This window comes from Suncus etruscus, chromosome 16 (assembly GCF_024139225.1).
Source record: "Suncus etruscus isolate mSunEtr1 chromosome 16, mSunEtr1.pri.cur, whole genome shotgun sequence".
NCBI lineage: Eukaryota > Metazoa > Chordata > Mammalia > Eulipotyphla > Soricidae > Suncus > Suncus etruscus.
In genome coordinates this window covers 77579880-77641998 of record NC_064863.1, presented here as the reverse complement: position 1 = coordinate 77641998, position 62119 = coordinate 77579880, and the positions used below count along the sequence as shown (strand labels likewise).

The following is a 62119-nucleotide window of genomic DNA, read 5'->3' as shown; positions in this document are numbered from 1 at the left end:
ACAATCAATATCGTTCCTTCTTTTGTTTTGTTTTGTTTTGAGTGTTGGGTGAACATACCCAGAAATGCACAGTAATCACTCCTGATGGTGCTGGGGGGACCATATAGGATGCCAGGGATCATACCATGTCAGCCAGGTACAAGGCCTTATTCATAGTACTGTCATTCTATCCCCCCTTTATTATTTTTTGCATCTGCATTGAGTGGTGCTCAGGGGCCATTCCTGCCTCCAGAGTTAGGGGGAGCTCTTGGTGGTGCCGAGGGCAGGGTGAGGGATCACAGGAGCCAGGGATCCAACCTGAGCCTCCCTTGTGTTCAGCCCTGTTTAAGACACTGAAATCTTTTTGCAGCCCTGGTTTCCTAGTTCTGCTTGTCCTTTCTTTTCTCTCTCCCTTTTTCTCTCTCTTATTTTTTTCCCTCCCTCTTCTCTGTCTGTCTCTTGCCCTCCTCCCCCTCCCCTCTCCTACTCCCTTCTTCTCCTCTCATTCTCCAACTCACCCCTTGTGAGAGTCTTCCATATGCGAGTTTGTCCTTTACTTATGAGCTATTCTCCTATCTGAGCTTGTTTTCTTTTTGTGTCATTTGAAACCTGGGTATGTGAAGAGGAATTCTACTTCTCCTGATGTTGTGAAAATTAGTCATATGTTTGTTTATCTTAGGACCTTTGTCCAGTAAGACATTTACACCCTAGAAAGAAATATTTGGGAAGAAAGCTTCTTAAACTTCTTATCACCCTTGATAATCACCTGGGTAGCTGATGCAAACTTAGATTCTTGGACCTCAGCTCTAGAAATGCAGTCCAGTAGGTCAGAGCTGAGGTCAGGGAATCTGTGTTTCAAATATGCATCTGTCTAGAGACTTATTTAGTCTATGAACTAGAATCTTTGAGATCAATATATAGTTTTGGGAAGACACCCAGCTATGCTTAGAGCTTACTCCTGGCTCTGTGCTCATTCCTGATGGTGCTCAGGAAGCATGTGCCATGCCAAAGATGGCACCTGGATTGGAGTTGGGGGCTTGCGTGCACAAGCCTTTTATAGTATCTGCAAACTTGGGGTCAGACTCTCATAGCAAGAAAAGCATCAGTGTGACTTGAAGCTGAAGAGTGTAAACAGAATTGCTTTCCACGGAATTGAAAACTTGCAGCCAAAAATGTCTCTTGCTCCAAAAAGGAGGCAAGTTTGGAGAAAGGTGAGGCTGGAGACAGTGATCTGTTTAAATAGATGCTAGGGATAATGAATAAGTGTTTGAGTTAAGGCAGTAGAGAAAGTGGAGGTCAGGGACACCCAGATCAGGTGGGGGAATGGAACAGTATATGCTGTGACTCAGCAAGGAAACATATTGTTGTATAATAGAGAGAGAGACAGAGACAGAGAGACAGAGACAGAGAGACAGAGACAGAGAGAGACAGAAAGACACAGAGAGAGAGAGACAGAAAGAGACAGAGAGAGAGACAGAAAGAGACAGAGAGAGAATATGCTATACCTGTAGGGAGCCTACAGTGTAATAACAACAGAAGCTATAAAGTCTTGTTTATGTTTTAATTTTTTTGGAGGGGGCACACCTCGTGGTATTATTCAGGGCTTATTCCTGGCTCTTTGCTCATGAATCACTCCTGTTGGGGCCTGGGGAACTATATGTGATGCCAAGGATTGAACTGAAGTTGGCTGTTAAAACAAATGTCTTAACCATATCTGTCTCACCAGCCCAACGATTGGTGTGGGGACCACATTTGGTAATGCTTAGGGGACCATCTGGTAATCAGGAAGGAATCAAACCTGGACCTCCGATATGTAAATAAAGCACTGTGCTCCAGCCCTTTGAGCTGTCTTTCCAACCCCAAAACAAAAACATTTCAAATAGGAATTTTGAAAAGAAAACACTGGTTGCCAGTTCTTTCCAGGCAGTCAGTCTGGGGCTGGGCTGATACTGCTGGGGCATTCTCAGAATGGGTAGGAGAAGATTCCCCTTTCTGCCTGAAGGCACAGCATCTCACAGCTACACAGGCTCCTTCAGAAATGTCCCAGCTTCAGAACTTAACCTTCTCAACCCACCAAATTTATTTCAGAACCTCGATCAACTGGCCACAAGCAGCTGCAGAACACTTCAAAATTTCATAGCAGTGACAGCACAATAGTATCACAGGAAGTCTAATGGGAAAGTTATGTAGAACTCTACCAACCTCAGTGAGCCCAATAGTAACACAGAAAACTCAACTAGCACCAACCACAACCCAGTGAATCCTTAGGTATTAGCTTTAGTCACACCATAGAGCAATAGAATCATTATTTCAAGTTGATCCTTGATGATCTAAGTTTTGATAATTCCATTTGCCTTTGTGTTGTAACAAACAATATGAAGTCAAATAGTTTGTGTCTGTAAGCAGGCAGGCGAGGATGGTGGTTGGGAAACTGGTGAAGAGAAGTTCATACTGTTGGTAGAATTGGTGTTTGAACATTTAATGCCTAAATCAACAATAATATGAACAATGTTGTAAATCACACATTTTTTTAGAAAAGAAGAAATTTAACCTAAGATAATACACAAATGGTCAACAAGCATATGAAAAGATGCTCAGCAATTCTAATTATTAGGGAACTCAATACCATGATGAGGTACTGCTTTCCACTCATTAAGACTGCCATAAAATAGAAAGAAGAAAGAACAGGCAGGTGTGGCTGTGGAGCTGGAGAGATAGCACAGAGGTAAGGCGGTTGCCTTGAATGCGGCTGACCCGGGAGGGACTGGTTGAGGTTCCCCCAGCCTGCCAAGGGCAATTTCTAAGTGCAAAACCAGGAGTGGCCCCTGAGCACAGCCAGGTGTGGCCCAAAGATCAATCACTCACTCACTCAATAGATAAAATAAAAAGAGTGGAAAATAGTTCCACTGCCATGGAAAATAGTTTGGCAAATCTTTAAAAGCATATATAAGTATTGCATGGAGTTGCCATTCCACCTCAGGGTGTGTCAAAGAACCAAAGCAAGTGTCCTAGCCAGATTCTTTTTTTTTTTTTTTTTTTTTTGTGGTTTTTGGGTCACACCCGGCAGTGCTCAGGGGTTATCCTGGCTCCAGGCTCAGAAATTGCTCCTGGCAGGCACGGGGGACCATATGGGGCGCCGGGATTCGAACCGATGACCTCCTGCATGAAAGGCAAATGCCTTACCTCCATGCTATCTCTCCAGCCCCCTAGCCAGATTCTTTATACTGTCTTCATGCTGGCTGTCTTAGGAGCCCCAAGGCAGAAGCGACTCTATGTCATTTCCTGAAGACCAGAACCAAAATATGCCTGTACATGGTGAAGTATTACTTTGCATTAAGACGTTGGGACACATGCCACAACATGGATGACTTAGTACTAAGTGGAGTGTGCCAGGCATGAGGAGACTATGCAATGCAGTCACTGTGTTCAGAGAAGCAGAAAGTTCTCTGTAGCTGGAAAATGGGGCTGTGAGTTTTAGTTTGATCAGCTCAGCCAAGTCTGACCATAAATCAAAGTCATGATTACCCAGTAGAGTGAATAGATTTAATGCCACAAAAGTATCCCCAAAAGGACAAGACTGAATGCACAGCAGGAAGGGCTTGTAAGTGGCTGACCCAGGTTCAATCCATAGTATCCCATAAAGTTCCCTGACCCTGCTAGGAGTGATTTCTGAGTGCAGATCCAGGAGTGACCCCTGAGCACTGGTAGGTGTGGCTCCCCCCAAACAAACAAACAAAAAAACTATCTGCAAAGATGAATAAAATGGCAATTTTATATCCTGAATAATCCCCCACAATAACTGTCCCCATCCCTGACCCTTCTGCCCCCCATCAAAAATAAATAAGTAAACCCTGCTATCCCAAGACTTCTTTTTTTTTTTAAATATCTTTATTTAAACACCTTGATTACAATCATGATTATGGTTGGGTTTTAGTCATATAAGATGACACCCCCCATCACCAGTGCAACATTTCCACCACCAATTCAGCTAATTCCACTAGCTCTTGTAATATATCTGACTGTCTTTATATGTATGGTAGTCAGCATGCCCTTCTAATTATCAAATGTTAGATAGTTAAACACAAGTCAAAATACACACTGTGATCCAAAGGTGATTAAATCACTTTGTGAATATTGCTCTCTGCTATCTTGGATATTCTAATACCATGTGATCTATAATACATAAGTTTTCATAGCAACTACACTTGATTTTTTTTACCATATTATATTTATATTAGTTATATACAAAATAAAACCTTGGACCCTTATCATACCACATATAGAAGTTAATTCAAAATGAGTTAAAGACCTCAACATTAGCTTTTACTTCCCGTTTGAGGGTGTGTACCATTTGAGAGGTTCATATATTCCTGGAGATCAAATTCTGAGCCTTGCACATGTTTTTTTGAGCCATATCTGGTCCTTATTTTTTATTTTGGTGAGGTTTGGTGTGAGAGGAAGAATTAAAATCGAGCTATATCTAGCAGGCTCGGGCCTTAATTCTAGCACTCTGATCAGGGATCACTCATTGGAGGACCATGCGTGGTGTCAAGATTTAAACCCAGGTTGTCTGCATGTAAGACAAGCGCCTCACCTGCTGTCCTATCTCTCTGGCTCCCTTTTTGCAGTTTTAAAATCAGATAGTATCTCAAAAGACCCTCCCAAGTATCTGAAATGTGTGTATGATATATGCATGTAAAGCTTGTGTTATATTTCTGTTTGTCAAAGCTATACTCAAACTCAGTTCTTGGCACAGAGTTGTGGCTCCACAAATGTTTCTGGAATAAACGAATTAAAGCAGTTTAGAAGGATAATAAAGAGGAAGGGCTCTCTCTGTGGGAGATTTTTTTTTACCTTTCTCTCTTCCTTTGGTTGTCTTCTTGTGGTGGCCAGGGTCACTCACATGTTGGTTACAGGGTGCTGGGATTCACACATAAATCTGGCTTGGGATCACACACTGGGGAAATGACTCACAGTGTCACTCCTGTAAGGCCACTCAGGTTCCTCTTACAGAAGGAAGCTTACACACCTTACTGAGCATCCATAAGGATGAATACTAGACTAGACATGTGTAAAACATGTATGTCTTACTCTTCTGCAGGAATGTCCACCTTAGTCACCGACATCCAACTAAGTGTGCTTGTTGAGAACCAACTATGTTTCTTTTAGAACAGTAAGTCAACTAGAACCTTGTTCTTATAAAACTTTCTGTGGCAAGAAGTCAGAAAACGGGGGCTGGGCGGTGGTGCTAAAGGTAAGGTGCCTGCCTTGCCTGCGCTAGCCTTGGAAGGACCGCGGTTCGATCCCCCGGTGTCCCATAATGGTCCCCTAAGCCAGGAGCAACTTCTGAGCACATAGCCAGGAGTAACCCCTGAGCATTACCGGGTGTGGCCCAAAAACCAAAAAAAAAAAAAAAAAAGTCAGAAAATGAAAAAAAGGGGGGGATCCAGTGATAGTACAGTGGGCAGGGTGCTTGCCTTGCATATGGCTCACCTGAGTTTTATCCCCAGCGCCTCATATGATCTTGTAGGACTGATTCTTGCCAGAAGAAAGCCTAGCGCACTTCAGATATGGCCCAAAACAAAACAAAAAAAAGTAGTAGGGGCTGGAAAGATGCTACAGGGACTGAGGTTTTTGCTTTGCATGCCACTGATCCTGATTCAGTTCCCTAGCACCACAGAGGGCGCCATTAATGGTTCCATACGTGTGACCAAATGTGTCAGCTGCTTTTCTGCTCTGTAAATCTCACTTCCCCTCAGGTCCTGCAGGGCGGTTACACCCTGGGCTGCTGCCTGCCTTCTGCTGTGGTGTGATGTGAAGGTGAGGGACACGTTCATTTGCTGTAGTATGACCATGCAGAAGCCTCAAGGAGCATCGTGGTGATGATGTTGGCAGAAGCTCTGCCCTGGGAAGCATATTTTTGACCCAGGATATGTAGGTTTTCCTAAGAAGATGGAGGGTTTGTCACTTCCATGGTTAGCTACCACAGTCAGCACATTGGTTGTGGCCTGGCCAGGCTTCGTGAGATGAGATCCTACAGTAGCACCTACGTAGCATCCCTACCTGCACAGCTGCCCTGGACCTGAGACCTACAATTAGATCCTGTTGTTTATCCAGTATGAGGCAGCCTTCCCCGTAGCAGATCCCATCTGCTGGATTCTCTGTAACACCACACTTTTTTGGTGTTGTCTTTTTTGGGACATATTCAGTGGTGCTCAGGGGTTACTCCTGGCTCTGCACTCAGGAATCAATTTCTCCTTGCAGTGCATGGGGGAACATATAGATGCCAGAGATCAAATCTGGGCCAGCCATATACAAGCAAGGTAAGCACCTTACCTGTGGTACTATCACTCCGGCTCTTATAACATCATAACTTTCTCACGTACTCTGCATCCACTCCGTCATGCCAAAATTGATGCAACTCTATAGTTTTACTCCTTCCTTCCTTCCTTCTCTTTCTTTCTTTGCCATACCTGGCAGTCCACAGGGCTTAGTTTTGCCTCTATGCTCAGGAATTACTCCTGGCAAAGCTTGGGGACCGTGTGCAGTGCTGGGAGTCAAACTCAGGTCAGCCAACATGCAAGACAAGTGCCTTAACATCTATACTTTCTCTCTGCTGCCTTCCCCTTCTCTTCTATTTTTCAAGAAGAGAATATCTGTTATTCATATGAACAGGCTTGGCCTTCCCAGTGCCCAAAGATCTACACTGTGTTGATCCCCTGGAGCTTACCTCAGGTGGCTACCAAAAATCTCTTTTAGCACGGACACATCATACTATTTGGTCCTTGTGCCCAAGTGTTGGGCAGCATTACTTTGGTTTCCTACCTTATTAGAATAATCGGGCCGGAGAGATAGCATGGGCCCGGAGAGATAGCATGGAGGTAAGGTGTTTGCCTTTCATGCAGAAGGTCATTGGTTCAAATCCGTGCATCCCATATGGTCCCCTGAGCCTGCCAGGAGCAATTTCTGAAGGTAGAGCCAGGAGCGAAATACAAAAGAAATACAAAATACAAAAGAAAAGAAAAGAAAAATCAGGGGCGGGAAGTTCATTTCAAGGGCTTCTGTTAATTGTTTTTACTATAACAGCTACAGTTGTTTGTGTGCCCCCTTATACCAAGGCTCTGCTGATGTCCTGATGTTGCTGCCATGAATTCTTTTTTTTTTTTTTTTTTGGTCACACCCAGCGATGCTCAGGGGTTCCTCCTGGCTGTCTGCTCAGAAATAGCTCCTGGCAGGCACGGGGGACCATATGGGACACCAGGATTCGAACCAACCACCTTAGGTTCTGGATCGGCTGCTTGCAAGGCAAACACCGCTGTGCTATCTCTCCAGGCCCTGCCATGAATTCTTTAGCTTGGTGTTATTTTGTATTCTGGAGGAAAAGTCATGTTAGAGGCAGAATTTAATCACTCTCAGAAGCATGGCATATTTCCTTTTTCATTTGAAGCAATTTCTATTTTATTTATTGGGGATAAGGGGATTTGGGCCATTCCTAGCAGTGTTCAGGGCTGTTCCTGGTCCTGTGCTCAGGAGCAATCCTGGGCTCAGGGGACTATCTGTGGTGCTGGGATTCTCACCCTGGTCAGTAAAATGCCAGGCAAGTGCCTTAACCCCTACATTGTCTGCTGTGCTACCCCCTGTCCCTGGACAGCTCCTTCCTCCACTTGTATAATTTTTTTGTTTCAGCTTAGTTTTGGGGCCACACCCAGTGGTACTTAGGTGTTTCTCCTGTCTCTGCACTGAGGAATTGCTGAGTGGATTCAGGGGACCATATGTGGTACTGAATTAAAATCAGGTTGATGCATACAAGGCAAATACCCTACTCTATACTATCCCTCTGACTCTGTATAGAGAAATCATATTTAAGGAATCTCCCCAGATCATAAGGATTAGCATCCTAGGAACTCGTTAAAATACAAGTCTAGGGTCAGTGAGAAAATAGTATAGAGGCTAAGGCACTTGCATTGTATGAGAGTGGGCTTGTTTGGTTCCCAGGACCACATATAATTCCTTGCCAAAAGCTACCAGTAGCCACCCCCAAGTGCAGAGCTGGGAGTAATGACTTCTCTATTTGTTCCCCACCCCAAAATTTAGCTCTGTAGACATAGCACAGTGGCAGAACACTCAACTTGCACAGGTGATGCGAACAAACAAAAATAACACACATAAACCAAAAAATCCCAAAGCCATAAATAATAACAGCAGCAACAGCAACAGCAACAACAGCAAAAATATTTTCCACATTGGTAGACCAGAAAGATCTTAGACAAGAGCAGAGAGCGTCCACCTATTGTTCATGTACTATTGCTCTATCCCCAACACAGTCATTATTCTTCAGTGATTTTCTTTACCTATCTTTGGCTGCAAAGATGTTAGTAGATAGAAGGAGATGAACTAGTTTGTGGTTTTCTCAAGCATGTCGCTGTGCAACACAGGAGTGAGGCTCCTATGATAAGGAATGTCCATGATCTTACCCCGGAATCTTACTTGGGCCCCGGACAGAAAACAGCAGTGAGGAATGAAGTATTATGAGATATTATAGTATTATAATATAACCTTGGAGCTGGTGATGGCAGCACTTTCGGTGTGTCCCCAGGAAAGCAAAACTGATGCCAGCTTGTTGGGGAGCCATCGATGAGCACAGTGGATCTACCAGGCAATGGAGAGAGACGTTGGGGCTAGAGAGAGCACAGAAGGTAAGGAGGGCACTTAACTTGCATGCTGACATCCTGATTCGATCTCCTGCACCATATATGGTACCCCAAGCACTTCAGGGAGTAATCAACCCAAAAGTGGGGAGAGGAGAAATAGAAGAGAGAGGTGGGGAGAGAGAGAAAGAGAGTTAGAGAGAAAGGAGAGAGAAATAGAGAGGAAAGAGAGGAGAGAGAAAAGAGACAGAGATAGAAGAGAGAGAAAGAGAAGAGGACAGAGAGAGAGAGAGAGAGAGAGAGAGAGAGAGAGAGAGAGAGAGAGAGAGTCAAGGGGGACCACATGCCCTGTACTGGGAAAGAGCCTGAGAAAGAGCAGTAATAACTACTTTGATTCCAGAGTCCTGGTGTCTTGGGGCGGGTCCACAGGTTGTATGCATTACTGTACCCACCTTTGGCTATAGATCCCTTTCCAAGATAAACCATAGCAAAGTAGGCAGCGCCCATGGGGCCTGAGCGATAGCACAGCTGTAGGGGTTTTGCCTTGCAAGCAGCTGATCCAGGATGACAGTGGTTTGAATCCTGGTGTCCCATATGGTTCCCCAAGCCAGGAGCGATATTTGAGCACATAGTCAGGAGTAACCCCTGAGCGTCACTGAATGTAGCCCAAAAACCAAAAAAAAAAAAAATTGATTCCAGGAGGGTTGTCGACACTGTAGTGTCAGAGGTGGGCAGAAACCTAGTACATCAATGCCAGATATCATCTAACCAGGGGTCCTCCAACTTTTTAAACAGAGGGCCAGTTCACTATCCCTCAGACCATTGGAGGGTCTGACTATAGTAAAAGCAAAACTTAGGAACAAATTCTTTTTTTTTTTTTTTTTTTTTGGTTTTTGGGCCACACCCGGTAACGCTCAGGGGTTACTCCTGGCTATGCGCTCAGAAGTTGCTCCTGGCTTGGGGGACCATATGGGACACCAGGGGATCGAACCGCAGTCCTCCAAGGCTAGTGCAGGCAAGGCAGGCACCTTACCTTTAGCGCCACCGCCCGGCCCCAGGAACGAATTCTTATGCACACTGCATAGATCTTATTTTGCAATGAAGAAACAAAACAGATACAAATACAGTATGTGGCCCGCGGGCCATAGTTGGAGGACCACTGAACCATAATGTCTAGAAATAGAAGGATTCACTCCAAAAAGCTGTGCCTTGGAGCAATTTATTTTGCTCCCCTTAAGAGGAGTCTAAGGGGTTGAAGTGACAGTACAGTAGGTAGGGAACTGCATTGCATACTGCCAACCTGGGTTTGATCCCCGGCACCCTATATAGCCCTCTGAGCCTGTCAGAAATGAGCCCTTAGCTCAGAGCCAGGAAGCTATGACCACTGCTGGGTATGGCCAAACCCCCAACCCCAAAATTCCAAGAGCATCTTTAGTTCTGTTAATATTTAATATTATGCAGAAATACATTAATAAATGTTGAATAGTTACAACAGTTTTTGTTTTGTTTTGTTTTGTTTTGGGGCTGTGCTCAAGGGTTACTCCTGGCTCTACACTCAGAAATTGCTCCTGACAGGCTCGAGGGACCATTTGGGATGCCGGGAATCCAACCCGGGTTCATCCCGGGTCAGAAAAATGCAAGGCAAATGCCCTCCCGCTGTGCTATCTCTCTGGCCCAGTTGAAACAATCTTTACATTCTAGAGATTGTTTCATATATTGAGATTAATAATATATTTTTTCTGTGTAAACAAAACCAAACTTGATCAGCAGAGGGCACCAAAGGATGGTGCTTTTCAGCTAGGCCTCTGACAGTCCTGTCTCTTGGGCTAGTCAGGGGAGCACTGTCACTCTTTACTTGGGACAGATATCTGAAAGCTGGGGTTCTGCCACGCAATCTGGAGTCAAACTCATGCCTTCCCCAGACAAGACAAAATATGGCTGTCTAATAACTAGCCAGCCTGATACCAATCTACCCAGATAACCACCAAATACATCCAAAGAAATCACAAAGGCAAACCTGATCAAAACCTGTCTTCCTGAAGAGAACAAGGAATGCTTTCCCTCTCCCCTGGCACCTGTCAGACCCTCCCATCAGTACCATCTCCTGTGTCTGTTCTCAGAGAGAACAGTGTCTGAGTACGCGAGACGTCATGTAGTCATTTTGAAAATGATTAGAATTGTTTCCTAACTTTTATCTTCTTCATGTTCTTTACATTCTAAAAAATGTAATGACAAATGTTTTGGGGTTATTTCTTCTTTTAAACATGACTCACTTGTCCCAAGGCAGTAAAAAAGTTGTTTTGGGGCTACACCTGGCAGTGCTCAGGGATGACTACTGGCTCTGTGCTCAGGAGTCTCTGTTGGCAGGTCTGGAGAATATTTGGGGTGCCAGGGATCAAATCCATGTTGGCTCTGCACAAGGTGAATGCCCTGTCTGTTGTACATTGTCCCACCCCTTAAAACAGTTGTTTTGTTGTTATTATGCCATACCCAGCAGTACTCATAACCTACTCCTTTGCTCTTTGCTTGAGGACCAATCATTACAGGGCCCAGGATTCTATATGGGATGCTGTGGGTCAAATCTGGGTTGGCCATGTGAAAGGCAAGCACCCTATATGCTGTACTATCACTTGGCTCCTTAGTACATTAAAAAAGTGTTGAAGATGATTCTTCTGAGTTCAGTTTATATCTTATCTTAAGGGTTCAGTTTATTATAGGTTCTACTTTCTGAATAAGCCACATTTCTTTCATTTTTTTTTTTTTTGCTTTGGGGGCCACATCTGGAAGTGCTCAGGATTACTTTCTGGCAAGGTTCAGGGACAATATGTGGTGTTTAGGCATCAAACCTGATCCACTGTGTGCAAGGCAAGAGCTATCTCTCCGGTCCTTGAATTACTTTAAGCTTATTAAAATATTTTATTTTAAGCCCAAATACTTAATTTTGGGAGCTGTGGGGCCACACTCTGCAGTGCTAAGGGGCCATTCCTGGCTCTGTGCTTAAGAATAACCCCTGGGAGTACTCAGGGAACCATAAGCAGTGCTAGAGATAGAACTGGGATCACAATCAAAGTGGTTCCATGCAAAGCAAATGCCTTTGTTCCTATACTATCCAGTTCAATACTTTCTTTTAATTTAATCTTCAAATTTATTATTTTAGTTCAATTAAATGAATTTGTCGTTAAATTTACTTCACAAAGTTTTGTTTTATTTTACAAGGATCTTTTAACTTTATGTACTTCAAAGATACTGGGTTGCAGTTTTCTTTTTTGCAATGTCTTCATCTTCTTTTAGTGACAGGGATATTTTTTTTGTTTGTTTGGTTTTTGGTTTATTGGGTCACACCCAGTGGCGCTCAGGGGTTATTCCTGGCTCTACGCTCAGAAATCGCTCCTGGCATGCTCGGAGGACCATATGGGATGCCGGGATTCGAACCGCCATTCTTCTGCATGCAAGGCAAACGCCCTACGTCCATGCTATCTCTCCGGCCCTGGGGAAATGTTGACATAATAAAATTTTCTTTTAGTAAAACCTCTTTGTGTGGCCAGAGTGATGCTACAGTAGGTTGAGCATTTGCCTTTCAAGTGGCTGACCAAGGTTCTATCCCTTCACCATGTAGGGTCCTCTGAGTCTACCAGGAGGGATCCCCTGAGTAAAGGACCACAGGTGATCATTGAGCACTACTGGGTATGGTTCCAAAAAATTCAGTTAGGAGGATTGAGAAGGATAGATAATAGAATCTTTGAAACTTTGATAGAACTGAATAGTGAACTCATCTTGGACTTTTGCTTTGTTAATCACTGTTTTCTATTTCTTTGCTTGTATTTGGTCCTGTTCAGGTTCTCTAATTCTTCCTGACTTAGTGTTAAGAATTTATACCTCTTCTAGGTTGTCCAAAGACCTAAAGTGGCTCAACATACTCTCATAATCTTTTTCCTCCTGTGATATTTATTATAATTTCTCCCCCTGTCATTGACAATTCTACTTATTAGGATTTTCTTTTTTTTTATATGTACTTAATAAAGCTTCGGCACTGTTGTGTATCATTTCAGGGAACTCTTGGTTTCATTGATTGCTATCTTTTAAATATCTTTTTCTTTTTGGGGCATACCCTGTGATGCTCAGGGCTTACTCCTGGCTATGTGCTCAGAAATCTCCCCTGGCTCGGGGGGACCATATGGATGCTGGGGATCGAACCAAGGTCCATCATGGATCGGCCACGTGCAAGGCAAAAGCCCCTACCACTGTGCTATTGCTCTGGCCACTGCCTTAATATTTTTATACCATTTTAATTGTATTATTTTCTTCCTTCTGCTGACCTTAGAGTTTTATTTTGTTTCTTTTCTCCCTTTCTTTAGGCCAAGAGGATTGATTGTTTGAGATCTTCTTTTCCTGATATAAGTCTATTTGCTATGAACTTCTTTCTTTAGTAACTGCTTTTACTCTGTGTTCTAACAACACATCTTATTCTTGTTCATTTCCAGGAATTTTTCATTTCCTCCTTGATTTTTTCATTGACCTTACCCACTGTACTTATCTCTCTAACCCCAGAAATGCAGTTTAGGACCAGAAAAAATAGCTTAAATAAGATTTGAGGACACAATTTGCTTGCAGGAGGTCTGGGTTCAGTCTGTTGCACCACAATGATACCCTGATGTCTCACATACAGTGACTCATCACAGAGGTCCCCTCTCACCCCCTATACTCATTCCATATCCAAATGCATTTTTATGCTTTCTCTGTCTTTTGGCTACAACTACAATCAAGGGTAGTTTTTTTTTATTTTGGAGGGGTGGTGGTAGGTGGTTGTTTTAGGTTTCCTATTTTCTTTGTCCTCTAAATGACTCTGAGGTCCTAGGAAATTGGAACTGAGTTTTCTCTGTCAATTTGTTTCACTGCTGGGCATGACACACAGTCCTCAAGGCAATATATATAAACACCTTTTTCAGGCACAAGAGTGTTCTGTTGTAAATCCTGAATCATTTGATCTGCTTGTTTCTCATTTGGTTTTTCTCTGCCATGTTAGGCTCTTTCTTCTGATACTGTGATCCCCATCTCTGCTGGTCATTTCTCAGTATAGCACTCCTGCCTGGTTTGATCAATAGGGAAACACATAACCTCCAGGTATGCCCTGTATCTTCTTTGAGCCCTGTATCCTTAATGGATTAAATGGGGGATATTATCTAGAAATAGAAGCACAGGAAACAGAATAGATACTCATCTCGGTGCAGTAACTGGCACAAACTAGAACAAGCTAATGTTTTTTTCTTGGGGTGGAGGAGTTTGACCCCATACTCAGCAGTGCTTTAAGGGTACTTCAGGGTGGGGTGGGGGTGGGGCTTGAATCGATGTGCCATGTGTTTGTCTCTACCCTGGAACTCAACTTCATTTTCCTTTTCTGATGGGTGTGGATAGTGAGGAGGACAGCTGACCTGGGTTAAAAACCCTGGCACCTGAGCCCACCCAGGAATGATCCCTGGATGCAGACCCAGGTAACAAGCCCTGAGCAACCACTGCATATGGCCCCCCCCAAACCAAAATATTTTTTAAAAAATAAATTAAAATGTTAGCTAGGGCTCAGTATGGCAGGAAGGGAGGACACCTGGCCTTGGCACACAGCCAACCTGCGGTTTGATCACTGGCATTTCATATGGTCCCCCCAAGTCTGCAAGAAGTAGGCCCTGAGCATTGACAAGTATGGCGCAAACCCCTTTTAAAAAATGGAACGTGATTGGGCAGAACCTATCGTGGGACCAAGGCAAACGCCCTACTGTTTGTGCCACTGCTCTGGCCCCACAAAGAGCGGTTTTAATGTGTAAAAACTCTATGTTTGATTCCAGCACCACAAAAAGAAAGAAGAAAGAGAGAGGGAGAGAGAGGAAGGGAAAAGAGAAGAAGAAAAGGATAGGGTCAGAGTTTTTAATAACCAAGCACACCAAGGCTGAGATTTGCAGGCAACACATTTTATACCAGCTGGCCAGCCCAGAACTACAGCCAGCAAAGCACCCTAAAGCTATTGTCCAGGGTATCAGTGTCTCAAAGAACGCTTAGGTAGAGTGTCTGTGAAGCCTGCGACTTCTAGCATGAGACAGAAAGTGCCCAAGAACAGATGAGTTAATAAAGAAACTGCTCAGGGGCTGGAGAGATAGCATAGCATAAGGCTATTTGCATGAGCCCAATTCAGGACGGACTGGGGTTTTGATTCCCGGCATCCCTTATGGGTCCCACTGAGCCAGCCAGGAGTGATTTCTGAGTGCACAGCCAGGAGTAATCCCTGAGCGCTGCCAGTTGTGGCCCCCCCAAAAAAACAGAAAAAAAAAAGAAGAAACTGCTACCTCTACACTATGGAATACTATGCAGCTGTTAGGAAATTTTGCTTATACGTGGATGGATATAAAGAGTATTATGCTGAGTGAAATGAGTCAAAGGGAGAAGGATAGACAGAAAAATATCACTCATGTGGGATATAAGAAAATAAAAGATAGTATGGTAATAATATCAAGAAACAATAGAGCCCATGGTAGGAGGCTTACCACAAAAAGTGAAGCAGTGTAGTTAGGGTAGAGAATAGTTGGAACTGATCACTCCAGACATAACATAGCTGAATGGGAGATAAAGTGATGAGCATAGTAGCCCTTCACTAACAATAGTATAAACCACATTGTCTAAAAGGAAGAAAAAGAGAAAGACAGGAGTGAAATGCCTGCCCCAGAGGTAGGAAGGGGGAGGGAAGGAGGGAAATTGGGGACGTTGGTGGCAGAAATGTGAAGGGCTGAAGGGTGATGTGTATTGTAAAACTGAAACACAATCATGAACAACTTTATTACCACAGTGTTCAAATAAAAGCAAAAAGAAGTTTCTCCATTTCAACGTTGGGGTTCTCACCTTCAAAAACTAAGATCTTCCAGCTCAATAAACAAACTTGATAAGGCTTTGTGAATGTTAGCCATGTATCAGGCAGGACTGGGCTGGGTCCAAGTGTACAATAAAGCCCCAGACAAGAATGACTCTGGTTTGTGAAGTCTTAGCAGTCAAACAGGGTAGGTAGGAAGTAAACACATGTAACATGGAGCTGATGAGAGGGAAGTATTGGGGGCTACATGTGTATGCACAGTTCTGCTTGTATAGAACAACAGGAGTGACATTTGCCTTAGAGGATGAGCAAATTGAAAGTTTTCCCACATTCTGAATCAACTGCATGCCTGCATTAACACCTCCAGACAGATCCCTACAAGGCTGGATTTACAGAAACATCTGAGAAGGAAGATATGGAAACTCCATAGTGTTTTCATGCCTGATGTATATTTCTGTTGGGTGATTTTTCAAGAGTCCTTTATTAAAAACAAAACAGAAACAAAAGCCACCTGAAGAGGGTCAGAGATGGCTCAAAGGAATACACATTCCTGGTACCTCCTATGGCCCCCAGAATACCAGCAGGTGCCAACCCTGAGCAGCAAGCCAGGGATTACCTCTAAGATCTCCTGCATGTGTCTCCCCCCCCAAAAAAAAAAACCCTGACCAGTCAGCTTAAGAAAGTGAATACTCATGCTCACTTCGGCAGCACATATATTAAAATTGGAACGATACAGAGAAAATTAACATGGCCCCTGCGTAAGGATGACACGCAAATTCGTGAAGTGTTGAAAGAAAGAAAGAAAGAAAAAAAGAGAGAGAGAGAAAGAAGAAAGAAGGAAGGAAGGAAGGAAGGAAGGAAGGAAGGAAGGAAGGAAGGAAGGAAGGAAGGAAGGAAAGAGAGAGAGAGAAAGGAAAGAAAGAAGGAAGGAAGGAAGGAAGGAAGGAAGGAAGGAAGGAAGGAAGGAAGGAAGGAAGGAAGGAAGAAAGAAGAAGAAGAAAGAAAGGAAAGAAAGAAGAGGAAGAAGAAGAAGAAGAAAGAAGAGAAGAAAGAAAAGAAAGAAAAGAAAAGAAAGAAAGAAAGAAAGAAAGAAAAAGAAAGAAAAAAGAAAAAAGAAAGAAAGAAAGAAAGAAAGAAAGAAGAAGAAAGAAAGAAAGAAAGAAGAAAGAAGAAAGAAAGAAGAAATGAATACTCTTCCTGCATTCTCTGAGCCATTCTCACAAGTTACTAAACCTGATATAGAGAACATTAACATGGCCCCTGCGTAAGGATGACATGCAAATTCGTGAAGTGTTGAAAGGAAGGAAGGAAGGAAGGAAGGAAGGAAGGAAGGAAGGAAGGAAGGAAGGAAGGAAGGAAGGAAGGAAGGGAAAGAAAGAAGGAAGGAAGGAAGGAAGGAAGGAAGGAAGGAAGGAAGGAAGGAAGGAAGGAAGGAAGGAAGGAAGGAAGGAAGGAAGGAAGGAAGGAAGAAAGAAAGAGACAGAAAGAAAGAGAAAGAAAGAAAGAAAGAAAGTGAATACTCTTTCTGCATTCTCTGAGCCATTCTCACAAGTTACTAAACCTGGAGGGGGCAGTTAATACCTTCTGACTTGTAGCTGGTTGGGGTATTCACGAGAAACTCTCTGACATCTAAAGTGGGGCCATAGTGTGGGATTAAGCCCTTAAATCAAGGTGGATGTGCCCAAGCTGGCAAGCAGATGTCAATGGAGTTGTCAAATTAGTTGGTCTTGGAAAATAGTATAGTGGTATTGGGATTGTTGTGAGAAAAGAGTTTTGTGTTTTTTTTTTTTTTTTTTTAATTTTGGGACTACACCTGGCAGTGCTCAGGGGTTATTCCTAGCAGGCTCAGGAACAATATAGGTTGGCGGGGATCGAACCCCTATAGGCTGCATGCAAAGCAAACAACCTGTCTGCTGTGAGTTAGTAGAATATGAAATTAAAATATGACATAACTTACATTAGTACCCTCAGAATGAAACACACAGGTATAAATCTAACAATTAGAATGGTATTTCTGGGGTCGGAGTGATAGCACAGCAGTAGGGTGTTTATCTTGCATGCAGCCAACCCAGATTGGACCCAGGTTCGATCCACGGCAGCCCATATGGTCTCTGAGCCTGCCAGAAGTGATATATAAGTTCAGAGCCAGGAATAACCCTGAGTACCGCTGGGTGTGCCCCTCCCCCAAATAATGAATCTTATTTCTATGGGGAAAAGTAACAAAACTCTGATGAAAGGAATTGAAGATTATCTAAATGTATTCTATGTTCAGATATAAGAAAACAATTTTGTCAAGATGTCAGCTTTTGGTGCCAGAGTGGTGGTATAGTGGTAGGGCCATTTGCCTTGCATGCAGCTAATCTAGGACGGACCGTGGTTCAATCCTCCGGCCTCCCATGTAATCCCCCAAGCCAGAAGCGATATCTAAAGGGCATAGCCAGGAGTAACCCCTGAGCATCACCAGTTGTGTCCTCCCGCAAAAAGGATGTCAGCTTTTTACAACTTGACTAGATCCTATACCATTCAGTCAAAATCCAAGCAAGTTATTTTGTGACTGTCACCAAACTGATTCTTTGGTATTTATGAAGAGGCAAAGACCCCAGACTAGCCAATACAATATCTAGGAAGATACAGTTGGGGGAGTAACTCATAAAAATAGTACTGGTGCTAACACATTTGCCTTGCATATGGCAGCAGAATCTGTGACCCAATTTTGAATCTAAAAATAGCCCCTGAGCACCACCATGTGTGACTCAACTCTACAACCCCAAGAAGTTTAAGGGTATATACTCTTAACTTCAAAATGTATTATAAAGCAGTAGTAATCAAGAGTATGGGGTATTGACTATAGATAAACCAATAGAAGGCTCAGAGGTAAATGAATGGTAGACGACTTGCAAGTGTCAGACTGAAAGGTTTGACCTAGGCAACACCTCATATGCCACGTGCAATCCCAGAGGCACTGTTGTTTTGAATTCCTGCTACCCAACAAAGTGTGTGATTTCTGGAGCACTACCATTAAGTTGTGCAAGTACAGTCACTACATGTTGGGATCACAGATTAACATCCCAATAAAATGTGAAGGGAAGAGGTGCAATAAAGAATAGACAAAGAGATCATTCTTAGAATAAAATAGAGAGCCAGAATTATACTCGCATAAGTATTGTCAGCCATGGGGCCTGAGATACAGCTTACCAGGCTGAGCGCATTAAATCATGTTTAGCATTTGGAAGGCTTGAGCCTGATCCCCAGAACTATATGTTACACTTACTACCATTGGTAGGGACACCAATATAAAACAAAGCAAAACAAAGCATATATATAATACACACAGTCATACATATAACATATATACATGCATACAAATCGACTGTAAAGGAATAAAGGAGTAAAGGACATAGAGCAAAACATCGTCAACAAACATACATAGACTCCTGGGTATCCTTATCTGAAAACTAAATTTAGACACAAACTTTATGCCACCTCATAAAAATGGTCAGAATGATTATGAACCTCTGCAAAGAAAACAAAATAATTAAATATGTACATTCAAAGCAAGGCAAGTGTCTTCATTTCTGTATATCTTTCTGCTCTGTAAACACAGTTTTACAGGATTCAGACACCATGTCTCTCAGTATTTGCCCAAGTAAATTGAAAACTCGGTACTCACATAACCTGATTATGATGTAGCTTTATCCTAACTGTCACCGTGTAGAACAACTAGAGCTAGATATTCTTCATATAAGTGAATGGATAAGTGAGGAGAGGGGTTTGGGTCACACCTTGTGGTTCTCAGGGCTTACTCCTAGCTCTGTGCTCTGGGATTACTTTTGGTAGGGCTTTGGGGATTCTGCAGAGCCTGGGATTGAACACGGTTCGACCTGTGCAAAGCACAGGCATTTTACTCCCTATACTATCTTTCTGCTCCTAAGTAAACTTTGTTTGTTTGTTTATTTTTGTTTATTTAGGTCATAGATGGTAACGATCAAGGCTTACTCCTGCTCTGTGCTCAGGGATCACTCTTGGCATTACTTGAAAGACCATATGCGCTGCCAGGGGTCAAAACTAGGTTGCTGTGTGCAAGGCAAGCTCCCTACCCTTTTGACTGTCTCTCAGCTATCCAATTTTTTGAGGCACTGGGATAGTTTATTTGGGGTTGTGTCCAGGTGCACCTCAGTGCACCAGGACTGGAGCCCAGCATTTCCCCAGAGGTATAGGGTGGAGAAAGCTGGGAGTGTCCACTGATCTTCCTCCCGGTTTCTATTGTCTAGGTCCCAGAGATCAGGTGAGCGAAGTGTTGTCTTCACTGCCCTCTCCACCTGCACCACCCACACATTCCTCTCTGCTTTCTGCCACTGTGCTCTCATCACTGTTCTTCAGAGAGTCTGCTTGCTGCATCAACAGCTCTAACAATGCCAGGCTCAACAAGGGGCTCTGCTTTGGGTGTACCAAGGTTGAAATTGGCTGATGATGCTTCTGCTTCCACGGGGGCACTTGATACATGCTTTGTACATCTTCATGGCTTACGTGTCAGGAACTGAGAAGATTTAGTCACCACCCACTTGGGTAAAGAGCCTGTGGGGTCCACTTGGGCCAAGTAGGTGATGACACAGTTCTTGGGCCTTGTGCCCAAGATGAGGTAGCTCATTGTATGGCTCAGGCCAAGTCTTTCTGAAATGGGTATTTAGGATGCTTGACTGAGTAGTTCATAATGATGTAATCAGTGCCCATAGGCAGCCAGGAATGCAGGGTGATGAAGTCTCAGTTCTTCAATAGCTTTGAACACCTACAAGAGTGGAAGCCCATGTTTGCGTTGACTGTCAAGAGCACAATGTCGAATGGCTCAATAATGTTGCTGTCCCACTTCTTTTGGTATTTGATGTCATGTAAGACCTCATAGAGGGTCTCGGCAGGCGCATTGTCGCACTCCATCTGGCACTTAATCTTGTATAATCTCTGTTCCATCTTCAAAGCTTGAACCCACACAGCCACACCAGCATTGCTGTAGGTCAGTTTCCAGCCCTCCTGGGCTTGCATTCAGACCCGAAGCCACAGAAGTTCTGGTCTTCAGGTACTTGGACATTCTCACAGCCCAGGACTGATTGCAGCCCTGGGGGTTCTGTGGACATGACTACCATCTCCATGGAGAGTCCCAGGTCCCAGATCCCATATGTGCTCTCGTGAGTCTTTTAGGGAACCTCTGACAATGTTGACACTGCTACAGATGCTGAAAATACCTTCCTGGGATTCGCTGTTTCCCAAAATTTTCGACAATTTTGCATACCTCAAAAAAAAAACAAAACAACAACCCTCAAAGATCAGGGAGATGCTTTAATGAGCTGAAGTTCATGTGTTGATCCCCATTCCAATAACCAGAAATAACCCTTTATATGGTCAGATGTGCCTTCTACATTTGTCCCTTAAGAGATTATCGAGGGGCCGGGCGGTGGCGCTAAAGGTAAGGTGCCTGCCTTGCCTGCGCTAGCCTTGGACGGACCGCGGTTCGATCCCCCGGTGTCCCATATGGTCCCCCAAGCCAGGAGCAACTTCTGAGCACATAGCCAGGAGTAACCCCTGAGCGTTACCGGGTGTGGCCCAAAAACCAAAAAAAAAAAAAAAAAAAGAGATTATCGAAGCCCAAATTTAAAATCTTATAAGGCGGGCCGGAGAGATAGCATGGAGGTAAGGTGTTTGCCTTTCATGCAGGAGGTCATCGGTTTGAATCCCGGCGTCCCATATAGTCCCCCGTGCGTGCCAGGAGCAACTTCTGAGCCTGGAGCCAGGAATAACCCCTGAGCACTGCCGGGTGTGACCCAAAAACCAAAAAAAAAAAAAAATTTTTTATAAGGTCATACTAGGTTGTCTCAGTGTTGTCACTGTCTCAGTGATAGAAAGAGTATTTCTCTGAAACAGGCACAAGTCCAGTTCCATATGATTTCAGTGAGAGCCCTTTCTTACCCCTAGATGGCTGCACTATGTATGTGGCAGAAGCTGCTTTTGATACTGAAGTGAGATTTAGGGAACCAGGGGATGGCCTAGTGGTTACAGTACCTGCCTTGCAAGCATGAGGTTCCAAGTTTAAACCTGGGTGTTCTCTCAACATGTGCTGAGATGGTTTGGAAAGCTTTGCCATCTGAGACCTCTGGTTTCACCAGCAGCCTCTGCTTGCACTGCAGCTGTTGTGTTTGAGTACCACAACTAAAAAGCTGTGCAAGGATCACAACCTAGAGAATGTCCCTTCCCCCAGGAATACATATGTGAGCCTTCCAGCTAAAGAGTGTGAGTGAGGGCCCGGAGAGATAGCACAGCGGCATTTGCCTTGCAAGCAGCCGATCCAGGACCAAAGGTGGTTGGTTCGAATCCCGGTGTCCCATATGGTCCCCAGTGCCTGCCAGGAGCTATTTCTGAGCAGACAGCCAGGAGTAACCCCTGAGCAACGCCGGGTGTGGCCCAAAAACAAAAACAAAAAAAAAAAAAAAAAAGAGTGTGAGTGAAGGGGCCGGAGAGATAGCATGGAGGTAAGGTGTTTGCCTTGCATGCAGAAGGACGATGGTTCAAATCCCGGCATCCCATATGGTCCCCCGAGCCTGCCAGGGGCGATTTCTGAGTATAGAACTAGGAGTAACCCCTGAGTGCTGTTGGGTGTGACCCAAAAACCAAAAAAAAAAAAAAAAAAAAAAAAAAGTGTGAGTGAAAATACTGTAACTAAAGGATTGTTCCACCACACCCAAATGTTTAAGAGAACCTCCAGTAAATGTGCATACGGACCCCAGTGGTGAGGGAAGGGGAACTGTGGTTTTTTTGTTTTGTTTTGTTTTGGTTTTGGTTTTTTTGGGTCACACCCAGCAGTGCTCAGGGGTTACTTACTCCTGGCTGTCTGCTCAGAAGTAGCTCCTGGCAGGCAGGGGGACTCTGGGATTCGAACCAACCACCTTTGGTCCTGGATTGGCTACTTGCAAGGCAAACGCTGCTGTGCTATCTCTCCGGGCCCCAGGGGAACTGTATTTTAAATGAAAACAGGAGACTTGATTTCTGGGGTCCCGAGAGGTGACTCGGGGGTTAAAAGCACCTGCTTACTACAGCGGCGTTGGCCTTGCAAGCAGCCGATCCAGGACCAAAGGTGGTTGGCTCGAATCCCGGTGTCCCATATGGTCTCCTGTGCCTGCCAGGAGCTATTTCTGAGCAGACAGCCAGGAGTAACCCCTGAGCACCACCGGGTGTGGCCCAAAAACCAAAAAACCAAAAAAACAAAAAAGCACCTGCTTAGTACATTTGAAGCCACAAATTTGATCCTGAGTGTCATCTACATGCACTGTGTGGTCCTAGTGATACTAGTGCTTGGGACTCTTGATGGCACCTCAGAATGAGTGAGCTCAGGTGGGGCACAGCGATCGAAGTGTGTCATCTCCTATTGGCTCCTCATGCAATTGTGTGGGTTTTCTCCTGGCAACCAACATAGAGAAAGAAGAATGAGAAGCAAAGCAGTTGAAAATAGCTCAATTGAATTCTAGTAATAGCTGGTAACTCTCAGTGTTAAGAATCCTGGGAAACTTATTATAATTAGACTTGTGGGCTGAAGAGATAGTACAGAGGGTAGAACATTTGCCTTGCAGACAGCTTACATGGTTTTACAGCATCCCATCTATTTGGGAAATTGCCTTCTGTATTGCAGGGGCAACTCCAGAATACGATGAGAGCCTCATGGCCTGGACAAGGGAGGTGCTGTCCCCCCACCCCTTGTAGAAAGCAGCTGGGTAGGACATGGAGGGAGCATGAGAAATCCTATTGCATTCTGAGTAAATAGTAGCCTTTGATATCCAGTAATACCAAGCTGGGACCTATATACATTCTCTCTGAATGTGACAGTTTCTTCTTTTGCTCCTGGACAAAATTATATCTTCTGCTTTTAATTTGTTTTTGTTTTTGTTTTTGGGTCACACCCATCAGTGCTCAGGGTTTACTCCTGGCTCTACGTTCAGAAACTGCTCCTGGTAGGCTTGGGGGACCATATGGGATGCTGGGATTTGAACCACCGACCTTCTGCATGCAAGGCAAATGCCTTACCTCATGCTATCTCTTCAGCCCCTGCTTTTAATTTTTATTTATTGTTTTACAATAAAATAGAGAAGGCGGGCCTGGAGAGATAGCTCAACAGTGTTTGCCTTGCAAGCAGCCGACCCAGAACCAAAGGTGGTTGGTTCGAATCCCAGTGTCCCATATGGTCCCCCGTGCCTGCCAGGAGCTATTTCTGAGCACACAGCCAGGAGTAACTCCTGAGCATCACCGGGTGTGGCCCAAAAACCAAAAAAAAAAAAAAAAAAATAGAGAAGACTATGGAACACTGGTATAGGGAGGGTATGGTGCTGGGATATTTTGTGCATAAAATCCCACCATTAATGGTTTTGTAAACCATGGTGCTTAAAATAAAATTAAAATACAAAGAGTTTATGGGTGGACATTTTCTTTCTTTAAGAAAACCAACCCCAAATTAACCTAATCCTAAATACCTGGAGAATGGTATACATTTCCAGAAATGGTCTTTTTTTTTTTATTGAATGAATAAAACTGCACAGGAAATAAAGTTGACACTTATAATATACTCCATGCTCTACTCTGAATTCAGAAGAGCATTGTAAAGGCATCTTTAAAAATAGCTTGTGGGGGGTAGAGTGATAGCACAATGGATAGGGCTTTTATCTTGCACATGGCCAATCAGATTTGATCCTCTGCATTCCATATAGGCCCCCTAGCCTGTAGAGTAATTCCTTTGTGCAAAACAGAAACCCTGAGCACGCCGGGTGTGGTCCTTGGCTCTAAAACCAAAAAAAAAAAAAAAGGATAAAAAACAATAACTATAGACATAGAAATAGTATAGAGCTCAGGTCTTTTGCCTTGCATGTAGCCAACTTGGGTTTAATCTCCAGCATCTCACAAGATCCTTGAGCACAAAGCTAGGAGTAAGTAAGCCCTGAGCAGCACCACCAGGTATGACCCAAAACCCAAGAATAACAACAATAATAAAGACTTCTAAATTTCCCCCGAAGGACTGAATTTAGCAAAGGAAATAGCTAAGAGAATGATAATGAAGAGAGATAGAAGAGATAAGGGGATGTTAGAGTGGTATAAGCACACAGTTTCATGAGTTGGGCCATAGAGTGGAGAGGGCAGCCCAGTCAGGTAAGTAGAAACCAGCTTCCAGTTATTAAGTTAGTTTATAGGATGACTTATTATGGCAAAGGCCACTATATGAAACAATACCTCAACATTTTTATGTGTTGTTAAATTCATAAAGCAGTCATTTACCTGACAGGGCTCTCGTGAATAGCAGCCTACATAAGAAATCCAGAATCCAGGCTTATAAATGCCTCATGGTTAGGAAATCAAAACACCAAGAACAATCAAGGACAGTCTGCTGGGCTCTGAACTGTGAAAAAGCATTTATGGACTGGGAGAGTTGCTCAAGTAGTAGAACATACACCTAGTGTGTTTGAGGGTCTGAGCTTCAACCCTGGGCACTATCTACTTCTTCCCCTCTTGTGTGCCCAGAGTCCTTCCCATGCAGAGGGGGAAAAGATGTATAAAGAGAACATTGGGAAACAGTGAATGGCAATGACTGGATTGGCTCTAAAGGTAATCACAGAGTATTCATGGTTATGTATTTTAACATCAGTCTTTGGGGGTGAATATTTCGAGAGGCTGCTTCCAGCGGTGTTCAGGACTTAATCCTGGCTCTGCACTTGGGGATCACTCCTGGAAGAGCTCAGGGGACCATATGGGGTACCAGGGATCAAGCCCAAGACTGCACCTGCCATGAGCAAAGTCAGCAGCTTTAGCTGCTGTACTAGCCCTCTGACTCCAGCATCAGCATCATGATGAAGCAAATGAGGGGGATGGATTGGTATAGACCAGGAGGATGAGGTGCTCAGTGATAGATCACATGTGGCTGTTGGGCGGGTTTGTTGGAGGCTCTTTTCCACCCTTTGCAGAGAGGCGTCCAGAACACAATCACGTCTGGGGGCCATGCTCTTGGAATGGGAACAGCATGTCAAGTTCTCTGCTAGTGGGAGTTGAAGGAAGCAGAACTGCAGGAATGTCTCATGGGTTTCTGAATGCCCACTGGTTGACATGCTCCAGGAAAGAGCCAACTCCTGGCCAAAGAGGAAGGAGCTTTTAGAGAGCTGCATTTCAGAAATGCATTATTGACAGTCCTCATGAGAGTTGCGTCTCTTTGTTCAGATCATTCTGGCCTTCCTGTTCAATGGGATTCTCAAATATATATATATTATTATTTATATTATTATATAAATATATTCACAAATATATTGGATTCTCAAATATATTGGAGTTCTCTGTGGTGTTGAGGCCACTGGTGCTACACCAATCTGTGTTATGGATCAAACGCAGGCCCAGTATGTGCCATGCATGTGCCTTGTAAACTGTGTCCTAGACCTAATTAGTTTTTAAGTGACATTGTTGTAGGTTATGACCTGCATTTCAAATCTCAGAACCCACTATTTCTACTCAGAACCCTAATGGTTAAGACTAATATTTCTTTAAGTGTCCTAATCTTCTCACTGCCAGTGTCTTCAAAAACAGTGTAGTTAGACTAGGGTACAGCAGTTGCCTGGCATGTATGAGGAATAGGTGCATACATGCACATAGCAATCAAAATTTTCTGGAAAGAATAACCTATCACCAAAAGCAATCAGCCTGCAGTTTCTTCATACAAATATCAGGGGGGTCAGAGATAGTACAAGGGTAGGGCGCTAGCCTTGCAGCTAGCTGACCTGGGTTTGATACCTTGTATCCAGCCATTTGCAGCCCTCCATACATTTTGTGGCCCGCGGCTGGCCTTCAAATATCACAGTATTCACGATTATTCGCTTACCGAATAATCGCAATAAAAATCGCATTAGTAAGAAAAAATCGCATTAAACATTCACATACCCCGAGCAGTTCCGTTCGGGGTATGCAAATGTTTAATGCGATTTTTTTTCTTACTAATGCGATTTTTTTTTTCTTTTTTTCTTTTGGCCACTGGCATGAGAGAGACGAGAAAGAGACAGTGAAGGAGAGGGAGAGAGTGGAGAGAGAGAGAGAAAGAGAGACAGAGAGACAAAGAGACAGAGGGAGTGAGAGGGAGAGGGGGGAGAGGGAGAAGGGGAAGAAGAAAGGAGTAAGAGGGAGAGAGAGGGAGGAGAGAGAGGAAAGAAGAGAGAGGAGGAGGGAGAGAGACAAGAGTGACAGGGGGAGGGAGAGAGAGGGAGGAGAGAGGGAAGGAGAGAGAGGAGGAGGAGAGGGATAGGGAGGGAGAAAGAGGGAGAGAGAGAAAGGAATGACAGGGAGAGGAAGAAGGGGAGAGAGAGAGAGAGACTAATGCGATTTTTTATTGCGAATATTTGGTAAGCGAAATCCCTTATGTGGCCCTGCCTCACCCCGAATTTGCCTCCTGTGGCCCCCAGGTAAATTGAATTTGAGACCCCTGCCTCAGAGTGATCTTTGAGCACAGAGCAAGGAGTGAACCCTGGACATTGCCTGGAGTGGTCCTAAAAAACAAGACAAATGAAAAACCCTATTAGTTATTTGTTTTTATTTGTAGGCAGCAGAACAAATAAAATGATGTTTCCATGTAATCCAGTTGAGGTCAACTGGCCCAGAACCTAAAATAAAATGCACAGAAGGTGTGAAAATCTTTGACATACATGTAGACTCACATCCAACTGTGACTGAGCAACTTTATGCCCTTGATTCTGATTGTTGACATGGACGATAAGGTCATTGTCTGTGCCTACATGGTACCCTATGAGACAGTATTGTCTTCCCTATTTAGTATGTTTAGTCTCCTCTGCTGTAAACTTCAACGGGAGAATCAGACTTTGCTGAGTTCTTTCTAGCTGGAGTGTGGCAACTTATTTAGAAGAAACTGTTCTTTTCCTTCTGGAAGAGATGAAAAACTGTAGAAAAGAGAAGATTGTAGAGGCTTGAGCTTTTTTAAAGGCAGGGAGCTAATACTCTTTCCACCCAGGCTGCTGTTTTGAGATCTTCTGGTTCAAAATAATATCAAAAACAAACAACAACAAGTAGTTATCAAATAGTATCTCTAGTGCCATTGGTGATATCTAGTTGTGCCTTTTTTCTTCATACTTAGTGTTTTAGGTATAGCTCTCAAGTCATTTTGGTACTTTAGTTATGTTAGGACATTAAGCCATGCTGAAGAGATAGAAATTGCACTGTCTTTCTTGAAAACCAGCACTTTTAGCTGTGAACCTGGTTTGTTGAATCCAATTATCATTACAGTTTACAAATCAAAAAAGAATGGGATATTCCTTCATTTTTGAGGTTTTCTTCTAATTCTCTCATTTCTCTGGTGCTAAGAATCCAACCTAGGCACTCTTAAATGGACTCAGTTCCAGACCCCTTTTGCCATTCCATCTCTTTACTTCCTCTTTAATTCCATAACCAATTTACTTCTCCCCTCTCCAGTTCTTGAATATCAAAGCTTTAAAACTACCTTCAACCACCTTCAATGTATAAGTTGAGCATTAGTTCATTCTTACTTTGCTGAACCCTCAATTTCATTAAAAATCATTTTATTAAATGTAAATCGACTTGGCTAGAGAAAAGAACTTGGGCAAGAATGCAAGAGTAGTGGAAAACTAGTGATTTTAAATTTTCATTTATTTATTTTTACTATGAAACTGTTGAAACAAATGTCTGCATATATAGTGTTCTTTGCTTTCTTCCTTTCTTCTTTGGATGCCCCCACCACCACCAGTGTTCTTTCCTCTGTGCTCAAGAACCACTGCTGACAATGCTGGGGGAGGATAGACCAAATGTGATACTAGGGATTGAACTTGGGTAGGTTGTGTACAAGGAGTCTGTACTGTCTATGTAGGCCCAAGATTGTGGGCTTTAGCCAGTTCTCCTCAGGTCCTTCATGTTTATCTCTGGTCCTTGAGCTTCAAGGGAGAGATCAGGTTCAACCTTCAGCTACATAATTATGATCTTGCCTCCTGCCTCTGTCTTTTTTTTTTTTGCCCCCTTTTTTAAATATATAATTTTTATCTTGACCATATTGGTTTACATAACTTTCACAATAATATTTTAGGTACATATTAACATTAAATCAGAGGAATTCCCATCACCAAGTTTGTCCTCCCTCCCTCACCTCCCTGTTCCCATCCTGCCTCCCATATCCCCCACGAAATCAAAAAAAGATAGAATAAAAATAAAAATAAAAAAGAAGTAAATAGATAAAAAAGAAGAAGAAGAAGAAAAGGAAAAAGAAGAAAAAGAAAAAAGAGAGAAAAAAAGAAAAAGTATAAAAAAGGGATTTTCCCCCCAGCATAGGCATAGTAAATGTTGGGGGCATTAGGGAGGGAATTCCCTCAGCCTAGGTTATACAAGATTTCTCCCCCCTTGAAGGACGCTGTCATAGGACTGTCTGTAGAGTCCTTGTCAGTTCATTTACTCCCCTTGGTGCTATTGTGGTGTATGGATGACTTCTGCTTTGTTATGGGTGATAAAATCAGCCCTCTGTACTTGTAGATCTTGGTAGCTGCACAGATCAAGAAATGAAGCTTATGGTGAAGACTTTGTGGTTCTAGGAGCTCTGTTCCTTCCGTGTTGTTTTAATCCATCTTCTGTAGTTGGTGGTCATGGTCTTTGCGCCTCTGTCTTTTTTGTTTTGTTTTTGGGCCACAACTAGTGATACTCAGGGATTACTCCTGGCACTTCACTTGGAAATCACTCCTGGAAGTGCTTAGGGGGATGAGGATGGGCTGGATGCCAGGGATGGATCCTGGGTCAGACAAGGCAAATGCCCTACCTGCTGTCTCTCCTGCCCCACCTGCAGCTGGCTTATCAACTTTATTGGCTCCTTTGGCACCTTTTGGAATCCTGTAATACAAATAAGAGAGAAACTACAAAATATAAGCAATGGGCTCTTTTATAGTCTAAAGATTATGAAATTTGTCCTGCTGCAGGTGTATAAATCCATTGCTCAATTGAAAAAGGAACAGCTGCTAGGGCAGATACATCCAGCTAGACAACACAGTCCAAGGCTCACTGTACTAAAGCATATTGACTCCTGTTCTGCAATAATCTTTAGCTCCTTCCATTTTCATATTCTTGCTCTTCCTCTCTCAGAACCACCTATATAAATTATATTGTATAGATATACATATATAGAGTTTTCTGTTCATTTTAAGGGTGACTATTGTTTTGGGTTTTTTTGGGGGGAGTTTTGGGCCACACCCGGCTGAGCTCAGCGGTTACTCCTGGCTATCTGCTCAGAAATAGCTCCTGGAAGGCACGGGGAACCATATGGGACGTCAGGATTCGAAACCAACCACCTTAGGTCCTGCATTGCCTACTTTCAGGGCAAACACTGCTGTGCTATCTCTCCGGCCCCTAAGGGTGACTATTGTAACAGTCTTGATTAAGTATGTGAAAAGATATTCTCTGGCCTGTGACATATTTAGTCACAATATGACATTTCAACATTTCAAGACTTTATGCCTTTCTCAAGTTGTTCTTGGACTATTGAACTGAGGGCCACTGGATCTCTAGATGATGATATTTCCCAATATCCCATTGTGGAGGATATCACATATATAGCAAATTTGTTACAAAAGACCAGGAAAGAAGTATTTGTTTTGTTTCTTTGCTTTCAGTGTGGGGGCCAAACCCGGTGATCCTTAGGGCTTACTCCTGGCTTGTTGCTCAGAAATCACTCCTGATGGTGCTTGAGGGACCATGTGGGATGTCAGGGATCAAACCCAGGTCCATCGTATGCATGGCAAGTGTCCAACCTGATGTACTATATCTCTCTGGGTCCTAAACAATGATTGTTCAATCATTTTACTCTGAAGACTGTTGAACATAGGGATATTTTGTGACCCATTGAGACAGAAATAAAGAACATGATTGTTATCAACACTGTTGTGTTTTCAGATAGCATATTACAAAATGGAAACTCTTCCATTGTTTACATTTAAATCACCAGAGTGACCTGCAGAAAGGTGCTAACTGGTTAAAAACCACTGGCCTAAGTTCCTAAGCTCCTAGGACATTTTTCTTGCATGTTGCTGACCAAGGTTTGATCTCCAACATTTCATATAGTCCCCAAGCACTGGTAGGAGTAATTTCTGAATTCAGAGCCAAGAGTAAGTCCTGAGAACAGCTGCCAAACAACAGAAACAAGTAAGTAAAAAGAAAACCACTGATCTAAAGAAGAGGGGCTGAGGATCCCCCTTCAGCAGCTCCTTGCCCAGAGAATTCAACTTTTGGTATCCTCTAGTCACAACTTTGCTCCCTGTTTCCCCCATCCTGCCCCCACCTTGGCATGCAAGCAGTCAGAAGCATCTGTTCGCAGAGCAGCAGACACATCTCAAAGCAAACAATCTCAGATTCTACCTGTGATATTTGGAAAGAGCCAAACAGTATCAGATTCAGGAGAGGAAGCCATTTTACCAAACCATCAAAATTCAAATACAGCCTCAGACACAATGAAGGAAAAGAATAGTCTCAGGGCCAGAGAGCTAGTACAGTGAGTAAGGCACTTGCCCTTAACATGGCTGACCTGGACGCAATCCTTTCAATAGATCACCACATTATGGTCCCCAAAGCTCTAAGAATGATCCCTCAGCAAAGAACTAGTAGTAAGTCCTGAGCAGTGCTGGGTGTGGCCAAAACAGAAAAAAAGAAAAATAAAGAAAAGAGGAACCTGTCCCGAATGAACAGAAAAAGATCCCCAAGGAAAAATGTGAAGGCAACAGAACTAGATAACTCTCCTAAATTAGAGTTCAGAGGATCAATGTTTGGTGGAATAAAGAAAACAAGCGACTTCACTTGCTGAGCCCAGGTTGGCATGCAGGAAGCCCCTGAGCACCACCTAGTCCAGGAGTGGCTCCCTGAAAAAAGCGCTTTTTTTTTGTTTTTGTTTTTGTTTTTGTTTTTGGGCCACTCCCAGCATTGCTCAGGGGTTACTCCTGGCTGTCTGCTCAGAAATAGCTCCTGGCAGGCATGGGGACCATATGGGACACCGGGATTCGAACCAACCACCTTTGGTCCTGGATCAGCTGCTTGCAGGCAAACACCGCTGTGCTATCTCTTCGGGCCCCAAAAGCGCTTTCTTGTGGGTATAAGTCTCAGAGTTCAATTCCTGATGCCTCCTGCGTGTGCCAAACTTTGTCTGTGAAGTTCTGCACTCTGGGTCTGTGTCTCCATAACAGTGTGTGATCTCCAGAGCATGCTGGCGAATGTAGGATGTTGTCTAAGCACCACAGCTAAAGCATTCCAAAAGCATTATGGCGAAGTGTGACTAAAGAGACTTGCAAACCACTGTGCGACTTGGGCACGCACTGTGGCTGCTTGTGCAAGAGCTACAAGCAGATGTGTGATTCTGGTCAGTCCCACAACCAAATGTGAGTTCCAGACAGTTTCAGTATTCACTTTAGGAAAGTTGCTGACTCCTGTGCAAGACTATGTTTAGTTTTCTAAAACAAAACAAAACAAAACAAAAAAAAAAACACCAAACTATCTCCCAAAGTGGTGGCATCAGTTTCTATTCACAGCAAAGAATAAGAGTTTTTCTTCCTCTTTATTTTGACAAAGTGGTGACTGTGCTTTATATTTTGGCCTTTTGAGTAATTTGTAGTGCTTTCGCATTATTGGAAGAACTGTACCTGCCTTCAATCTTCTCTCTTTCTCCCTCCCTTCCTCCTTCCTTCCCTCTTCCTTCTCTCTCTCTCTCTCTCTCTCTCTCTCTCTCTCTCTCTCTCTCTCTCTCTCTCTCTCTCCCTCTCAGAGTTTGCTTATTTTTTTACTTCAGTTTTTTTTTTCAATACAGCACCAAATATTATGGGAGTGGGGTGATACCGGGTTATTCCTGGTTCTATGTTCAGGTGTGATCCCTGGTAATACATGGAGTGCCATATACAGTACTGGGAATCAAATCTGGATGAACTGTGTGCAGGCAAGAGCCTTCCTCACTTAACTCACTTAACCATTTTAAACCTGTTTCTAATTAGGAATTGTAAAGTGCAGGTAAGATTCCTTCCTTAGCTATGCTTCTGGGCTCTTACTTGGATAGAGTCACCCTAGTCTACGAGTAAAGCCTATGCCAGGTTGGTTGGTCATTTCTGGAGTGAGCAAATGAGTCCCTCTAGTAGGAAAACGTTGCAAAAGCCCTGAGTAAGGGGAAGTTGAATTCGTGGAAGAGGCCATCTCTGGAACTCAACTTAGGACTTTCTCTTGTTGCCAATCTTTGTTAACCATACAAGATCCCCAGTGCATTTGAGGGAAAAGGTTGCTTTCTCTGGGGGAAGCCCAGGCAACTTTTCTTTCTGAACACCTGATATAATTTCAGAAGGTAAAACTCGTAAGAGTAAGAGAAACCCGGGGCTGGAGAGATAGCATGGAGGTAAGGCTTCTGCCTTTCATGCAGAAGGTCATCGGTTCGAATCCCAGCGTCCCATATGGTCCCCTGTGCCTGCCAGGAGCAATTTCTGAGCATGGAGCCAGGAATAACCCCTGAGCACTGCCAGGTGTGACCCAAAAACCACAAAAAAAAAAAAAAGTAAGAGAAACCCATTGGAATATTTTTTTGGTGGAGGTTCAGGGAATTTGGGGCCATACCCAGATGTATTCCTGGCTCTGGCAGTAAGAGGGAGAGTCATCTGTGTGAAAAGCAAGGCATTGACCCCTGTGCTCTCCTTGGCTCAGCCCTGCATGGAATTGCTTATTTATTTATTCATGGGTTTTGGGCCATACCCAGTGATGCTCAGGGACCTTTTCTGCCTCTGCACTCAGAAATCACTCTTGGTAGGCGTGGGGGACCATTATGGAATGCTAGGGATTGAACCCAGTTGGCCATGTGTGAAGTAAGCACAGTACCCACTGTACTATTGCTATGGTCCTGCATGGAATTTATTATTTTGTTTTTTGGGTCACACCTGTTGGGACTCAGATCATTCCTGGCAGTGCTCAGAGATGCCATGGATCAAACCCAGGTCAGCCACATACAAGGCAAATAAATGCCCTAACTGCTGTGCTATCTCTCCAGCCTTTAGACTTTTTTTTTTTAATGATTTTTTTTGGGGGGCCACACCCAGCGTTGCTCAGGGGTTACTCCTGGCTATCTGCTCAGAAATAGCTCCTGGCAGGCACGGGGGACCATATGGGACACCGGGATTTGAACCAACCGCCTTTGGTCCTGAATCGGCTGCTTGCAAGGCAAACGCTGCTGTGCTATCTCTCTGGGCCCCAGCCTTTAGACTTTTTAAAATTTATTTTTTAATTGCTTTATTAAAGCCCTGTAATTTCAAAACTGTTCATTGTTGAGTTTCAGTCACACGATGAATACCATCCTTCATCTGTGCACTCTTCCCACCATTGCTGTCTCCCATTTCCCTCCCATCCCACCCCTCATCCCCACCTGTTTCTAGGGTAGGCAATTTGCTTCTCTCTCTCTCTCTCTCTCTCTCTCTCTCTCTCTCTCTCTCTCTCTCCCTCTCTTTCTTTCCTTTTTGACCCTGTGGTTTGCACAATTGTTAATGGAAGGGTGCCTTACATATCACTTTCTCCCCTTTCTGCACCGAATTCTTGTTCAGAGTGATCAGTTCCAACTGTCATTGTTCTAGTAGACCCTTCTCTAATTGCAGTTATTGCTTTTTGGGGCAAGGTCTGGGCTGGACCTACTGACCCTTATTTCTATTGTCTCTTGATGTTATTACCATACTATCTCTTGTTTTACTTATATCCCACATATGAGTGAGATTATTCTGTCTATACCTTTCCCTCTCACTCATTTTACTCAGCCTGATAATCTCCATATCCATCCATGTATAAGCAAATTTCATGATTTCGTTTTTCCTAATGGCTGCATAGTATTCCATTGTGTTGATGTACCCCAGTTTCCTTAGCCACTCCTCTGTTCTCAGGCATCTAAGTTGTGTCCAGATTCTGGCTATTGTAAATAATGCTGCAATGAACACAGGAGTGCAGAGGGCATTTTTGTGTTGTTGTTGTTGTTGTTGTTCCTAGTATATAATTCCTATGAGTATATTGCTGGATCTTATGGGAACTCACCTTTTAGCTTTTTAAGAAATGTCCATATTGTTTTCCAAAAAGGCCAGACAAGTCTGTATTCCCACCAGCAGTGAATGAGAGTTCCTTTTTCCCTGCATCCATGCCAGCACTAGTTCTTGTTTTCAGTAATGTGAGCCAGTCTCTGCGGGGTGAGATGGTACCTTTTTGTTGTTTTAATTTGCATCTCCCTGATGATTAGTGATGTGGAGCGATTTTTTCACATGTCTTTTGGACATCTGTATTTCTTTGAGAAAACGTCTGTTCATTTCTTCTCCGCATTTTTTGGATGGAGTTTTTCTTCTCCCCATTTTTGAATGGGGTTAGATGTTTTTTTCTTGTAAAGTTCAGTCAGTGCCTTGTATATCTTAGATAGTAATTCCTTATCTGATGGATATTGGATGAATAGTTTTTCCTCTCCGTGGGTAGTCCTTGTATCATAGTCATTATTTCCATTGAGTTGCAGAAGCTTCTCAGTTTAATGTAGTGTTTTATTTGTTTATCTTTGCTTCTACTTGCATGGCCAGTGGTATTTCATCCTTGAAGATGCCTTTAGCTGCAAGGTCATGGAGTGTTCTGCCTATGTTTTCCTCTGTGGTTTTCGGTCTGATAATGGTTTTTGATCCATTTTTATTTGTGTGCATGGTGTTAAGGAGAGGTCTAAGTTCATTTTTTTACATGTAATTGACCAGTTTTCCCAGCACCACCTGTTAAAGGGCTTTCCTTGCTCCACTTTGTATCCTGTATATCCTTTATCAAAAATTAATTTTTTGTAAACCTGAGGATTCATCTCCAGGTAGTCAAGCCTATTCCATTGATCTGAGGGTCTGTCTTTGTTCCAATACCTTGCTGTTTAAATGACCATTGTTTTATAGCACAGTTTAAAGTTGGGAAAAGTGATTCTCCCATATTTTTTTTTGCCAAGGATTACTTTAGCTATTTGTGCACATTTATTTCTCCATACGAATTTCAGGAATGTCTGATCCATTTCTTTGAAAAATGTCATGGGAATTTTTTTTGTTGGTTTGTTTGTTTTAGGGCCACACCTGGTACTGCTCAGGGGTTACTCCTGACTCAGCACTCAGGAATCACTTCAGGCAGGCTGTGGGCTGCCCATATGGGATGCTGAAATCCCACCTGGGTTGGCTGCATGCACGGCAAACACCCTTCCCACTCTGCTATTGCTCCAGCCTGTCATAAGAATTTTTACAGGGATTGCATTAAATCTGTACGATGCTTTAGCAAGTATTGACATTTTAATGACATTAATCCTCACAATCCATGATCAGGGTATATGTCTACATTTCCTATGTTCTTTTATATTTTTTGAAGATTTTTGTTAGTTTATTTTTGTTTTTTGAGCCACACCCGGCAACACTCAGGGGTTACTCCTGGCTCTATGCTCAGAAATTGCTCCTGGAAGGCTCAGGGGACCATATGGGATGCCAGGATCCGAACCACCGACCTTTTGCATACAAGGCAAGCACCTTACCTCCATGCTACCTCTCTGGCCCCTTGAAGAAATTTTTTGTAGTATTTTATTTCTTGTAGTATTCTTTATATAGCTCTTTCTCTCTTTAGTTAAGTTGATTCCAAGGTACTTGATTTTCTGAGGCACAGTTGTGAATGGGATTGTTTATTTAATATCTTTTTCATGATTTCTGTTAGAAAAGCTATGTATTTTTGTGTATTGATTTTGTAGCCTGCCATTTTACTATACAGTCCATTGTTTCTGTTGTATGTAATTTCCATTTTTTATTTTTCTGTCGTCAGTATTCTATTTATATCTGTGTATTCATCATTGTAACTAGGATGTGCCTGGGTGCTTTTCTTGGTTCTCTTTAGCTGGTACACTTTGAGGATTTGTTTGCATATACTCTTTTTAATTTTTATATATTTATTTATTTATTTTTTTGGTTTTTGGGCCACACCCGGTGACGCTCAGGGGTTACTCCTGGCTATGCGCTCAGAAGTTGCTCCTGGCTTGGGGGGACTATATGGGACGCCAGGGGATTGAACTGCGGTCCGTCCTAGGCTAGCGCAGGTAAGGCAGCACCTTACCTTTAGCGCCACCGCCCGGCCCCTATTTTTTGTTTTTTTGTTTTTTTTTTTTGAGGGGGGTCACACCCGGCAGTGCTCAGGGGTTCCTCCTGGCTCTATGCTCAGAAATTGCCCCTGGCAGGCTTGAGAGACCATATGGGATACCGGGATTTGAACCACTGACCTTATGCATGCAAGGCAAACACTTTACCTCCATGTTATCTCTCCAGCCCAATTTTTATTCATTTATTTTTAATTTTTTTTGTTTTTGGGTCACACTCAGTGATGCTCAGGGGTTACTCCTGTCTCTGCACACAGAAATTGCCCCTGCCAGGATTCGAACAATCGTCTGTCCTGGATAGGCTGCATGCAAGGCAAACGCCCTACCACTGTGCTATCTCTTCGGCCCCATTAGTTTTATTTCATAATTAAAAAAAAACTTTTTTCTGTTTGTCACACCTGGTGGCACTCAGTAGTTACTACTGGCTCTATGTTCAGAGATCGCTCCTGCAGGCTCAGGATCTGGAACCCAGATCAGTCCCGGTTGACTACGTGCAAGGTAAATGATACCACCCACAGTGCTATCACTTCAGCCCCTGGTTTTCTGGAAACTTCTCTGCAATGATCCTTGACTGTTGATTCTTCATGGAGGATTTTTTTTTTTCTGGGCCTCCGGGAATCCAATGATTCTTATGTTGTTTCAATTGAGTTTATCCCAGACTTCTATTTTTATCTACTCACATTCTTTGAGGATATTTTCCATTGTCTGATTTTTGTTTTGTTTTTGTTTTTGTTTTTGTTTTTTCGGTTTTTGGGTCACACTTGGCAGCGCTCAGAGGTCACGACTCCTGGCTCTACGATCAGAAATTGCTCCTGGCAGGCTCAGGGGACCATATGGGATGCCGGGATTCGAACCACCATCCTTCTGCATGCAAGGCAAATGCCTTACCTCCATACTATCTCTCCGGCCCCTCATGACTTCATTTTTTCTAGTGACTGCATAGTATTCCATTATGTAGATGTATTGTGGGGCATTCTTTTTTTAATGATAAAGATACAAAAGGATCATGTTACCAAAGTACACTTAGCTTTTTAATTTACTTCGGATGTGAACTGCTTATGTGAGCTTACTCTATACATAACAGAAAATGCTTTAGTGATTAGAAATTTTAGTTTGTTTTTAGGCCACATTATGCTCAGGGCTTATGCCAGGAGTCCCCAAACTACAGCCTGCAGGCCTCGTGTAGCCCACTGAAGACATTTTATCCACCCCGCCAGGTTTTTGCTGCCATTGCCTGTCCTGCTTTGCAGCCAACTTGTCCCAGGCCCGCAGTGTGTATGTGTGGGATATGTATCGCACTCTCCAACTCCTCTTCTTCTCTCTTATCTCAACTCCTCTTTCCAGTCTCTGTTAAGGGTCCTCAAACTATGGCCCACCAAAAGTAGGCCGATGGTTCTCATTGAAATACTGTTAGATTTGTTGATTTAACTTTACTTGTTCTTCTTTTGAAATATTGTCTTTGTTCCTCCCCCTCATGTTTTTTTACTTCAAAACAGGGGGGCGGAGCAATAGCACAGTGTGTTGGACTTTTGCCTCACACGTGGCCCACCTGGGTTCTGCATCCCTTATGGATCTCCAAGCCTGCCAGGAGCAATTCCTCAGCGAAGAGCCAGAAGTAATCCCTGAGTGACTCTGGTTGTAGCTACAAAACAAAACGAAACCAAAAAAAAAAAAAAAAACTTTAAAATAAGATATATGCAGTGTGCATAGGAATTTGTCTTTTTTTTTTTTAACTGTAGTTTGGTCCTCCAATGTTCTGAGGGACAATGAACTGGCTCCTTGTTTAAAAAGTTTGAGGATCCCTGATCTATGCTGAGGGATCACTCTTGAGGGACCATATTGGGCTCCAGGGATTGAATACAGTTCAATTTTATGCAAGGCAAGAACACTACCAGCTAAACTATCACTGTGGGCTCTAGATAAGAAATTTCATAGTGACCTGATCCAGTGATAAAAGTATGTTTAGGGCGGGAGAGATAGCACAGCGGTAACGAAGTCGATCCAGGACAGACAGTGATTGGAATCCAGCATCCCATATGGTTCCCCGTGCCTGCCAGGAGTAACACCTGAGCACTGCCAGGTGTGACCCAGAAAACAAAACAAAAGAGTATGTTTAACAGTATGGATATTCTTCAGAAAACTAGAAATTGGGGCCGGAGAGATAGCATGGAGGTAAGGCATTTGCTTTCATGCAGGAGGTCATCGGTTTGAATCCCGGCGCCCCATATGGTCCCCTGTGCCTGCCAGGAGCAATTTCTGAGCCTGGAGCCAGGAATAAACCCTGAGCACTGCCGGGTGTGACAAAAAAAAAAAAAAAACAACAACTAGAAATTGAGCTTTCATATGACTCAGCAATACCATTTCTAGGAGTATATACCCTTTGTCCAGGAATGTACCCTAGGGGCCAAAAAATACAATGCAGAAAAGCCCTCTGCCCTATGTTTATTGCAGCACTATTCACAGTAGCCAAAATCTGGGAACAATCCAAATACCTGGATAAAGAAACTATGGTGTAAATATATAATGGAATAACTGTTAGGAAAAAGGAAATAATGAAATTTGCTTATACATGGATAGACATGGAGATTATTATGCTGAATAAAATGAGTAAGAGGTCTGAGAAAGAGGGACAGACCTAGGACGATCACACTCATTAGTGGAATATCAAAAAAAAAGAGATATATGATATTAATATCTAGAGACAATAGGACCAGTTCATGGTAGGAAGCTTCATATAAATAGTGGTGAAGTGCAGTTAGGGCAAAGAAGGGGTCACTATGACAATATGGAAATTATCACTCTGGACAAAAAACTGGATGCTAAGAGGAAATAAAGTGATCTTCAGGTTACCCGTTCGGTAACAGTATTGCAAACAACAGTGTTTCAAAGGCAAAAAAATAAATAAATAAATAAATAAATAAATAAATAAATAAATAAATAAATAAATAAAGGAAAAGAGAGAGAAGAAAAATGTCTGCTACAGAAACAGTAGGGGGAAGTGGAGAGAAACAGGGGACATTGGTGGTGAGAAATGTACACTGGTGAAGGGTATTGTACAATGTATGAATGAAACTCAACTACCTAGGCTCAAGATGAGAAAGAAAATCCTGGCAATTGAAACTGGAGTGATAGCACAGTGGTATGGCATTTTTGCCTTGCATGTGATTGACCCAGGGTGAACCCTGATTTGATCCTCGAAATCCATATGGTCCCCAAGCCTGCCAGGAGCAACTTCTGAACACAGAGCCAGGAATAACCCCTTTTTGCTGCAGGGGATGGCCCAACGACTATTAAAAAAGAAAAAGAATAAAAGAAAATCTTGGCAAGAAGAATCAGAAATGTAGGGCTGGAGCTATGGTACAGCATGTAAGGCAAAGTTGCCATGCATGTGGCCAACCCAGATTTGATCCCTGGCACCACATATGGTTGCCCAAATACTAACCAGAATGATTCTTAATGATCCTTAAGCTCAGAGCCAGGAGTAAGATCTGAGCACTGCTAGATGTGCTCTACCCCAAATTTAGTCAACATAATGGAGGAGGGGAGAAGTGCACCCATATTCTATGTTTGTAAATTCAGTATCACTAATAATTGTCAAATAACTAAAAGAGAGCACAAACATATTCTCTTAATCTCTTTAGCTTTATCTCTCTCACACACATTTCTGAATACAACAGTTACAAAATTCTAAGCCAAAACAAAATCTAATAGAAATAGTTAACACGTTCAGTAAAATGGCAGAATATAAACCTCAACACTCATGAATCAATTGCATTTCTTTTTTTTTTAAAAAAAATTTTTATGTATTGATTGATTGATTGGCTGTTGGGCCACACCCAGCAGTGCTCAGGGCTCACTCCTGGCTCTGCACTCAGAATATGGGATACCAGGAATAGAACCGGACCCATCTCAGGTCGGCTGCATGCATGGCAAATGCCCTATCACCTGGCTATATCTCCGGCCCCTCAATTGCATTTCTATTAAAAGTGAGTTGGGGGGGAGTGAGTTTGAGTAAAGAGAAATTAAGAAAATAATTTAATTTACAATTGCATCCAAAAATTGAAATACCTCATAGCAAACCTAACAAAGGAGATAAAAGACCATGAATTCTGAAAATTATAATACAGTATCTAAAGAAAGAGAAATGGAATTATATTCTTTGTTTATAGATGGAAAGAATAAACATTATTAAAATGGGGGCAAGAGTGATAGCACAGTGGGCAGGGCATTTGCCTTGCATACTACCTTGGATTGTAATGTTTGGGTTTGATCCCTGGCATTCTATATAGTTCCCTGATGCTTGCCAGGAGTGATTTCTGAGTGCCGCCAGTTGTGATCCCAAAACAAAACAGAGAAAAAAAATTGGCTATCATACCTAAAGCGGTTGACTTTAGTAATCCAAAAAATCCCTCACAATATCATTGCATATCCTAAGGAAATAAAGAAAGGAAATATAGAAAAAACGGAAATAGGGAGAGGACAATTCTAGGGCTCAGAGAAATGCTATGAGAATCAAAGCACTCAGGCTGGAGCAATAGCACAGCAGGTAGAGTGTTTGCCTTGCATGCAGCTGACTGGGGTTTGATCCCCAGTATCCCATTTTGTCCCCTGAGCTTGCCAGGAATGATTTCTGAGTACAAAACCAGGAGTAACCCCTGAGTGCCATTGAGTGTGGCCCTAAAAAAAACTGCCTTATATGCTTACATGAGACTGATTGTGATTCAATTCAATTCAATCAATATATGATTCACCCACCCCACCCCATCCCATCATTGTCAAGGTTGGTCACAGCATCACAAGTAAGCTGTGAGCACCTCTAGGTACGACCAATCCCCCCCAAAAGACTCTAATATTTGTATAGGGCTAAGGAAGATCCTGCCTAGCCAAAAACAGTTCTGGAAAAATAAGAGTCAAGCTTTTAAGGTATGTATGTAAGACTCTGCTGTTTCTCCAGTAGGCCCAGCTTTCCTTTCACTGTCTTGGTCTTTGGGGTCTTCTAGTTCTATTATCTCAGAGGCCTCTAACATTTTCTTGGGTATGTAATTTTTGCCTTTGGAAAGTTTTCTGAGGTTCTCTGTGTCTGATGGTGAAAACACAGGCATTGGGGCCTGGAGAGATAGCACAGCGGCGTTTGCCTTGCAAGCAGCCGATCTAGGACCAAAGGTGGTTGGTTCGAATACTGGTGTCCCATATGGTCCCCGGTGCCTGCCAGGAGCTATTTCTGAGCAGACAGCCAGAAGTAACCCCTGAGCAGCGCCAGGTGTGGCCCAAAAACCAAAAAAAAAAAGAAAAAAAAAAGAAAACACAGGCAATGGACTTGCAGAGAATTTATATCCTAGAATTGAGGCGTGTTGACAAAGCTTTCACATCCACCTAATTTAAGCGAACACTTCTTGTGGGCAGGAACTGGAGTCTTGCACGTGCTTATGACTACACAAGTTGTCACCTGCTTCCAGGGAAATAGATGTAAATCTAGCGCTAGAGAATTAACTAGCTCAACAGACTGAGAGAAGTCTATCTGTGGGAAACCTGAGTTCAGTCCCCAACACTGTATGGTCTGCTGAGTACTGCCAGTAGTGCCTCCTAAGCACTAGCAGGTGTGCCCCAGATCACCACAAAATAAGAATTCGTAAAACAAAAGCTGGGGCCGAAGCGGTAGCACAGCGGTAGGGTGTTTGCCTTGCACGCAGCTGACCCAGGACAGACCTGGCTTCGATCCCCAACTTCCCATATGGTCCATCAAGCCAGAAACGATTTCTGAGCTCAGAGCCAGGAATAACCCCTGAGCGTCACTGGGTGTGGCCCAAAAACAACAACAACAACAACAACCAAAAAAAAAAAAAAAAAAACAAAGAGAAAGAAAAAAGCAATGCTCTCTCTCTCTCTCTCTCTATATATATATATATATATATACACACACACATATAGAGAGAGAGAGAAATTAAACATACATAATTATATGTGATATATATATATATATATATATATATATATATATATATATATATATATATAAAATCTCTTAGTTACTTTTACCCAAAGTCTTCCCAGGACATCCCACATCAAATAAAGTCCCAGTCCCAGTGTACCCCTGGACCTTATGCCAGTTGGCCCCCCATTATGTGTCACTCCATCTAACCTCTTTCCCATAACTGATGCTCTAGTTGCATTTACCTTGCTTCACCTCGGAGGTGCCAAACCATTCTTAGCTGAGCTTTTGTGCTCAAATCCCCTTTCCCTCCCATGCCACTGTGATGTTAGAACACGAACTGTAATCCAGTTTCATTCTAACGAGTGGTGAGTGCATTCCAGATATTCAGCTCTTCCGTTCAAAAAGTACATAGCCAGGAATTTCATAGGGAGTGTGACAATTCTCTGATTTCCAGAACGACAGCCCTTCTCTCAATTTTCATTCTCAAAATTGTGCCATAGTCCAAGAGAGCTATAAGAATTGGGGCCATCAGGCTTAGAGTCTAGCCAACAGGAAAGAGGAAGAGGGAAAAGTACTGTTTCTATGAAACACCAAGTACTGGGGAGTGGGGGAGTAGAGCACCTGGCTTCTTTTTCTTTTTTCCCTCCTCGCACCTGGCTTCTTAAAAATATTTTCTGAAGTCTCTCTCTCTGTCTGAGAAGGTCAGAGGATAATAATTAGATATCTTTTCAAACCAAACTTATTTCTAATCACCCTTCTAGTCCAAATGCAGTTAATCTGGATTAGTTAATCCCATCTGTGATGTGTGAAATTTATTATTTTTTGTTTTGTTTGGACAGAACTTTTTGACCAATTAAAAATAAATGCAGTTTGCTTTTATATTACTATTTTGTAATTTATATTAAAATTTACTTACTAGGAATTTAAAGTTAAATTAGAACCAAAGTCATAAAAAATAAACAAGATTTATAAACCATGACAGAGAGAGAGAAACTTAATATCTAGTCAGAAATGAAAAGGGAAGGATGTCACTACAGATAATACAGAAATCCAAAGAGTAATCAGAGATTACTTTGAGAATATCTATGCTATAAAGTGAGAAAATGTTGTAGATGTCTTGCTTCTCAGCAATTCTTGTGGGTCATAGTCCTTTCACGGGAGGAAAATGGGTAACACGAGCGGATGAATATGAAATATGAAATAATGATACCACACGCAGTATGTGGGGTCAACACGTTTCTGGCAGGAGTGCGACAAGTTTAATTTTTTGAGCAGGGGAATGTATAGGGGTAAAATTAGCCACAGGTGAAGAATAATTGTAATCACAAAGCCTAGTATAACAATAACAATACCTAAGCAATGGGTGTGACTAAAAATTCTAAGTTACAAGAGCACCTGGCTCAACTCACAACTCAAGGTAACTCCTTGCAAGCTTACTTTAAATGCAAAAATCAGGATTAGGAGGAAGTAGGAAATATCTAGAAACTTGGTCTTTCTAGGCTGGACTCTATTAGAGGTTAAATGAAGGGAGGTACCAAATCCCCAGGAATGAGCTTCCCTATTTCTAAAGGAGTGTCAAAAGTCAAAGGACATATTTGAAAAGGAGAGAAAAATTGTCTTTGCTTTTAGGGCTGACTATATCCAGAAAAAGGGGTTCTCAAACTTTGGTGCTGGAATTTCTAGACCAAATTATTTGATAGAGGTCAATATTTTGCCTGATATAAACAAAGGAGAGATAGTCAAATACTGGCTGAAAATGTAATGCCAGGCATCTCTTTGGAAATTTCTCAACCATCTATGCAGGGGAAAAAGGCGTCCACAGCAGGCCTTTTGAGGGACCCCTTGGGGGTTAAATTAGTTCTACCCAGGGGCCGGGAAGGTGGCGCTAGAGGTAAGGTGTCTGCCTTACAAGCGCTAGCGTAGGATGGACCGCAGTTCGATTCCCCGGTGTCCCATATGGTCCCCCCAAGCCAGGGGCGATTTCTGAGTGCATGGCCAGGAGTAACCCCTGAGCGTCAAACGGGTGTGGCCCAAAAACCAAAAAAAAAAATTAGTTCTACCCACCAGGAAAATCTGAGGATACATCTGGTGGGCTGAGCCCCCCTAAAAGCTTAGGCATGCCCTGGCAAGAAAACCTGGACGAAATGGATAAATGCTTGGACTCCTATAACTGCCCAAGGTAATCTGGAATACCCAAATAGACCTATTTCTATTGAAAAAAATTGAAATGGTAATCAAAAGGCTTCCAAAAAAACAAAAGCCCAGGCTCAAATGGATTTACTTGTTAATTCTTTCAACTCTTTAAAGAGGACCTACTGGTAATCCTTTTTAGGCTCTTCCAGGCAACATAAGATTTCCCCCATTTTAATGTGCCCATGCAAAAAGGAACAATGCCACAAGATATTACTGTTGCATATGGGGGCAGAGGTAACAAGCCCAACAGTCCTCATAACCTAGTTCTAACATGAGCTCTAAACACTAGTGAAACTTATCTACTAGAATTCCCAACTAAACAGATTCCCAAAATGGAGGAATATTCAAAGAAGATATACATGTCCCCTTTAAGTCTTTTGAAATAGTCTGGAGAGGGGCGAGCATATAAAATCCATAGTTTCAGTGATACAATGTACAGCACCCTTTTCTGGTGCATATTTCCTTCCACTAATGTCCCCAGTTTTCCTCCTGCACACCCACTTACCCTTTCTCTTCCTCCTCTTCCCCCCTCCTCCTCCATCCTTTCCTCTTCCCTCCTGTCTCTCTCATTCCTCCTCCATTTTTTTATCTACTGCCACAACTTGGGCATAAAATGGACACAAATTACTTCCAATTTTTGGCTATTTTGGAGAATATTCCTTTAAATATTTGGATACAGGTCTTTGTGTAACTTTATGTTTTCATTTCTTTGATAGGTTCCTAGGGATTGAATTTGGCTGAATCATGTGGTAAATATTTGTCAACTAGATAAGGAACTGCAAAACTTTCTTATTAGCAGTAGAGAAGGACTTCAGCTTTTTTACTGTCTCTCACCAACACTGCTGACTCATTGTGATTCCAGCAGTCTAAAGTGAGCCTTTTGGCCGTGGGCGGGGAGCAAGTGCCCTGGGAAATGAGGCCAGTGAAAGAGGTCCCTTCTGATTTCTACCTGAATTTAGGCTCTTATCTCTATGTTACAAAACAGAATATCTAGAGATGACATAGAATGAAGTGTCATATAGTTTTATCTTGGAAATAGTTTTATCTTGGAATAGGGAGAAGGAAGAGGGAGGCCCTCCCTAAAGTGAAAGAAAAAATATATTACATGGGGCCAAAGAGGTGACTCAAGCAGTAAGGCATATGCCTTGCTAGCCTAGGACGGACCATGGTTCTATCCCCCGGTGCCCCATATAGTTCCCCAAGCCAGGAGCGATTTCTGAGCACAGAGCCAGGAGTAAGTAACCCCTGAGCATCACCGGTGTGGCCCAAAAACCAAAGAAAAAGAAATATATATCACATGTTGGAACAGGGTTGATTCCAGAGTAGCATGTACCCTGCATCCTCTGGCATAGTTGGTTTTTTTTCTTCCAAAATTCCTTCTGCTTGGGCTCTCTGTGTAGATAAGAATCGTCTACTAACCAGAGTGGTGGCACAGTGGTAGGGTATTTGCCTTGCACATGGCTGACCTAGGATGGACCAGAGTTCTATCCCCCAGCATCCCATATGGTCCCCCAAGTGAGGAGCGATTTCTGAGTGCATAACCAGGAGTAACCCCTGAGCATCATTGGGTGTGGCCCAAACAACAACGACAACAAAAAAGTATAGAACTAGAAGTAACCCCTGAGTATTACCAGGTATGGCCCAAAATTCAAAAAAATAAATAAATAAAACCCATACAAATAAAATGCAAAATTATTTTATTTTCCCAGGTATACCTGACAACTGAGCTGACAATTATGGGGCCTTCTCAGAATGGGGACAAGCAGATTTTACTAAATAAGACACAGTGGCCCAGGCATACCCACCCAACACTCTATGCTGTAGGAAAGTCCCAGCTCCATACTGAACTCATCTAAAAGAATCCACTACTAGGACTTGGATTTTTGTTTGTTTGGGGGCCACACCCTGCCACCCTCAGGGGTTACTTCTGGCAGGCTTGGGCTCAAGTAGAGCCCAGTTCGACTTCCTGCAAAACAAGTGCTCTACCCACTGTACTATCTCTCCAGAGGCTCAGGACTTTGAACTTTTGGTGGTCTTCTTTCAGGCTTCCCATAGCCTTTTTTGGTTTGTTTGTTTACTTGTTTTTTGTGCCACACCCACTGGCGCTCAGGGCTTACTCCTGGCTCTGCACTCAGAAATTGTCCTGGGTTGGCCTCATGTAAGGCACGTGCTGTGCTATCACTCCAGCCCACTACCATGGCCTTTAGCTGCTGTTATGGTTTGTGGTTCCTGAGCTGGCTCTGGCATCACCCCATGAGTCTGGTACTCATGCTTCAGGATTACAAACAATGACAGAACAGATTATTTTTTTCAGATCATATCTTTTTTTTTTTTTGGTTTTGGTTTTGGGGCCACACCTAGGGGTGCTCAGGGGTTAATCCTGGCTATCTGCTCAGAAATAACCCCTGGCAGGCACGGGGGCCATATGGGACGCTGGGATTTGAACCAACCACCTTAGGTGCTGTATCGGCTGCTTGCAAGGCAAATGCCACTATGCTATCTCTCCGGCCCCCAGATCATATCTTGGTTTGATTCTTTCCCCACACTCCTTGTCAAGGACCCTCATTCATGTATCCCCTATAAGTATCTCCTTGTAATCTTGATTTGAACATTCTTAAATTTATTTGACCTACTTTGCAGGGAAAAAAAAAAAAAGACCTAGCAACTTCCCATTCCCAAATCTTCCTTTTATTTGTTTGTTTTGGGGTATACCTGATGGTATAGGGTGCTTGGTCCCTGGTTCTGCTCTGAGAAATTACTCCTAGCAAGCTCAGGAACCATATGGGATGCAGGGGATCAAACTGGGTCAGCTGCAGGCAAGGCAAATGCCTTGGTCCCCAAATCTACCTTTTTTAAAGGTAACAAATGGGAACAGAGAGAATACAGCCCGTAGGGTGCTTGCCTTGCATGTGGCTGACCTGGGTTCAGTCCCCAACATTCCATATGGTGCCCTATGCCCATCAGAAGTAATTCCTGAGTGCAGAGCCAGTAGTAATTCCTGAATATCACCAAGGGTGGTCCCAAAACAAAAAACATTGTAATTTACTGTGACTAAATTTTAAGAAAAAATACTGCAGAATTTCTGGAGTTTCACTTCATTCTTTTATAATTATGGTGTCACCACCTCCACAATTAACTAAAAACAGAGAGATTGCAGTGTGTAGGGCATTTGCCTTGCATGCAGCCTAACCAGGATGGACCTGGGTTTGATTCCTGACATCCCTTATGGTCCCCTGAGCCTGTCAGGAGTGATTTCTGAGCTCAGAGCTAGGAGTAACCCCTGAGTGCCACCGGGTGTGGCCCCAAAACAAAACAAAATAAACAAAACAAAACAAAAACAAAAAATCTCGTTTGGGAGTGAGAAACACAATAAAGGAACAATAAATGACCAAAGTCATCAGAATTGAAATTTTTGTCTATAGAATTGAACTTAGCTGGAAAGGGAGGTGATCAGGAGGTACTCTGGTAGAGGAAAGTGGGCTATCAGGTGATGGGTGTGGTATTGGAACAAGGTGTTCCAACAATATGAAAACAATAATTAACAGTATTATACGACTAGAGAGGTAGTAAAGCAGGCAAGGTGCTTGCCTTGTAAGTGACTCACAGAATTTGATTTCCTAGCACCCTATATGATCCCCTAAGCCCTGCCAGCTGTGATCTCTAAATTAGAGCCAGGAGTAAGCTCTGAGCACCCCTAGTGTGAACCCCCGCCACAAAATCAAAATATTGTGAATTTAGGTATCACAATAAAAATAATAAATAAAATAATAATTAAAAATAAATAAAGATGCCAGGAAGGTGGCGCTAGAGGTAAGATGTCTGCCTTGCAAGCGCTAGCATAGGTTATATATAGCATGGTTATATCCCCTGCTGTCCCATATGGTCCCCCCAAGCCAAGGGCGATTTCTGAGCACATAGCCAGGAGTAACCCCTGAGTGTCAAATGGGTGTGCCCCAAAGACCAAAAAAAAAATAATAATAATTAAAAAATTTTAGGGGCCAGAGAGATAGCACAGCAGTAGTGCATTTGTCTTGCATGCAACCTATCCAGGACAGATGGTGGTTCGAATCCCAGCATCCCATATAGTCCCCCAAGCCTGCCGGGAGCGATTTCTGAGCACAGAGCCAGCAGTAACCCCAGAGTGCTGCTGGGTATGACCCAGGCCCCTCCCCAAATAATTATAAAAGTATTTTAAAAGATATATGCAATAATCACACTTTTGTTTTGTTTTGTTTTTCGGGCCACACCTGTTTGATGCTCAGGGGTTACTCCTGGCTAAGCGCTCAGAAATTGCCTCTGGCTTGGGGGGACCCTATGGGACACCGGGGGATCGAACTGTGGTCCTTCCTTGGCTAGCGCTTGCAAGGCAGACACCCTACCTCTAGCACTACCTCGCCAGCCCCCGATCATACTTTTAATTTACTTGTGCTTGTTGTTTTTGTTTGGGGACCACACTCAGCAATGGTAAGGGGTAATTCCTGGTTCTGCATTCACAAATTATTCCTGGTGGTACCTGAAAGACTGTATGGATTGCTGGGGATTAAACTGGGGTTGGATGCATGCAAGTCAAGCATCTTACCTGTTGTAATAACTTGCCAGCCCCACATAATTTTCATTAAAAACACAGATTCTAACCCAATCATGTAAATGGAAATTGATTTATTGTGAGAAAAATGATTAGGCTATAACTACAGAATATTTATAATATACATTTATATTTATATATATTATTTTTTTCTAATGGGTAAGCCCACTTGGTGGTACTTAGCACTTACTACTGGCATAGGAGTCACTCCTGGCAGGCTGTGTAGACCATCTGTGGTCCCAGGGCTCAAATCTGGGTCAACAGCATATAAGACAGGTGCCCTCTGGTTGGTCTATCTCTCCAGTCCTATGTTTTTTCTTTTCTTTGTGTTATCAGGAATTGAAACCCAGGGTTTTGTACAGGTAAATCATGTGAAAGCTCCTATCTTTTTACTTTCTTCAGATTAAAATATATTTTGAAATTAATAGTTCCATAAAAGGTTTGTGGACCTCTTATGACTTTACTTAGTTCTTTAGAATCTCAGACCACACAACTTCACAATATTCAGCCAGTGAGCATATTCGTGTGTGTAAACTCTACAATCTAAGAAACTTGTCTTCAGTGGAATGGAGACCTGCTGGAGTTGTAAGAGAAGCCCTTTTGCATTTGTGAAGAAACTCCTGGGGCCAGAGAGATAGCATGGAGGTAAGGCGGTTGCCTTTCATGCAGAAGGTCATCAGTTTGAATCCCAGAGTCCCATATGTTCCCCCGCGCCTGCCAGGAGCAATTTCTGAGCACAGAGCCAGGAGTAACCCCTGAGCACTGCCGGTATGACCCAAAAACCACACACACAAAAAAAAAAAAAAAAGAAAGAAAGAAAGAAAGAAACTCCTGTATGCTTGAACAACTTACTTGTGACAATTCAATGCAGCAATTATGTGGAAACTGAGCTTAACCTGAGGACAATACTAGGAGGCAGTGTTTGTCCAAGCAGCAACACAAACTGAGAAAATTAGCATTTCTCTCTTTTTTGTTTGTTTGTTTTTAGATCACATTCAGTGATGTTCAGGGCTTATTCTTAGATCTGCACTAAGGTATCACTCCCGTCTGGGTGTGGGGGACCATTTGGGGATCAAACCTGAGTCAGGATTGTACAAGGTAATTGCCCTACCTATTTCGCTCTGGCCACCAAATCAGTAATTCTTTTTTGTTTGTTTGTTTTTGGTTTTTTGGGGGCCACATCTGGCAGCTCTCAGGGGTTACTTCTGGCTCCATGCTCAGAAATCACACCTACAGGCTCAGCGCACTATATGGGATACTGGGGAACAAACCCAGTTGGCTGCATGAAAGGCAAATGCCCTACTCACTGTGCTAAAGGCTTATTGGGGTTGTTGTTATTATTATTATTATTATTATTATTATTATTATTATTTTGTTTTTGGGGGGTCACACCCAGTGACATTCAGGGGTTACTCCTGGCTATGCGCTCAGAAATCCCTCCTGGCTTGGAGGACCATATGGGATGCCAGGGGATCAAACCATGGTCTGTCCTAGGCTAGTGCTTGCAAGGCAGACACCTTACCTCTAGCGCCACCACTCCGGTAGGGTTATTTTTTGACTCAAGATAAAATAACTAGTGCAGTCACAGAAATAATTACACTGAGAACTATCATAACAAAATGTGACTGAATGAGGGAAGTAGAAAGCCTGTCTAGAGTACAGGCCGATGTGGGGTGTGGAGGAAGGACACTTGGGATATTGGTCATGGGAATGTTGCACTGGTGAAGGATTTTATAGATATACATATATATTAAAAAATTAAAAAAAAAAGAAAAGGCCTCCCATTTCTTACCACAGGCTGTATTCTTTACACAGACTGTATAGAAAGAGGAGGTACAGTAAATGTACCCCATATACACCTCAACCCAGGCCCTTTGCCTGGTCTGTATTGTGAATTGTTGGGACAAAGAAAAGGATAAAAAAAAACTATGGACAGGAATCGAGGAAGAAGACTAAATATAAATAAGAAGCTAAATCAGGCTTTAGCTATAGAAATCCCGTGCAATGACTTTTTTCAATAATGACAAGGGGGGAAATGTGTGCTATTGAGGAACATTTGTTGTGTCTACTATAAGAATGCCAAGGCTGTATGCTTATCTGAAACATCACCAACTTATGATTTGCCAATAGTTTTCTTATGTATGCCTCTTGAACCTACGTCGTTTATTGGGCAATGCATTTTTTGCGTAGTTATTGTAAAGCTACAACTGGCCTTAAAAAGGAATGCAAAGTCTTTTAAGTAAGCAATTAGAATATTATTATAAACAAAAACAAGTGGTTGGAGTGATAATACAGTGATTAGGACATTTCTCTTGCACAAAACCTACCCAGGTTCCATCATCGACTCCAATATTGTTCCCCTGGGCACTGCCAAGAGTAATTCCTGAGTGTAAAGCCAGAAGTAACCCCTGAGCATTACTGGGTATGGCCCCAAAAGAAAAAAAAACAAAACAGAACCAAAAAACCCCCAAATCAACTGTTTGGAGAGATTGTATACGAGTTACAAAGGGCTGATCGGGTTCAATTCCCAGTACTGCATATGGTCTCCTGAGCACTACCATGTGTGACTGCAATTCCTCACCCCACTCCCCCAACCAATACCAGATTGGTCTCAGGCCTGTAGTTTGGAAGGTGTGAGAATGTCTTTCTTGAGAATGACATTCTTTTGGACTGCTCTGTTGGGTGGTTTTGGTTTGGAAGTCATGCCCTGTCGTTAGTATTAGGTGGAGAGGGCTGCTCTATTGAGACCACACTTAGCAGTAAGAATGAGTCACAGCCATCTTCCTCCTCATCAGTGTTCTACAAAAATCCCTGGTGACATGCCTTGCTCCACCAATTATGTGTATGGGATGTGTGATTGCATATATTCATTGTATGTTCCTCACCCATACACGCCCATCTTCTAAGAAACACCATTTTACTGGAAAGTTGCTAAATATGTTTAGGATATTATCAGTGCTTCTGTTGTAAGTATCAAACTTATCTGTTGTAAGTATCAAACCATCATCAAACCAGATGCCATTTCCTCTCTGAAACGCTTTCGCCTATGATGGGCAGACAAGGTTCAGTGTTCCCTACTAAGTTATTTTCTTACCAACAAAAGTCCTAGTTTTGTTGTTGTTGTTGTTATGGTTTTTGTGTTTTGGATCACACCCACCCATGCTCAGGAATCACTCCTGGCAGGCTTTGGGGACCATATGGGATACCAGGGATTGAAGCAGATTAGCCTCATGCAAGGCAAATGCCCTACCCACTGTATTATCATCCAGTCCCACTCCCTTGTTTTCTATTTCAGCCATTGTGTTTGGAAGGCTGACAATACTATGAACAAGGTTTATTAATAAATTAAATAATCTAGATAAGAGACAAAACTTAGGCCAGAGCAATAAAAGGATAGTGGGTAGGGCGTTTGCCTTGCATGAAGCTGACCTGGTTCAATCCACAGCATCTGATGTAGTCCCCAGAACCCATCAGGAGTGATTCCTGAAAACCACCAGGTTTGGCCCAGAAAAAGAGGGGAAAAAAGATGAAATAAAAAAAGATGAGGGATGGGGCCGGTGAGGTGGTGCTAGAGGTAAGGTGTCTGCCTTGTAAGCGCTAGCCAAGGAAAGGACCATGGTTCTATCCTCCAGCGTTCCATATGGTCCCTGCAAGCCAGGGGCAATTTCTGAGTGTGTAGCCAGAAATGAGCATCAAACGGGTGTGGCCCGAAAAACCAAAAAAAAAAAAAAAAAAAAAAAAGATAAGGGTTAATGTAGCAAATATGTGATTGGAGAGCTGTATCTAAGAAAATTATTGTCGGTACAGCCACAGATGGACAGAAATGTGAAAAACAGGAAGATTAGAAAATGTGGAGGGGGGGCCGGGCGGTGGCGCTGGAGGTAAGGTGCCTGCCTTGCCTGAGCTTGCCTAGGACGGACCGCGGTTCTATCCCCCGGTGTCCCATATGGTCCCCCAAGAAGCCAGGAGCAACTTCTGAGTGCATAGCCAGGAGTAACCCCTGAGAGTCACAGGGTGTGGCCCAAAAACCAAAAAAAAAAAAAAGAAAAGAAAATGTGGAGGGAAAAAAAAAAGAAAATGTGGAGGGGAACCAGGGCACCACATGCACCCCAATTTTTTGGGGGTGGCCCTGGTAGTCCTATTTTAGCTGGCTGAGTATTGCCAGAGTCTCCTGGATCTCTCATGGATGTAGAGAGGAGCTTGGATTTTGAGGGCTAATAGATTCTCCTTTTCTACACCACCCCCAACCCCATCTGTATTTTATCTCTCTTCTCACTAAGCCCAGGCTGTTTGGGCCTAAATGGTCTTTGTTCTTCTTTTATTTTATTTTTTGTTTTTTGGGGTTTTTTGCGGGGGGTCATACCCGGAAGCGCTCAGGGGTTACTCCTAGCTCTATGCTCAGAAATCACTCCTGTCAGGTTCAGGGGACCATATGGGATGCCGGGATTCGAACCACTGACCTGCATGAAAGGCAAATGCCTTACCTCCATGCTATCTCTCCGCCCCCCCTTTTTTTTTATAGGTAATACTTTTTTTATTATCTCCCTTATCAGCACTAACAGAGGGAGCCAAAATGTGAACATAAATTGTTGCTGCAGCATATGACCTCTGATAAATTGTTTAATCTTATTACTTCAGTTTCATCAGCTGCAAGACAGAGATTTTAATACAAGGCACCTCAGACATTGTTGTAAAGATTAAATGAGATTTTGAAAAAACAAAACAAAACAAAAAATCCAAACCAGTAGTGATGGATCAGGAAGGTAGAGTACTTGCTTGGTGGTTGTGAGGGCTTGATTGAACCAGAGCACTGGGGAAAGAAAAAATGAAACCAAACTAACAAAAAAGCCATAGAACTTAAGGCATGTAGAAAACTGGCAAGTAGGAAGTGCTTAGTAACAAGAGCTGTTACTCTTGGCATAAGGTGACCTTATGTATTTTAGCTGCACATTATTTTGTTTTTGTTTTGAAAATGCTCAGGGGGTTATTCCTGGCTCTGCACTTAGGAATCACTCCTGATGATGCTCCGGGTACTTTATGGAGTGCTGGCGCTCGAACCTGGGTCAGTGCCCAATCCATTGTATTATCACTCCAGCCCTACATTGTTTTTATCTTTCTTCAATTGTGGCAAGTTTATAATGTGTAGTAATTATAATGTGGAGTTAAAGATGGAGCCAAAGGGGGCTGGAGAGATAGCATGGAGGTCAGGTGTTTGCCGTTCATGCAGAAGGACGGTGGTTCGAGTCCCGGCATCCCATATGGCCCCCTGTGCCTGCCAGGAGCAATTTCTGAGTGTAGAGCCAGGAGTAACCCCTGAGCGCTGCCGGGTGTGACCCAAAAACCAAAAAAAAAAAAAAAAAAAAAAAAAAAAAGATGGAGCCAAAGTGATAGTACAGTGGGTAGGGTGCTTACCTTTGCCTTATATATAGTTGGCCCAGGCTCTATAACAAACACCCCATAAGATCCTCTGAGCACCACAAGGACTGAGTGCAGAGTCAGAAATAATCTCTGAGCATCAATGGGTGTGGTCTAAAAAGCAAGAATAACAACAACAAAAGTGGAGTAAAAGCAAAAAAATTAAGCCCAACAAACCAAAATTTGGTCCAGGCTGTGCCTGTCACTTTTGGGGAAGGAGATGGTGGTTGGGCCATACCTGGTGATGCTTAAGAGTTACTCCTGCCTCTGCACTCAGGAATTACTTTTGGCAGTGCTCAGGGTATCATATGGGATGTGGGGTTGAGAACGAATTGGCTGCATGCAAGTGTCCTGCCCACTACTGTTTTCTGGTGCTGTTAATTTCTTTTTTTTTTTTTTTTTTTGGTTTTTGGGCCACACCCGGTAACGCTCAGGGGTTACTCCTGGCTATGCGCTCAGAAGTCGCTCCTGGCTTGGGGGACCATATGGGACGCCGGGGGATCGAACCGCGGTCCGTCTCCTAGGCTAGCGCAGGTAAGGCAGGCACCTTACCTCCAGCGCCACCGCCCGGCCCCTGTTAATTTCTTTTTATGTGGACTTTTCACCTATGAAAGCATAGGAAGGAAGGAAGAAAGGAAAGAAGGAAGGAAGGAAGGAGGGAGGGAAGAAGGGAGGGAGAGAAACAATAAAATCAAAACGGTAGAGATGAGATGAAACTTGGGCATATCTCCATTGGCTTAAGACTTTGTCCCATGTAGAATAACAGTTTGTTATTCTAATATGAGTGATGGTATGGGATAGAGCTACCATGACAATCATAGTGAGTGAGAGAAATAAAATACCTGTTTCGAATACAGGCAAGGGGTGGGGGAGGAGAGAGTTGGGGGGCATTGGTGATGGGAATTTTGCACTGGTGAAGGTGGGTGTTCTTTCTTACAACTAAAACTCAACTACAAACATGTTTGTAATCATGGTGCTTAAATAAAGATATTTAAAAAAAAACAGAATAAAAAGTTTTTTACCTTGCTGATGTCATTTGTATTCATGTTCAAATACTAAGCATAAGAGAACCAGATGTGGAATTATTCCAAAACATTGTACAATGAGAAGTGAAGCATGTGACATTTTATGCTCTTTACACTTTGACTTTGATTGCTGGCACAAATGAACTCTTATCTCTCCAGGTAATAAAATGACTATATTAGTCAGCAAAACATCTTATAAAAGAGGTCAAACTCTTATGAAACCAGTTCCCAGTTTTACAGCATAGCAGATTCTGGTAGTAGGCCCCTGGTTGGTATACAATAAGCTCGTTTTTTATTATTCATACAATAAAATTTTACCAGGTGTGTGTTTGGTTCAAGGCTCGGAGTGAAGCAATATTTCATAACACATTGACATGCAAGACTTATTTGCTGCCTTCACAAATTCTAGTCACAACACTACAAGATTTGCAGCTTCTCCGATGGGAGATGCTTAAATCAGTTCTAGCTTTCTTTGTGATTCATCCTCTATGCCTTTTCACTTACCAGTTCGTCTTCCAAGTTCCTTTCCTCTCAAACTTTCCACCATCAATCTCTATATGAAGCTTTTACTTTTCTTTTTTCCTTGGATTTTTGGACCGTACATGGTGATACATATGTACATCAGGGGTCCATATGCAGAGCCAAGGTTCAAACCAGGATTAGCTGTATGCAAGGCAAGCACCTTTACCTCTATACTTTCTCTCCAGTCCTGGGACCCTACCGTTTTCTTTCCATTTTCATACTGATCTTTTCCATTAGCTGTAAAGCTTAATATTTCTCGGATATGACTTTGAAAATGTCATTTATATACTCTAAATTTATAATAGTTCTCACTCTCAAGAGGCCTAAACTCTTAGGGTTGTCATTCAAGGCTTCCAGTTTGTTACCAGGAGAATCCCCATTTCTGTTTCTATGTTATCACCAAGAATACAACCTTTGAGATAATTCTTTGAGTATCGAGTTCACAAGCAAATGTTTTGTGTATATCCTGCAGTGATGGAATCTAATAACTTTTATTATTTTTTTCCATCTTTCTTTTCCTCAAAACACTACGGTTTAGATGACGAGATAGTCTTTCCCTCCGTTGATTATTCATCAAATACTAGTGACATACAAAACATGACTCACAATCTATGACAGGCAGAATGTGCAAAATGATAGAAAGTATTTGCATTTGGGAGTTAAAAATCACTATGCTCAGGGCCGGAGAGATAGCATGGAGGTAAGGTGTTTGCCTTTCATGCAGAAGGTCATCGGTTCGAATCCCGGCGTCCCATATGGTCCCCCGTGCCTGCCAGGAGCAATTTCTGAGCATGGAGCCAGGAGTATCCCCTGAGCACTGCTGGGTATGACCCAAAAACCACACACACACAAAAATCACTATGCTCAAGTGATCAGGAGAGGCATCAATATACACTGTTATGTTAACTATGCCCAACTCAAGAAAAAAATTTGATAGTTTGTAACCACAAAGGAATACATAGAACCATCTGTTCACAATTGTGCACTTTCACAAAATGAGCAAAAATGGGGGCAGGAGCCATAGCACAGCTGGTAGGGCATTTGCCTTAAATATGACCAGGTTTCAATTTCAGACATCCCATAAGGTCCCCTGAGTCTTCCAGGAGTGATTTATTTATTTATTTATTATTTAGTTATTTATTTAGGTTTTTTGGCCACACCCAGTGACACTCGGAAATCACTCCTGGCAGGCTCGGGGGACCATATGGCATTCCGGAAATCGAAGTAGGGTCCATCTCGGGTCAGCCACTTGCAAGGCAAACACCCTACCTCTGTATTATCACTGGTATCTGGCCCAGGAGTGATTTTGGAGTGTAGAGCCAAGAGTAATCCCTGAATGCAAGCAGATATAGCCCAAAAAACAAGAAAGAAATAGCATGAAGGGCTGAAGCGCTGTGTCTACTGAGCTGAGTCCGACTGAATCCTCAGGCCCGCAAGGCTGGGCTGAGCACTCACAACCAATTTTGAATGAATTTAATCATTTCTATGCAAACTTTTGTGGTATTCCCTTCATTTACAAATTGTGTAACCACGCCTCCTTTCACACCCAGTGCTTTTCTGTCCTGAACCAGTAGGACTGTATTTGTTTGCAATCCATGGGGGCCCCTCCCAGTGATACTTAGCAACTCAGCTGTATTTGTGTGGGCCTGAGGGTTTGGTTGAAGGTGCTATCCTTCAGCCTGGGGGTGTTTGAATAATTCTCAGGATATTATTTTTACTGTGGGAAGGAAGCCCACACCTGCTTGTGCTTACAGTTTACTCCTTGGATCTGTGCTCAGAGATAGCCCTTATTGGGACTTGGAGGGAACTGTGCAAACCTGAATCAGCCACATGCAAGGCAAGCGTCCTCCTTGACGTCCTACCTCCGCAGCCCATTAGGAAATTTTACCTTTCGTACACATTGAACTCAGATGTTCAATGATTGTCATCATCTAATGATTCCTATCTATGAAGTCCCCAGAACACCACCATTTCATATCACTTTTCGTGACCATTTAGGCTCTGAAACATGCATCCTTTCTCTGGTGTGTTCCACTTCCTCTTTGCCAAACTTGGAGCCTGATCGCCCTCATGGGTGGCCACTGACTTCTACTGGAAGGAAGTGTCGTTCATTAGTCCCTTTCTGCAACTCTAATTTTCTTCTCAACTCTGTTATAAGCATGAGCAAGGGCAGAGGATGACATCAAGTATCAGACCTTCACTGGTGCTAGAATACTAAAAGTCAGGTTAGTAATTTTCTTCTCTTCAAGCTATATTTCAAAACTGGAAATATCCCAAAGACCCAGCATAGTAGAATGAAGAATTGTAGTTTTTATACAATGAAGCCTTACATAGATATAAAATTGAATAAGCCCCTAGTGCCTGAAAATCCTAGATGAATCTCACATAAATCATATTGAATGCTGGGTGCTGGGGCCAAAGAGATAGTATAGTAGGTATGGTACTTGCTTTGCATCTGGCCAGCTAAGTTTGATCCCCTGCATCCCACATGGTCCCCTGAGCACAGCCAAGAAGCTCAAGTGTGTGTGGCCCAAGAACAAAATAAAACAATAATAATATTGAATTCAAGGACCCCACCCACAGGAGTGACTCACTCACCTGAAGTTTATTATTTGTTTGTGTTTGAGCCACACCAGCAGTGGTCGGGGTTATCCCTTATGTGCTCAAAAATCACTTATGGCAGGGTCTGGGCACCATATGGGATGCCCAGGATTGAATCAAGTAGGGATTGAAGCACGTAGGGTTAGCCTACTTGCTATACTATTGCTCGGGTCCCTCATCTACAGTTTAAAAACAGAGGGGCCAGAGCAGTAGGGTGTTTGCTTTTCATGCAGATGACCTGGGACGGACAGGAATTCAATCCCTGGCATCCCATTAGATCCCCGAGCCTGCCAGGAGCGATTTCTGAGTGCAGAGCCAGGACTAACTCCTGAGCACCACTGGGTGAGGCTCCAAAACGAAAAATGAAAACAAAACACACCCAGAACTTACTGATGAAGATAAATATCAGGAGCAGGATCATCTGTGGAAGGAATAATGGAGCATAAGGGAGGCTGTTGGAATCTTGAAAATAAATTAGGTGTGTTCATTTTGAAAATCCATGTCGAGCTGTTGCACTCAATTTTGCTCTTGTTCTGTAGGTTCTGTTCAACTGAAAATTTACTTGAGAGATTTTACAGGTAGGGCCAGAGAGATACTCACTGGTACATGAGCTTTGCACTTGGAAGCCTGGATTTGCTCTCTAAGAACTGTATTGTTTTGCCATACAGAGCTGGGATTCCCCCTGAAAAAGCACCCTATGTCTGATGTAAACTCTCAATAATTAACCTTTTAGCCCATTTTTCTCAAAGATAAATTATTTCCTTGCCCCTGCTTACTTGACTGTGGGCTAATTAGATTAAATATTTACGTGAGAGCCAGAGAGATAGCACAGGGGTTAAGGCTCTTCCTTGTATATAGCTGATCTCAGTTGATCCCAACAGCCAATAGGATATCCCAAGCCCTGCCAGAAATGACCTCTGAACATAGAGCCAAGAGTACCACTAGGTGCGACCAGCAAGCCAAATCAAAATAGAACAGAATTTTTTTTTTGGGGGGGGTTGGGAGATCACACCCGGTAGTGCTCAGGTGTTACTCCTGGCTCTATGCTCAGAAATCGCCCCTGGCAGGCATGGGGGGGGGAGGGGGGGGCGACACCATGTGGGATTCCGGGATTCGAACCACCATCCTTTTGCATGAAAGGCAAACGCCTTACCTCCATGCTATCTCTCCGGCCCCAACAAGAGAATTTTAAAGTTAATAATTAGGTTACTCACCTATATCTAGTCACCTGTCTACGACTGTACCTATTTGGTAGTCTCTTAAACAGTGCCCAGTGACTCCAGCACCACTCCTTGTGTTCTGGACACTTGGGCCTGATGGGTCATGCTGTCTCCAGTGACGGATCCAACCTGGGTCCTTGTACTGATGAGGCAGAGGCACCGATGCTTTGAACTTTCTTGACCTTGTGAAGGTCATTCTTGATAACTGTCAGTGAACTTTATACTTGTATGAATTCTTTTTTAATTGGTCTCAGTTATATAAATCAAATTACATAGATCAAGGTGATCTGGCCATCCACATCTGGGTGCTTAACACATATACTCTGCCCATCACTAACTGCTTTTATCAGTCTCTCTCTCTCTCTCTCTCTCTCTCTCTCTCTCTCTCTCTCCCTCCCTCCCTTCTCTCTCCCACCCCTCTCTTCTCTCTGCTAAAGCCACTGTCTGTTCTCTCTTCCAGTCTACAAAGAACAGGGATAACTGAATTTTATCATTTCTCTTCTTTCGTTTTTGTTTTTTTTGTTTTGGGGCCACATCCGTTGACGCTCAGGGATTACTCCTGGCTATGCGCTCAGAAATTGCTCCTGGCTTGGGGGACCATATGGGATGCCGGGGGGATCAAACCTTGGTCCGTCCTAGACTAGCACTTGCAAGGCAGACAGAGGCCTTACCTCAAGCGCCACCGCTCCGGCCACTCTTTTCTTTCAAAGAGGGTCTAGTACTTGGCAAAGTCTGCATGTGTCTGTTTGATTGATCAATGCATTAGTTTAGCTGTTCTGCTATTTTATCTCCTCAACTTTACTTTCAAGTCAGAATTTTTTGAGGTGGGGGAGCATACCTAGCAGGAGCTGTATACCCAGCTCTGTTTTGGGGATTCATATGCAGGGAACTGGGGATCAACCCTGGGTCTCCCATATGCAAAGCCTGCTGAATTCTCTCAATAGTCCAAAAATGTCTGTATTTGAAAGATTATCTTTTCCCTAGCTCCCAAGCTCTTCCATCCTTACCCCAACCCGCACCCCCATACCGATCATCCACTGGTTATCTAACCAGACATAAATCTAACTACAATTCTGAGGAATTTTGTACTTGGAATGAAAAAGTCCCAAGTCAGTAGACTCGATATCCCAAATCAATAGTGAGTTTGTCAGGGTGGCCTAATTTTATTTTGTGAGCTCTTCCAGTGCCAGAGGGAAGTAAGTTTAGTGTCTGCCACAGATCTGCTGTGAAGATGGGACCGCTCTGATATGAAGGGAGGGTCCACACCCAGTGGTACTCTGAGGTTATTTCTGGCTCTGCACTTAAGGATCACTTCTGGTAGTGCTCAGAGAACCATATGGGATGCTGGGGATTAAACGCAGGTCAGCTGCATGCAAAGCAAAAACCCTACCCACTGCACTATCTCTCTGACTCCAGTCAGTGTTTGTTTGTTTGGCATTTGGGCCACACCCAGCAATGTCCAGGGGTAACTCTTGGCTCTGTACTCAGGAATTACTGCTGGCAGTGCTTGGAGACCCATACAGGATGCTGTGGATTAAACCCGGATTGGCTGCACGAAAGACAAGTGAGATGGTCAACAAGGAAAAGTTGCTTACTTCTCACAGTTCTCAAGCACAAGGATTAGAAATCTGCCAATAAATTGTCCTTGGGAGAAGATTCTTCTGTAAGAGCCTCCAGCGAGGCATCCAGCTGGATCTTCAGCTTTGATCTGGCCCCTGATACCTTGTCCATTCCCAAGCAGGCAAACTCTAGTTCTCCCAGATTCCTGGCTTTCTCAACTGAGATAATAAGCAGTGTTACTTTAGGTGCTAGATTGATGTTCATTTGTCTCTCAGCAATAAAAGAGAAATGCACCTGTCCTCCACTTTCATAACCTGACTCTCAAGTCTAAACCCTGGGAACTTGATGATGCTTGTAATATCCATTTAGATGCCAATATCCTGTCCAGTGACCTCGTCT

General features: G+C 43.0%; 2 non-coding genes and 2 pseudogenes across 2 annotated transcripts; 3 read left to right on the top strand and 1 right to left on the bottom strand.

Annotated features, from left to right (window-relative positions):
* The first annotated feature begins 16169 nt into the window (after positions 1–16169).
* On the top strand, positions 16170–16276 carry LOC126033127 (U6 spliceosomal RNA). The gene has a single exon (XR_007504281.1). It is a non-coding gene; the product is annotated as a U6 spliceosomal RNA (small nuclear RNA).
* Positions 16277–16684: 408 nt separating this feature from the next.
* On the top strand, positions 16685–16782 carry LOC126033225 (uncharacterized; annotated as a pseudogene).
* Positions 16783–19758: 2976 nt separating this feature from the next.
* On the bottom strand, positions 19759–20636 carry LOC126032068 (START domain-containing protein 10-like; annotated as a pseudogene).
* A 30516-nt stretch (positions 20637–51152) lies between these two features.
* LOC126032691 (small nucleolar RNA SNORA51) lies at positions 51153–51286 on the top strand. Its single transcript, XR_007503914.1, has one exon. It is a non-coding gene; the product is annotated as a small nucleolar RNA SNORA51 (small nucleolar RNA).
* Positions 51287–62119: the final 10833 nt, after the last annotated feature.